Source organism: Nelumbo nucifera, chromosome 6, assembly GCF_055504915.1.
Source record: "Nelumbo nucifera cultivar China Antique chromosome 6, China Antique-T2T, whole genome shotgun sequence".
Lineage (NCBI taxonomy): Eukaryota > Viridiplantae > Streptophyta > Magnoliopsida > Proteales > Nelumbonaceae > Nelumbo > Nelumbo nucifera.
This window is the reverse complement of record NC_142654.1, coordinates 10,525,940-10,590,555: the sequence shown is the minus strand read 5'-3', so window position 1 is coordinate 10,590,555 and position 64,616 is coordinate 10,525,940. Positions and strand designations below refer to the sequence as shown.

Sequence of the window (64,616 nt, the reverse complement as noted above, 5' to 3'; positions counted from 1 at the left end):
GTCCTTCGACCCCAACGACCAGTCCCAAATGCACCTCGCCAGGGCCAGCGAATCGTGCATGTGCGTGGCCTTCACCACCACCTTCAGGGGGGTAGCCCGCACTTGGTACAGGAACCTGGCCCCCGGGTCGATAAACTGTTGGGCCTAGTTCGTGCAGGTCTTCACCGCACACTTTGTCACCAGTAAACGGTGCCCCAGAACAGAGGAAAGCATCTTCGGAGTAGTCTAGAGGGAAGGAGAATCCATCCGGGGCTACATCAAGCGATTCAATGAAGCGTGCTTGCAGATACTGCGGTTAGACCCCGTGGTGCAGCTCGCGGCGGTCAAGAGAGGAGTAACGCACAAAGAGTTCAAATGGCACATGGTAGCTAACCAGCTCGCAACCATGGCCGAATTCCTCAAGCTCGCGGACAAGTTCATGAGGACAGAGGAAGAAATCAACCAACGAACCGAAAGCGGGAACGAGAAAAGAAAGAGGGAAGGCGAGCCCTCCAACCCAGTCGACAGAGAAAACCCGGCCCGGGAGCCGAAGCCGAACCAGTCGTTCCGTGCTCCCCTAGCAGTTCGGACGGATTACACGCCGTTAAACACGAGGCGGGCCGAGATCTTAATGACGATCAAGGACGCCCCATATGTAAAGTGGCCACCTCGCCTAAAGGGAAATCTGAACGAGAGAAATAAGAATTTGTATTGTAGTTTCCATAGAGACCACGGTCATAGTACCGAGCAGTGGAATAATCTCCGGGACGAGATAGAGGGACTCATCCGTCGCGGATACTTAAGAAATTTTGTACAGCATAACAATAATAACAATAAGGCAGGTTGGCAAGGGGAGTACGAAAAAGATGCCCCCGAATCTAGCAGCAGACCTACCGAACCGTTGCAGCGACAGCCTCCGGAAGAGATGCCAGTTCGGGGAACCATCCATGTAATTGTGGGAGGTTCGGTGGTAGCAGGGTGTACCTCGGCAGCAGCCCAGGCTTCAGTTCGTGAAGCGGCCCTCGAGGAACGGAACCTCCCAAAAAGACCAAAGACCGAAGAACCAATCTTCTTCACGGAAGACGACGCGCGAGGGGTCCACTACCCCCACGATGACGCGCTTGTCACTAAACTAAGGATCAGCGACTTCGAGGTCAGACGCGTACTCGTAGATTCGGGCAGCTCTTCGGACATCCTCTTCAAATCAGCATTTGACCAGCTACAGTTACAGAGGAGCGAGCTGAAGCCCGCGAATACTCCTTTGGTGGGTTTCAGTGGAGACGAAGTCCGGCCCCTCGAAAAAATAACAGTACCTATGGAAGTCGGCACATGGCCTTGTGCAGTCAGACTCAACCATGATTTCCTAGTGGTCGCGACCCCCTCCCCATACAATGCCATAATAGGGCGGCCAATCACGCATATCCTACGCGCGGTGGTCTCCACCTACTATTTGGCCATGAAGTTCCCTACAGACTTCGGTGTGGGGGTAGCGCGGGGCGACCAGCTCGAGTCCCGCAAGTGATATGTTGCCGCCCAGAAGGGAAAACCAAGGTGGCCGACGACCTTGAACTGGAGCGGCCTGCGGAGCAGGGCGAGGAACGAGCTTCGCTCACAGAGGAAACGGTCGCAGTCCCGACTTCGGCTACGGACGCAGCTCGCACACTACAGATCGGTGCTTCCGTCGAGGAACCCCTACGAACCGAACTGGTGAATTTTTCACTTCAAAATTTAGATATTTTTGCCTAGTCTGCGGCCGACATGCCTGGTATTAGCCCCGGCCTGATAACTCACAAACTTGATACTGACCCTGTAGTCAGACCTATTAGACAGAAGAAACGCAACTTAGCCCCAGAGCGCTGGAGGGTGGTCAACGAGGAGGTCAAGAAGCTCCTCGTAGCAGACTTCATAAGGGAAGTCCATTACCTGAGCTGGGTGGCCAACCCAGTGCTGGTAAAAAAGGCGAACGGCAAGTGGCGCATGTGCGTCGACTACACCGACCTGAACCGAGCTTGCCCGAAAGATTGCTTCCCCCTCCCCAGAATTAACCGCCTAGTGGACACGACCTCGGGACATGAGTTTTTAAGCTTCCTGGACGCCTACTCGGGCTACAACCAAATCAGGATGGACCAGTCCGATGAGGAAAAAACTAGCTTCATAACCGAGTTCGGCTTGTACTGCTACAAGGTCATGCCCTTCGGATTAAAAAATGCCGGGGCAACCTTCCAAAGACTTGTAAATAGGTTGTTTCGGCCCTTGATTGGCACGAAGATAGAATGTTATGTAGACGACATGGTCGTCAAGACACAGTTTTCACAAGAATTAATACAAGACTTAGATTCTGTCTTCCAAATCCTGCGTCAATTTAGCATGAAGTTGAACCCTAACAAATGCATCTTCGGTGTCACCTCGGGCAAATTCCTAGGGTACATTGTCAACCAGCGCGGTATTGAGGCCAACCCGGACAATATAAAATCCATCGTAGATATGAGATCACCCCGAGAAGTAAAAGAAGTTCAAAGGCTAAACGGCCGCATAGCCGCTCTAAGCCGCTTCATGTCCAAATCAGCAGACCGTTGCCTACCCTTCTTCAATGCAATCAAAGGCAAAGGGTTCGAATGGACCCAAGACTGCCAGCTCGCGTTTGACGAGCTAAAAAGTTACCTCGCTAGTGTGCCAACCTTAGCCCGGCCCGAGGAGGGCGAAGTCTTAGAAGTGTACCTCTCGGCAAGCGACGAAGTGGTCAATTCGGTACTAATAAAAGAAGCAGATCGGGTCCAGCGACCCATGTATTATGTTAGTAAAATTTTGCAGGGAGCAGAGACAAGGTACCCGCAGATAGAAAAGCTAGCATACGCACTGGTGATAGCAGCTCGGAAACTCCGTCCGTACTTCCAGGCTCACACCGTCATCGTTCTGACTTACAAACCTCTAAGGCAAGTTTTACTCAAACCCGAGGTTTCTGGTCGACTGACGAAATGGGCCATCGAACTCAGCGAGTACGACCTCCAGTACAAGCCAAGAACTGCTATTAAGGCCCAAGCCTTGGCAGATTTTATTGCCGAGTGCACGTTTAGCCTCGAAGCCCCTGAGCCGGTCGAGCCCGAGATTCCCAGTTTGGGCGAGCTCGGAGCTCCCAAGCCAATAGAGTCTGAACCCCGTGAAGTAGCAGCCAGTGTAGCATCTCTCCTGGTTAGGCCAAACGCGAACTGGGATGAGGAGCCCTGGATCCTTCACGTAGATGACTCCTCGAACCAGCAGGGCAGCGGAACTGGAATAGTGCTACGCGGCCTGAGCGGAACAAAATTGGAATACGCACTACGCTTTGAGTTCGCAGCATCCAACAACGAGGCGGAGTATGAGGCACTGATAACCAGGTTGAACCAAGCACACAAGGTCGGAGCAAAGCACGTAGTTATCTGCAGTGATTCCTAGCCCGTGGTCAACCAAGTTACAAACGAGTACGAAGCACGCGAGCTCACTATGATTGCATACTTGGCAAAAGTAAAGGAGGCTCTGCTCAACTTCCAGTCACACTTCATCAGGCAAATCCCGAGGTCAGAGAACAGTGAGGCCGATGCCCTGTCCCAGCTAGACATCACGAGTCACAACGCCATGAGAACCCTGTACATAGAGGACTTACCTCGGCCCAGCATTCTCAATGGGGCAAAAGAGGTCTCTCCCGTCTTTGAAGCAGAGCCGAGCTGGATCGACCCACTCGCGAGCTTCCTGCTAGATGGAACCCTCCCTGCGGACCGCAATGTAGCCAAGAGGGTGCAGCGCCAGGCAGCCAAATACGTCATAATAGACGAACAGTTGTACCGATGATCCTACACGCTCCCCTACCTGCGTTGCTTGCGACTTGCCGAAGCCGAGCTCGTACTCCGCGACACTCATGAAGGCTTGTGCGACGGACACCTAGGGGCAGAGCCCTCGCTCAAAAGGCACTTCGACAAGGATACTACTGTCCAACGATGAAGGCAGAGGCCGTCGAGCTCGTCAGAAAATGCGACAAGTGTTAGAAGCATGCCAATATCCACCATCAGCCTGCTGCCGACCTCAAGTACCTCACCAGTCCATGGCCCTTTGCACAATGAGGCATCGACCCTCTGGGGCCATTCCCGCCAGCAACAGGTGGGAGAAAGTTCCTAGTGGTGGCAGTAGATTACTTCACAAAGTGGATAGAAGCTGAACCTCTGGCAACAGTTACAGCCCGAAACATACAGAACTTATTTTGGAAGAACATAGTATGCCGTTTTGGGCTACCTCGGATACTGATCTCCGACAACGGAAAACAGTTCGAGGATATCAAGTTCCAAGAATGGTGCCAAAGTATGGGAATTCGTCAGAACTTCACGTCGGTCGCACACCCGCAGGCAAACAGTCAAACAGAAGTAATGAACAGAGCCATCCTCCGCGGACTGAAAGCACGACTAGACCGAGCTAAAGGGTTGTGGGTGGACGAGCTACCAAGTGTTCTATGGGCTCACCGAACCACGGAAAAAACCGCCACAAGAGAGACCCCCTTTAACCTCACCTACAGCACCAAAGCAGTAATCCCTGCGGAAATCGAAGTACCTACGCTGTGACTAGAAGCATACAATGAGCAGACAAACGGAGACGAGTTACGCACCAACCTCGACCTACTGGACGAGGTAAGAGACCTCGCGCACATCCAAACTACGGCCTACCAGCAAAAGGTAGCTCGGTACTATAACGCTAGAGTAAAGAAGATGAGCTTCCGCGTCGGCGACCTGGTTCTCCGTAAGATCATGTTACCCGAACCCGGCGTGGGAAAACTCGGACCAAATTGGGAAGGACCCTACAGAGTAAAGAAAGCACTCGGGGGGGCATACGAGCTCGAAACCTTAGAGGGAAAGCAAGTACCCCGGGCATGGAACATCGTCAACCTAAGGCGATACTACCTATAGACCGCCAAGCAATGTGGATAAAATCACCACCAAAACAGGCCGCGCGAGTGCGATAACCCGGACAGGAAATAGATCGGACGTATGATTAGTTCGGAAAATATGCTCAGTTCGGGAGAAAGAACAACCAACACTTAACCAAAAGTCATTCCATTTCAAAAGTAAGGTAGTACATAAAAAAAAAATTTACAAGCCTAGAGCTATTTCTTCATTATCAGAAGGCACTTCAACAATACCCGAAGGCCCCGCCTCGCCCTCGGAGTCTGGCTCACCGTTAGCAGCATTGGCCATCTCCTGAGTTATGCGCGAAGTGGATATGGCACTAATATCGAGCTTGGGGTACGTATTCCGGATCATCCACCAGCTTAGTTTAAAACCCCTCCTGTATGAAACCACCATGAAATCATCAAAGCCCGGCGAAGCAATGTACTCATCGACAGCCTTCTTCTTGGCATCTTCGATACCTTGAGAAAAGATCTGCGTCCTCTCCCTGTTGTCCTTCTGAAGGTACTCAACCTGATGTTGCAGATCCAACCTCAAGTCCGTCATGTGCTTCACCACCACTCCCATGGCCTCGGCATCTCTCTGAGACCTCGCCTACCTGATCCGTGAAAAACGAGTAGTCTCTTCGGCAACACGAGTAGCCTCCTCGGCAGCGCGACGAGCCTCTTCGGTAGCTCGCGCCTGCCTCGATCTCCTCTCCACCTGAGCCGCCAAGGCGTGAATAGAAGAATTCACCTACCAAAAGGAACCGAGTGATCAAAAGAACCAACTAAACGAAAGCCAAAGAGCTCTAAAAAAGGGAGAACACTTACCACCATGGCATGGGTAACGGCACGACAGGCCACTTGATGCAGAGGTAGATTAGTCCACGCCGCGACCTCCTCGGGGAAAATAGCCTCCTTACTCTTTTGAAGAGCATGGGTCGGCGGCAACTCACTCCTGAAATCCCCTGGGGCCCCCGAGCCCAAGGGCCCAACTCGCGTAAGAGCAGACCCGGAGTAAGCAGGAGCACCGGAGTATGTAGGAGCCCCTGTGTAGGTAGTCTCAGCATAAGGGCCCCCTGCCAGCTCCTGCATTGGAGGAACCATCTTGGGCTCCCTGGACAGATCTTCTGGCTGATAGTCTGGCACCTTAGGCTCCGCATCCCGGGGCATCTCGGCGCGAGTTCGCTTAGCAACCCGCTTTCTCCTCTTCATGCCTTGGAACAAGTGCCCACCCCGGGTTCCTCGAGAATCCATCAAACATGCGAAAAGAAGTTCGCCATCAGTAAAAAGTAAGAAAGATAGCAAGACATAATCTCTAAGTGAAGAACCTACCCGAACTCAGGCCGGCCGCAATGAGCTTGGCTTCCGTCAGATACTGTTAACACTTCAGCCCAAGCCGCGCCCATTGCCGGAGGCCCTTCGCCGTCTCTTTGTCAAGCGTGACCCCGGAGTCAGGAGCGGCCATCCCCCACCCGGTCTGAAACGGCCACCCCAGCACACTTCGCACCCCGAAATAGTCCCGCTTCCATGCTGGGACCTTGTTGGGGAGCTCATGTAAAAGCTTAAAGCCCGGGCGAGGAGACAGGTAGTATGCCCGCCTACGCCCGAGGAGGGGAGCCGCTTGCTTCTTAATCATCAAGATTGAAGAAAAAATCTCCAAATCCAACGGAAAGCTCTCTTCGCAAAATAAGGAAATTGTCCCCACCAAATTTCGAATGGAGTTCGGGTGAAACTGGCCGACCGTCACGCCGAAGTTGTTCAAAACTTCGACAAGGAGGGGATGGAAAGGCAATCGCAGCCCTGCGGCGAGCTACTCCCGGAATATCACGATCTCATCGGGACCGTGTTCCCAAGGAAAGCTACCCGAAGGTATGAAATAAGCGTACTCCCCGGGCAAGTTATAGTAGGTAATGAGGGATTGGAGCCCCTCGGGCGTCCTGGTCGAAGGACCAAACTTGTCTAACATCCGACCCCGACAAGAGGTGGACGCCAAACTACCCGAAGCGCCTCGGCCTACGAGTTCGAACTCTTCCTCGGGCTCTACCTCCGGCTCGCTAGGGCTATCGGGGGATGCAACTCGGTTCGTAGAACCTGCATCAGACCCGCTGAAATGACTATCTGAGCCATCCAAGCTAGACATCGGGGAGTGAGATGGGATCCAGGAAAGTACTCACCCGGAAAAAGGCCGTATACCACAGGAGCTCGGACGAGCGGAAGACCTTGAACGCGAACAGGATGCGAGCTGAAACTCGGACGCGAGCTTGAGAGAAACACAGAAGTGACAACAACTGGGGTCTCCCCCCGCTATTTATACTCACAGTGACCGAAAAGCGACGACTTAGATCAAAGCCAATCCGATGGCCTACAGCCGCACTGACTGCACGTCCCCTGAGACCGAGACATGATTGGCGCACGTCTTTCTGAAACTGACAGAGCACCGGCGCACATCTTTTCGAAACTGACGGAACGCCAGCGCACGTCTCCTCAATAAAAGCGGTAGCGGCATGTCTTTTTCAAATTTGAAAAGACGCCCGCTATCGCGCCTCCCAAGTGGCGCGCTTTTTTGAAATTTTGAAATAAAGCGCGCACCGCCACATCTATCAGCGCTTAGGCAGGCCGGCGCGCTTCCCGCCTTTTGGACGCTCGAAGAAACCCAAGGAACCCTGACAACACACCTCGCGCTGTCAGAACCAAGATTCAAAGTGCAGGGCAAATCTACCTGACACCTTGCGAACTCCCCGCGCCAGGGCAAGACCCTTAGCACGAGGAGTGGGGGGTAATTGATGAAGGAAGATTTGGCCCGACCTCGCAATCACGCCACGTGGCAAAAAACAAGTAGCTCGGCACTTGAAGCAGCGTACCCAGGGTGCAAACACCAAAGGGAAGAGACCAGTAGTCCGAACTCCCCTCGAGAAGACCGAACTCCCTTCGAGGAGCCCGAGCTCCCTACAAGGAGCTCGACCTCCCTAAGAGGCCCGAACTCCCTACAAGGAGCCCGAACTCCCAAAAAGGAGCCCGACCTCCCTACTAAGAGCTCGACTCCCTACGATGAGCCCGAACTCTTCCTTTGGCCCCGAGCCACACAAAGCAGTGACCCGAACTGGCCCGTCTCATGGCAGTTCGGGACACTCCCCTATCCAAACTCAAGACTTCGCCTCGCACACCGCTCCAAGCACTTTGCCTCCAGAGCATTGAACTGGACAAACCACACCGTACCTGACACCGAAGGAGTCCGTATCCAGGGGCGACGCACCTGACTGACTTGGGATCTGACACTTGACGGCCGCACTTCAACGACCACCTGCCACCGTCACCTACCACCGCCATGTCCAGTTACAGAGACGGCTCCGACAAAAAGAGCAGTGACGGTTTTGCCCCAGCAGAGGCGATGACACCCGAACTGGCAGAAGCACGAAAGTAATCATACCCGACCTGACAGAAGTCTAGGAGTGAGTGCGCGTGGTGGTTATAAAAGGCTCTCCACCCCCCCAAAGAAGAGGTATGCAAATTTTGCGCTATCTGGTTTTATCTTGCCTTTGAAGGATTCTAACTTGAGCTTCGGAGCCTTTACACCGGGTTCCCCCCGGAGCTTCCTCATCTCCTCCGTTTCAGGTTCCCTGCTACTCAGTTCAGAGGCAAGGTCGTTGACAGCTAAGACCGGCTGGATTGTGCATCATCAAGATATAATATATAATATGTAACATATAATAGAGTATATATTATTAAAATTCAGTTTTAACCGAAATAACCAAAAACTGAACCAAACATTTCGGTTTTGGTTTTGGTTTTTATTTTTTTAGTTCAGTTTTTAAAATTTTGATTTATTTGGATCTATTTTTAACCGAATAAATTGAATGCTCACCCCTAGGTTTTATCTTACAACTATTAAAAATTAGTATGGATAAGATGATTAAAATTAATAATAAAAAAAAAAACAAATCGTTTATAACTTAACCTAACCCGATTAAATCTATAAGTTTAATCTATAATTTGTTACTTTTTTATTAACAAATCTATAATTTGTTATTTAGATAACAAATTATATATATGCTATGTATTTTTTATAATAGACCAAAATTAAATACAAATTTTAATTTATAAAAAAGTCATAGTTTTATAATTAACACGGGCAATTGTATAAGCGTATACAAATATTATTGCACTTAAGGTGTGGGGTAGGCTAGCCAAACAATCTTAAAAATTGATAATACATTATCAAAATCTAGCCCAAATTTTTAATTTTTTTGGTTCATCAGCTACACAATGTGGGCGGCCTATCGCTCATAGTTCCTTTGGCTTCAAGATTATCTAAAAATAGTTAAAAATACCTAAAAAAATAATGCATGCATAGATTGCACTTGGTTTGGTGACTTTGGTCCAATCCAATTACAAATGTTGCGATGCATGCAAATTGGGTCGGTTGGGTCAGGATGAGGATCAATCCAAGCCTAATCCAAAGTCCTAAGCCATGAGTTTGGGCTTAGATTCATTTAGTTAATGACTCAAAAAGTTAACTATAGACTAATTTAATTATGATTGTAGTCTCATTTTATATATTTGTTGATATTTAATTATTTTAAATATTTAAGTGATATTTACAAAAAATTGAAACAAATAATGTGGAAAAATAATTATTTTATTAAGTAATTAGCAATAATTATTTTTTTGCTAAAAATATTAATATAATTAAATCAAATTAACTAAATTACTAAAACATTTTTGTAATAATTTATTAAAATAAAGATATAATTATTTTAAACAACATTGCATTCTTTCCTTAGTTATGTGTTTGTTTGGCATCATTGTCATTGCTCCATAAAACAGCACCACATCAGCATCATGTCAGAAAAACGGTGCTCCAGAAAACCGGCATTTGTTTGAAACCATTTTTCCATAAAAAAACGGTGCTCATGGCTTGGAACAACGCCGAATTTGGCATTTCTTGGAGCTGCAGCTCAATGTAGACGACATAGATGTAAGGTGGCAATGATGTGGCACTAGATAATGGGTGCCGGTGGTGAAAGCGTTTTCTGGAGCATTGATACCAAACAAAAACGTTGTTGCTCGAGAAAACGTCCTACCTGATAGTAACATTTTCAAACAAAGAAAAGGCAATATTTTCTCAAAAGAAGACGGTGCTTCTAACCCACACATGAGCAGCATCAATGCCAAACATATACTATTAAGTAGTCTCCACTATTAAGTATTGAAACCTTTCGGTTCGTTGAGAAGACATTTACCAAATATAAATGCATTCCCGCCCAACAAAATCTCCAAAACTCTAGCATCTTATTTGACAAGACAATTACAAGATAGCATTCCCAACCCAAAAAACCAAATCTTCAAACATCCAAAGTCTTATCGGTGATAATAGAAATTAGGGGTTTTTATAATTAAATCCACCCCTGAAAGCCTGTGGATTGATGCCAAATTCACGGGTGTACAAATTTAGTTTAAAACAATGAGTATAGAATGCACCATTCCCTTTTTGCTGCTTAAAGTCAAAGGTACATCTCATTTTGAGTTAAAGAACAATAAAAATAAGATCATGAAAAGTGGTCTACAACTCTGGTTTACAAGAAACTAAGATGAGAATCATATCTGTATGGCCTTTCAGCTTCTATGATTGTGGAGATCGTGGCATGAAGCTCAACATTTCAGCTCATAAATTCTCCATTGTAAAAGGTAAAAAACATCTACAAGAAAAATAAGTTTATTAGAAACATTTTAACAAAGATAATTAAAAAAAAAACAATGAATGAGCAGCTGAGAAATCAGGCTATAAATAACATCATGGAGGTTAACATCCCTCACATTGGTAAAACTATCAAAGCACCTTCTTTACTGATCATGTTTCTTACCCAGTATCAATAAATAAAGAGTCATAAAACCAAGGTAATACACAATTGAAAGATAAAAGGAAGAATTCACTAAAAATTCCAGTGGTGAGAGGGACAAAAAATTTCTAAGAAACCTACCTAGAAGACCAAGACCAAGACCAAGTCATATCTTGCTTCTCTAAAAATTCCAAAAAATCAGGCTTTCACAGAATTGAGCCCAAGATTTTTTTTCTTCAAGTGGTTGAGCCTTGACATCCCGCTCTGCAACAAGTTCGGTCATGTATTGAACGACTCCCTGAAAGCCACAAAACCAAGGTTAGACTAGGAAAGAAGCATGGATCCTCGACAAGAATAAAACTACAACATTAAAAAAAAAAAAAAATGTGCATCCATTTCTGCTATATGCCTTGGTGGAACTTCCAGAGGATTTTCTTTCACATGGAGCACATGTAACCGTGATAGCATCCCAAAAGAGTCAGGAAGGACTCCTATCTGATTATTGCTGATATCCAACTCTTTACAATCTTGTTTCAGATAAATCGAGAATGATCAAACTTGATAACTTCCTTATTGAATCAAGTAACCACTCGATTTCATCTATTAACTTGTTTTGGAGGTTGAGCTCCCGTGTTCCTTTCTTTGAAGAGACCTCAATCAAATTGGCCAGTTTTATCAGGCCCAACTTCTCTTGTTCTTGACCTACACAATGCATGGTTAAAAAGCAATAAGCTTATAATAATAATAATTATTATTTGAAAACCATTTTGAGAGCACAATCTGTAAAATATATGAAATGTTTCAACAATTAAAACAAATGCACATAATATTTGAATCATAAAACTCCATATATCCATTTCAAAACAATTTGTCAAAGAAAAAGGTCAGAGTAATTATCGAAAAACAAAGAAGATAAATGGAGAAAATAATATTTCTTGATATTGAATTCAATAGGTTACAACCTATTTATAATAGAGCTAGGGATACAATCAGGAAACAAGGTCGGTGACCTAAATTAGAATACAAAAAGGAAAGAAATAAGATAGGTACAACTAATTAAATTAGAAATATCTCTCCTAGAATTAAGGAGATAATGATAGAAAACTAATTTTGATAGAATACACTAACATCCCCCCTCAACCTCAAGATGGTAATGTATCAGTCATTTGGAGTTTGCCAACTAGAGCACGAAAGCGAAGAGGAGAGTGAGCTTTGGTAAATATATCTGCAAACTGATCCTGAGAATGGACAGGAATAAGGCGAATAGTACCATCGAGCACATGATGACGAATAAAGTGACAATTAGTCTCAATATGCTTAGTGCGCTCATGAAATACATCATTGTGGGCAATCTGTATGGCGCTACGATTGTCACAGTAAAGAGGGGTTGCAGATGAATGAGTAATTCCCATGTCATAGAGTAACCATCGTAACCATAACAGTTCGGTGGGAGTGTCAGCAAGAGCTCGATATTTAGCTTCAGTATTGGAACGAGAGACAACCGTTTGCTTCTTACTATGCCAAGATATAAGAGAATCTCCAAGAAAGAAGCAATAACCAGTAGTGGAGCGTCTATCTGTAAGATCACCGGCCCAATCAGCATCAAAATATGTGATCAAATGAAGAGAGGAAGAACTAGAGTAGTTAATTCCATGAAACAAAGTGCCCTTGACATAACGGATGATACGAAGCACAACAACATAATGAGTAGTGCGAGGGGCAGACATGAACTGACTTACAATATGGACAGTATACGCAATATCAGGACGAGTAACAGTAAGGTATACAAGACTGCCAACTAGTTGTCGATATAAGGTGCAATCACTAAGAGGAGTACCATCAGTGGCTGAAAAATGGGCATTAGGCTCAATCGAAGTGTTAACAGTATTAGTATCAGTGAGTCCTGCACGAGAAACAAGATCAGTGTCATACTTGGTCTGAGACAGATAATATCCCAATTGGTCGAAGGAGACCTCAATGCCTAAAAAATAATTTAGTCGACCAAGATCTTTCATTTCAAACTGTTTGCTAAGAAAAGTCTTAAAAGCGGAAATGCCCTACAAATCATCACCAGAAATGATCATGTCATCCACATATAGTAGGAGAAGTAAACAACCCTGAGAGGTCTTACGGATGAACAAGGCATGACCATAAGTGCTAGATTGAAAACAAAACTAACAAACAGTAGAACTGAATTTGGAGAACCACGCTCGAGGTGCCTACTTAAGTCCATATAGAACCTTACGGAGATGACAAACCTGATTAGGGAGATGATCATAACCAGGAGGGGGCTGCATATAAATCTCTTCAGAAAGATCGCCATTGAGAAAAACATTCTTAACATCCATTTGAAATAGCTGCCAATGCTTAACTGTAGCAATCGCAATAAGATTGCAAACAGAAGTGAGACGGGCTACTGGGGAAAAAGTCTCCTCATAATCAATGCCATGCTCCTATGTGAACCCTTTAGCTACCAATCTAGCTTTATACCTTTCAACTGAACCATCTGCTCGAGTCTTGATTTTGTAGACCCATTTACAACCAATCACAGATTTATCTGGAGGCAGGTCAACTAAATCCCAAGTATGAGTGCTTGAAAGAGTTTGAATTTCTTCTACCATTATTTTCTGCCATATAGGGTCAGTATTAGCCTCGCGATAAGAACAAGGCTCGTATAAAGATACAATGGTAGAATAACAATGAAAATCATGAGGAATGGAAGGTTTAGTGACCCTACCAGAACGACGGAGTGAAGCATCAGAATGATCAAGGTCTAATTCATCAAGAGGAATCAAGGGCTCAGAAGAAGGCAGAGCTGGATAGCCAAGGTATATGCATCAGGAGAGGTTGCAGGTTGTGCAGTACTGTTAGAGCTATCAGATGAAGAAGTAGTCGGACCTGCAAGTAAGTCATCAAGAAAAAACGAAATAGTAGGATCAGTAAAAAAATGTGAAGATGTCATGGTAACTCGAAATGGGGAGAGACTTGAGAACGTTTTGTGTTCCCAAAAGGTAACTTGACGAAATATGCGAAGTCATTGGGAAAGAGGATCCCAACACCGATATCCTTTATGTTCAATACCATACCCGAGAAAACAATATAAACGTGCTTTTGGTTCTAATTTGGTATGTTCATGAGGTTGTAATAGAACAAAACAAACACAACCAAATACACTGAGAGACTGGTAATCAGGGCAATGGCCATACAACCGTTCATAAGGAGAAATGTTACCAATAACAGGGGAATGAATGCGATTGATGGTATAAACAGCAGTGAAAACTGCTTTCCCCCAAAAACGTTCAGGACAAGAGGAAGAGATTAAAAGAACTCGAACAATATCAAGAATATGCCTATATTTTCGTTTTGCACGCCCATTTTGTTGAGAGGTACCGGGACAAGATCTATGAATGATAGTTCCATTTTGTGAAAGAAGTTGGGTAATGATAGAATCTTTATATTCCATGGCATTATCAGTGCGAAAAATTCTGATGATAGAGGATAACTAAGTTTTGATCATGGTGGTAAATTGAATATAAATTGCAGGTAATTCAGATTTATTACGCATGAGATAAATCCATGTATATCGAGAGAAATCATCAATGAATATCACAAAATAACGCGAACCACCCATTGTATTATGAGGCAAAGGTCCCCAAATATCAGAATGAATAAGATCAAAATGTGCAAAAGAAACAAAACCACTTATATTAAAAGACAAAGCATGATGTTTTGAAAGATTACATGAAACACAATCAAAGTGTGTTGTTTTAACAAGACTCAAACATCCATTAGAAATTAAAGATCTTAATCTAGATGTAGAAATGTGACCTAGGCGAGAATGCCAAACACTAGAGGTGACAACAGCAGCAAGAAATGGTAATTGAAGAGATGATAGCTCAAACAGTCTCCCAACCTTACGGCATATCCCAATGATATTCCCTATCCGTGGATCATGCACAGTACAACCACGACTTGAGAAATGTATTTCAAAACCAAGTTCACATAATTTTCCAATAGATATAAGATTTAGAGATAATTAAGGTATCAAAAAAGTATTAGGTAGTGACAAACGAGATGTTGAAATAGTTTCTACACTTTTGACAGTTAAGGTTGAACTATCGACCGTATGAACAATTAGTGTAATAGAATGATGTGATTTGGAAGTAAACATGGATGAATTGGATGTCATATGATTACAACAAACGGAATCAAAATACCATGAGGTAGTACTTGGAGTGACAGACAAGACTGAATTAGAAGGCATACCAATATCAAGTTGGAGCCGGTGAAGAGAGATTGGAGTTCTCTAAGTGAAAATTTTGGAGATGTGTTATTAGAAGAATCCTTTGTGGCATCAACTGTAGTAGAACTCAAAGCCTGAGAACCCATGAATGAAGACTTTTGTCCAGACGCCTTTTTGGCTTACAAGCGGCGGCACTCAAAAATAGTATGACCAGTCTTTTTGCAGTAATTACAGAAACTCCTTTTTGAAGATTTAGAGGAAGTTGAAGAAGTAGAAGACGTACTCGGGGTGATTGGAGTAGCAAGAACAACATCAATAGATAATAAGGATCGCTCATCTCGAAGTGTTTTTAGTCGAATTTCTTCAGAGAGCAAATCTTTGATTACATTTTCAAGGGAAGGCAATGGGCTACAATGAAGTAGAGTACCAGTAATAGGTTCATACTCATCCCTGAGAGTCATCAGAAGATGCCAAACATGTTGGCAATCGCGAAGCTTAGAATAAGTAATAGCTGCAGAGGTACTATCCCATTCAGGTTCACACTGTGCTAACTGATCCCAAAGAACTTGTAATTCAGAGATATAATTGTGAATGGTTTGTTCAGGTTGCTGCTTCATACGGTGAAGATGCTTATAGAACTGAAACTGATGTACATCATCAGAAATAGAAACGAGATTGTAAGAAATCCCATATCTCTTTAGGAGAATCATATTTGTGAAATTCCAACTTGATGCTTGCAATACAAGTATTACGAAATCATGCCCATATTTGATGATTTTTTCCGTCTCATCTTTCTACGCGTTCAGCAAACTTATATTCTATTTCATTAGCAACTTTAATAGGTTTGGGAATCTCACCAGTCACATATCGCTATAGAAGTCGTCCCTTGAGAAAATTGCACATCTATTGAGACCATAAATCAAAATTTAAGCCATCGAAGGTAACAGTGATGGGATGAGAGATATGTTGCACATGTTCAGATGAATCCATGAAGAGAAACACAGAACTTTGCAACAACACGAATCAAGGAAAAACCTAATACTAACTTTGGAAAAGAAAAAGGAGAAATTAGAACGCATGTATTGAACTCAAGAGGATCAAACGGGACTAAGTGGAAAAAAAAATCACCAAACTTTTGCAGAGAGGAACTCTAATACCATGATACAAAAACAAAGAAGATAATTGGAGAAAATAATATTTCTTGATATTGAATTCAATAAGTTACAACCTATTTATAATAGATGCTAGGGATACAATCAGAAAACAAGATCGGCGACCTAAATTAGAATGCAAAAGAAGAAAAAAATAAGATATGTACAAGATAATGATAAAAAACTAATTTTGATAGAATACGCTAACACTAACCAAAAATCCAAACTCACCTTAATTGCTTACAAGTTTGAGACAGGAATCAACAATTTTAGGTCGACATAAAACATGTTGTCCAACTCCAATCCCATCAACAAAAAAGTTTAGCTTTGCTTTTCTCTTGACCCATCCCCTCCCGCTTCGAATTTCTTACTTCAACTGCTGAGATAGGTTGTGGCATCGATCGATAGAGGTTATGCCATTCATGAGAGAGAGAGAGAGGAGATTCTGAGAAAATGTGGAGAGTACCCACAGTGTCTCTCTTGCTCCCTCTCCGCTCCTCCACTTTACCGCTCCTCTCTCCTTCGATAATATTATCCCTTCCACCGCCATGTCTCTTGTCAGCCTGAGAGTCAAGCATCAGTCCTACGGGCCATCAGCTGTCAATCCTCACTCAGCCCGAGCATCGCCTCACTCTTTAAGCGTAGTTGTCAGTCCCACCGTTCCATGACCACCCTAAAACCTTTGTCCATCGGACTATTGTCCATTGTCCATTTGGCTATGCCCATTAGGTTATTATCAGCCCATTATGCACCAGCAAAGCATCCGATCGGGTTATGTCCATCAGGCTTTGTCTAACGGACTAGCTTTGTCCGGTCCATAATCAACCTTAAAGCCCACACGTGCAAGCTTAAAGTTCGCACACAAGTGTTTTAAGTATATAATAAGTTAGATGTTAGTCGTCAAGATTATCTCAGGCCGTCAACTCGAGACCTCTACTATCTCAACCCCTCGATCAACGAATAATTAAAAGGGAGCGACGGTACTGTAAGCATACTATCCAATGGTTAAAAGGAAGTGATCACACGCTCACTTCACATGGTTAAAGACCAGTCGCCGGTTAAAGTCGAGAGCCACCTCACATGGTTAAAGTCGGGTCAACCCAATGGTTAAAAGACCTATCGCCCAATGGTTAAAGGCATTAATATATAAATGCCTGTATTAGGTTATATAAAATAATGATTCTATTTCCCAAGCGCCTGCCATACAATTTTTTGCTTTAAGAGCAAATTTTTTTAGCCTGCGTTTGGTTGCAATGATATTGTATATTTAAATCATTTTTGTATTTATTTTGTTTGTTTGAAATTGGTGTAAAACTTGAGTTTATTATTAAATACTCCAACTATCTTATGCTCTGATGTCTTAATTTTGATCAAAAAGTTAATTATCAAAAGAACACAAAATTGTATAAAAAAAATAAACATAGTAATATTCTCTTTTTAGAGTACAAAAGTATCCAAAAATACTTTTTTACATATCAAATAAATTCTCACAAATACAAATCAAGGTAGGCTCAGTTCAAAAGGAATACAAGAATACAAAATTTTGTATTTTATGTATTTGTACTGTACATATTTATATTTATAACCTTGTATTTTGTATTATATTTTATGTATTTGTACTGTACATATTTGTATTTATAACCTTTTCAAACTGAACAAATTATATTCTTACTTTTTAATTATTGTCTTAAACACAACATCCGCACCCTCTTCCTCCTCCTCTCTCTCTTCCACCTTCGGTGAATGAGGTGAAGAGAACTCTGTTGGCGTCCATTAAGTAGTGAAGAGAACTCTCCCATGAGAAATCGCATTAACTTCTCCAAGACATGAAACTCTGTAAATGGGACTGTTACGCCGATTTTCAGATCCGGCGTTTCCATGAATAGAAACGACAGTTGACTGAACAAACCAATCGTCACTTGGAAGACCGCACTATTCCATTAATCTCACAATCAGAACGAACCGGTGAAGAAATGAAAAATAAATGACAACCTAGAGAACCCAACTGTCAAATTTCACAGAAAAACAAAAAAACAAAAATCAGCAACCCAGAAAACCCAACTATCTTGTCATTGGTTTGCTACCTAGCTGCGACAAGGGGGAAGCTGATTCGACCTAATGAGTGGGACGAATTCTACAGCGTAGATCAGGAAACCCAACTCTGTAATGTAGATCAGAAGGGGGGAGGGATGGCAGGAGATGAACATTGCAACATCAAGCGGTCTTTTGAGTAAAAACCCATGACCCTCTTTTTCTTAGACCAAATTAATTCCTTTTTCTATTTTCTTAGTCTATACATACATACTGATTAGAATAAATCCGACCTCCGAACTGTCGAACATGTGGCACACTTAGGTAGACTTGCAGCCTTAACTTCAGTTCGGAACTCGTCATCTAGAGGTTATTTCAAAGGATAAGAGTCACCTCGGCGACATGTTAAGCCACCTCAGGCTTCTCAGCTCAACTCACATGTGACAATTCTGACCTCTGAGAGGAGACCTCCTTGTCGAGACGGGCTCCCTTCCAAAAGAGCCCCTTCCTCATTAATGAGACGAGCTCCCTTTTAGGAGAGCCCCACACTCCGACACTTATCCATCATACTACCACCTGGCGGTACATACAACAAAACCGTTGACACATAAGATGAACCCACCAGATAACCAGTCTTTGGCCCACTTCATACATTGGAAACATGAAGGACAGATCACCACCAGGTAACCAGTCTTTGGGGGATCTATAGTCTTCACTAAAAAGAAATGAACTCATCTTGAAAGAGTATACCCATAAGTTTGTTTTGGTGGCAATAGTACATTTTGTAAACGCTTGTTATAATCACAACTGCACGTCTTTAAGAAGGATACAAAACAAGTCAAAATAGCAAAGTTTCTAAAAGACAGGGCTAACACCAATTATGGTTTTTCCAAATACAATTCCTGTCCATCTTAAACTTCTAAATCTCTCTAGAAACCTCACCCGTTGGATGCATTCCATGGAGAACCGGAGACTGGAATCTGTGATATTAGGCCCGTTTGATTCCAACCATTTTAGTTGGGCAGAATCGAAATCTAATTCCTGTTCTTTGAAATGACATATAACTATTCCCTGCCTCTCTCATGAAAATAAAATCTCATTCGTACTGATTCCAATTTCCATTCCTGTTTGACCATAGGAATAAACCATTGACGATTGATTCAATTCATTCTCAGAAATTCTAGCCTTCAATAGACTAACGAGTCATGATCAGTGTTAAAATCATTTCTATTTTACTGATGGCAATATAAAATAGACTTTAAGCCCGGCTTATTCAGCCGTGTTGGCCTTTGTTATACTTTCTTGTTTTATTGCACCCGTCAAAAACGTAACCACAGAATTGAAGAAATACTGAAATATGCACAAAGCATAACTAAAAGCTGAATTCGATGTTGGACATAAGACACTTAGAATACGGATACAAACTCCGGGTTAGCAAACCCTCAACATTAGACTTCCTCTTTAAATAATACACAACTTTAGCACTCAGAAAGTCAAAACAGCAACTTTCCTACATAAGATTATTCAGAAGATCGTCCACTCAACACTCTCATTCTTACTACAAACTTATTCAGTGCACTGATGCCGCGTTCACAACTTTCAACTGGTCTCAAAATTTAGTAGGGCTCAACAGGCTTGCGGAAGTTTGCTCCAGCATAAATTGCTTCAGAGCCAAGTTCCTCTTCAATTCGCAACAGCTGCAAACAAAGAAATTGAGTATTCATATCTAAATCATACATGGTTCATCTGAGGATTCAAAACCAATCTGCTGTATCATCTTATAAAATAAGACAAAGGAGACCAAGTTAGTAGAACAAAGTCCAATATGCTACCTGATTGTATTTTGCTAAACGCTCTGACCTGCATGGGGCTCCTGTCTTAATTTGGCCCTGATAAAAAGCAAAGATTTAGGAGGAACAATTGTCAGCTTCTCAATGACACAATGACTACTACTATTATATATCTACTGAAATTACTCAATTAACTAATATTCAAAGTTAAGTAAATTACCGTGGCCAGACCCACGGAGAGGTCAGCAATGAAGGTGTCTTCTGTCTCTCCACTGTAACAGAAACAGAATCCATTGTCACATAATTGAAATTAACAGAATGGAATCTCCATAATCACATGGTAAAAGGGTAAATCCAGACCTGCGATGGCTGGCCATGACACCCCATCCAGCACGCTTGGACATTTTTACAGCTTCAATGCTCTCGGTCACAGTACCAATTTGGTTGACCTGTTGCCAAATAGGTGTAAAGGATTACGTGCTTTTGACTACTGACTGAAATTGAAAACACGAGGCACTTCCCAACAACCAAACGATGTTTTTAATTAGAAAAAATCATAATCTCGAAAAAAAGAAAGACTAAATTGAACAAGGCAACAAATGATGTACCTTGAGAAGAAGAGCATTGCATGCCTTCTCTTTGATGGCTTTCTCAACCCTCTGTAAGCATGAACCAAATAGACAGAGATATCAAAATATTGTGCAAAGCATTCTTCTTTTTGCAGACACCAGACAAAGATTACTTCTAGATGACACACAGAAACCAAAATGCTGATACTAACCTTTGGGTTGGTAACCAAGAGATCATCTCCCACAATCTGCACTTTTTCTCCAATTTCACATGTTAGCTTGTTGTAGTGTTCCCAGTCATCTTGGTCAAATGGATCTTCAATGGATACAATTGGGTATTCAGAGACAAATGATTTGTAGAGATCCTTGAGGGCATCTCCAGAGATCTTCTGTGACCCATTATTGTTCTGCACCCACACAATAACCAGGTCAGAATCACATACATGTATGGGGGGGGGGAAGGAGGAGAATACCTCTTCCTTGAAGTTTAGGTCATACGTTTTGTCCTTCCCATAAAATTCAGAAGCAGCAACATCCATGCCAATAACAACCTGATGAAGAATGGTAAATATCCTCATTTTACTGCATCTCTTACAGTCTCAAATTCTACCCTACAATATCTACACAAGAACCATAATAAAGTGAAGAAACAAACATACCCGGTCTGTGTAACCAGCTTTAGCAATGGCTGTCTTGAGCAACTCAAGACCTTCCTTGTTCTCCTGAAATAACATGTAAATTTGAGTAAAAACCGAAGAACAAATGATGAATGAGAAAAAGAAAATGGGGGGGAATCAATAATCATGCATGGCTGGGTAACTTAATGAAACACGGCAAACCTGAATGTTAGGAGCAAAGCCTCCTTCATCACCAACATTCGTGGCATCTTGACCATACTTCTTTTTTATCACACCCTGAAGCAGATGCTTATTAGTATGTTTTGCAAACCAATGGCAGTAGTGAGTTATCTACAGTTGTAAAATACAAGGAAACCAGAAGGATCCATATAATACTTTCTTTTATGGGACACACTTGTAATAAAGGAGAAATTATTACAAATGAAGAGTCACAGACCCAATGAATGTTAGGAACAATAACATATTATTGGAAAGAACAATTAGAAGAGACACGCCCAGTCATTCTTACATGGGTTTCCATCAAAATTGGACTGTCTGGATCAACCAGGAAAGTCAGGAATAGGGTAATGTCAAAATGTACATATATTCAATCAGGTATAATAGCCAAGGTAGGATGAGGGAGAAGTGCCCTATACATATTGGGATTTCTAGGGGCCAAGACATTTGATTTAATCAGGTGGAACTTAATATCCATTTCATCACACTGTTTCAAATGGGATGCATGGTGAAGCCTTTGAAGTAGAGCCTAGAAACCAGATTAAGATCAAGCTGAAGTTGTGAAAACTTCTTAAAGGAAGCACATGTATCAGATTATTAGGAATACTTGATCGGGATAAATTTCAACCTAGGCTCTCTTATGATACTAGCCACCAAATTGCATCCTTTGGGAAACTCTTAGTAATGAGATTTCATATGGTAGATTTTCACACATGAAGACATGTGAAAAGGGAACTTCAGAAATGAAGGAATGCAACCTTAAAATGATTACTTAATTGAACAAATTATAGAACAGAAACACATTCAGAGAGACAACAGGAAAAACAGACAAAGTTGATACCTTCAAAGTGTGATATACTTCAGAACCCATTTTCATGGCTTCTTTGAAGGATGAAGCACCAACAGGCAGGATCATGAACTCCTGGAAACAAAAGCCCATCAGAAACCTTAATGTCAAGGTTGAGTGCCTGCTGCAAATGGATAGGAAATGAATATAGAAGCATTGCCTGCATTGCAAGTTTATTTCCAGCATGCGATCCTCCATTGATGACATTGAACGCAGGAACTGGCAGGACCAAGGTCCTGTTACCAGCAAGGTTGGCAATATGCTGCATCACCACGCAAATAGCAGCATTAGATCCTTAATTCCTATGAGATCTTTAAGAAACTTAATCATGAAAACTTTGTAGTGCTATTAGTTGTCTTTTAATGGTTGCAGGGGTGAAGGTTGATAGGGATTTGGCAACTGAAATTCAGTTTATTGAAGCGTCAGGGTGATGTGTTATGCAAGTATATCAGCCTCAGTATTCTCTTTTTTTATCGATCCAAGGTGCATATGTTGCCAAAAAAGAAATAAAAAGAAGCCTACACCCACGTAGTCTAGAATCTTCAGTCTGGTTACGGTCCATTTTATAATTATTGAACACCAAGCTACAGACCCAACTCGTAATTCGGATATATTAGGATTTCAGACCAGACCCAGTAAACAGTCAGCGCTCCATTGGTATTTGTTTATCATGTAAAATAGAATAGCACTAAAATTTATACTCAACCAAAGAAGCAAAAGGAAATGAACAATTATAGCCATACGGGTTCTTGATCAAACAGAAAATTGCATTACTATCAATGAAGAATCAACACACATTGTTCAAAACTTCTTGTACAAGATTTCCTCCGTTCCTGATTATGGAGCTAGAACTATAGTAATGGTATCCATTCACACTCCCAACTTTCACCATTTCATCATTTTCCTTTTAGTGCTATTTGATTGATCAGGCAGTACTGAACTACCGCCAAGGAAGCAAAAGATGAAGAAATATAATGGTCCAAGTGATTTGCTTTTACCCATAATAACTATAAGAGTTATTAATGAAGAAGCATAATGATCAAGTGATGGGCAATCTTATATTACTATATACCTTGTAGAGAGGAATTTTTTTCACACCTGCTCCAGCCTTGCAAACTGCAAGAGACACTGCTAATATGGCATTTGCTCCAAGCTGGAAGGACAATATACAAAAAACGTGAACCGATATGAATCGACCAATGTATATAGAAAATAATAATGGGGACTTGGTTTAATACCTTCTGTTTGCACCAACCCCATTCGTTTACAGTTCCATCAAGTTGTTGCACCATGTAGTTATCGATGTTAGTCTGTTCAGTTGGGTCCTACATAAAGCAAAGAGATTGCTTTTCAGTTAAAAACAGGACAACAATAATAACTCTTAAATGTAAAATTGGAAATTTATTTATTTATTGCTCTCAAAGAGTAACAGCAATGGAATCTATGCTCATTAACTTCAATAACTTGGAATTCAGCCAACTTGATGCATTTTAATTGGGTTATAAATATTTTTCTGCATAAAGATTGGTTGGGCTCCAAGTAATCTAAACTGAGCATCATGAAGTTGGCGAGTTTTAATCCATTTTCTGACCCTTCCCCCTAAAAGTTAAATTTCTTCAAGCTGGAATTTGATGTAATTCTGTAAATGGTAAAACTGACATTTTGAAAGAAAATAGAATGTTCCACCAAACAAAATAAGAAAGAATAGAGTGTAGCAAACCTTTCCAATCAATGCAGGTCCAATGATGGTGTTGACATTCTCGACAGCCTATATTTGTAGAAAACAATAAGAAAGTCAGCAAACAGTACTTTGATTACTGATCCTCTAATTCTACTTTGAACTACAAATATAGGAATTTCAGATCTCAATATTAGGCCAATGATAACTGGCTATTTCAAATCATTCTATCAAATCTTAAAGATGCGCAGTAATAAACCTAAAAATAGAAAACTGACCTTCGATACACCTTTTCCAAGGTAATCAGAACCTCCATCTCGCAATTCAAGTGCTTCGTAGACACCTGAAAAAAAAAAAAATGATGCATGAGATGATCGCTCCCCTGCAGTTGTATACTAATAACATGTACAAGGAGTACGAATCGTCAAATCAACGTGGAAACTGAAGTGTTTCAGCTACCCTGAGTGTGAAATATCTAGTGATGCAATATATAATATGGAAGGCAGGCATAAAACAAGTATCTATACAAGTTCCACACAGATGGTGTTATTAAATGAATAGAATTTGGGATGGGAAGTTGGGAACAAACAGATATGCTGGCATGCATTTAGGAAGTGGGGAGATATGGATCGAGAACATCTTGTTGCATGTCTTATCCTTCTAATCGAATGATTCACAACTTCCTACTGATTAATAACCAAATAAATAACAACTGAGGTCATCATCCATACTAATAAAGCACACGGTTAGATATAACAAACAATGCAAAAGAAAAGAATAAGAAAAACGAGGCCGGAAGCTCTAGCCGAAGTCTCACCAGTGGATGCTCCGCTAGGAACTGCAGCTCTAGCCACGGTGCCATCGGATAATGTAACATCAGCCTGAAAATTTACATCCAAATAACTGAATAAGAAACGAATATAAAAAAAAAAAAAAAAAAAAAAAAACTAAGAAAGAAGGCCTTTCACGATATTTCTTCTTTTTTTTTTCCATTTGTACATTTTTTTTCTCTCTTGAATTTTAAATCAACTAAGTGTGCCATTTATTACGAGTTGCGACTCGCTTGTAGGAGTATTTGATTCCTAATTAGTCATCTCAACTGGTTCATAACTCTCTCAGATAGAGAAAGAAAAAAAAATCATAGCTTTTACCACTAAAGTTTCACTGTGAAATCAACTTAATTAATCGGCGTTCAGAAATAAAACAAAACCGGGAACTATGGGAAGGGATCGATCGACAGAGTGAAGGGAAGATCTGATCGAACCTCGACGGTGGGATTGCCACGGCTGTCGAAGATCTGCCTCGCCTTGACGCACTGGATGGTGGCCATGATTCGCCTACAAGATCTACTCTGTAGCTGGAGGAAGAGGAAGCTTTGAGAGATACTTCTAACAAGACTGAGATATCTCAGAGCACCGAGAGAAGCAAGGACCCGGCTTCTGTATTTGTAGTGAAATCGATTCACGCGTGGCCGTTCGATGGGCTCAGAGAGATTATCGGCGACTAATCGCCATTAGAATTTCTTCGCCTCTTGTTTTTTTTTTTGTAAAGAAGGACATTTTTGGCATAATGGCATCTCGATTCACTGACTGTCGATGCAAAGCAAAAGGAAACCATCTGGCTATAGTGTGGTGCGGCTTAAGCAACTATACAAATAACGGGCCCACACCCATCAATCTGAAGCGTCAGATCCTCGGAAATTGATCTTGGTAGTCAATAGTTGGGTTGGGTAGTTTCGGATGATCAAGGAGCATAGAAATTGAACGCGCGACCTACTAACTGTATATCTAGAGTGGGCCCCAAAAATGTTAGGTTTAACAAGATTTTTTTTTTCGTACCCGCATGTGAGATGTTCGATATTTTTCAAACGGTGGGCCCAATTAAACCTGAATTGAGCATTACATGATGGAAATGACCAGAAAAGGCATCATTAGATTGGTTACATTAGAACTTAGCATTTGGGGCAATACAAAAGGGGACAAAAAAAAATACGGTCTTCTGTTTTCTTTACAGGCCACGTCTCGCTTTTTAAACACTATTTCTTGCCACGTGTACACTCAATATCATGTGGCGCCATACTAGCGCCCGATGCACCCCACCTGCTTGTTTCAGTTCAGAACCTTGCCACGTGTTCAGATCAGACATTTCTTTATCTTCTGTGACCAGCTAATGACACGTACCATTGACAGTGCAAGTCTCGAAGCATTTGGATTGATTTTTTTTTTTTAATCTTAAAGAATGGAACTCACACCAATTAATATCTCGATATCCTTTTGCATAATTGCATTAGATTTAATTTATGAGCAAATATTTTAAAATAAAATAAACGGTGAAAAGTATCATTGTTTTGTCTTTTATTGAAAAAGTTTTTTGAAGAGGTTATGGGCTCGTAGTGGCTGAAGTTAGGTAGGTCATCGTACCGTTAATATTTAGGGAAAAGTACGGAGACATACGATGCAAATTCTGAATTTCAGCCCCCTACAAGTTCCCCTTATAAACCACATCCTACCCGTGAATTTGTCATATAGGATGCATTCTCTCTGTATTTGCGCCTAGTAAATTCTGAACTGGGCTTATTTGTACTTTTATCCATGCAATAAACCGTTCAGTTCAAGAAAATTATTATGGTGTTTGGTTTCTGTTTTGTATTTTTTCATAAAACGGTAACGTTAGAAGGTATTATATACTTTTTCATTTGCCACTTTTAGAGAAAACTGCATCACATCGATCATCATCTATATGCATCTCCAATCAAAAAACATAGTGGCAACGAAACCAAACAGTGGTGATATTTGGTATAGATTTTGTGTATTCAATACATTTATGCATTGAAATTTGGAAAAAAGAATGTTACAGAGTACGCATTACAACCGGCTGGTCCTAGTTGTCAATGACCTTGTCTCTGAACGGAGTTACAGGGAGCCTGAAAACGGAGAAAATGAGGAAGTTCCGGGGGGAACCCGGTATGAATGCTCTGAAGCTCAAGTTAGAATTCTCTCAAAGGCAAGATAAAACCAGATGGCACAAAGTTCACATACCTTGTTCTTGGGGGGTAGGGAGCCTTTTATAACCACCTCGCGCACTCACTTCTAAGCTTCTATCAGATCGGGTATGATTATTTCTAAGCTCTTGCCAGTTCGGATGTCATCCCCTCTGGCTGGGCAGAACCGCCACTGCTATCTTTGTCGGAGCCGTCTCTGCGGCTGGTGACGACGATGGCAGGTGGCGGCGGTAGGTGGCCGTTGAAGTGCGGCTGTCAAGCGTCAGATCCCAAGTCAGTCGGGTGCGCCGCCCTTGGATACGAACATCCTCGGTGTCAGGTATGGTACGTTTGTTTAGTCTAGCGTCCTGGAGGCGAAGTGCTGGAGTGGTGAGCGAGATGAAGTCTTGAGTTCAGATAGGGGAGTGTCCCGAACTGCCGTGAGGCGGGCCAGTTCGGGTCATTGCCTTGTGTGAAGCTCGGGGCCTCAGGGAGAGTTCGGGCTCCTTGTAGGGAGTTCGGGCTCCTCGTAGGGAGTTCGGGCTCCTAGTAGAGAGTTCGGGCTCCTTGTAGGGAGTTCGGACTGCTGGTAGGGAGTTCGGACTGCTGGTAGGGAATTCGGACTGCTGGTTCCTCCCTTTGGTGCTCGCGCCCTGGGCGCGCTGTTGTGCCGAGCTGTTTGCCTCTGCCACGTGTTGAGTGATTACGAGGTCGGGCCAAATCTTCCTTCATCAATTGCCCCCCACTCCTTGTGCTAAGGGTCTTGCCTTGGCGCGGGGAGTTCGCAAGGTGGCAGGTGGATTTGTCCCGTACTTCGAATCTCGATTGACTGATAGCGCGAGGTGCGTTGTCAGGGTTCTTTGGGTTTCTTCGAGCGCCCAAAAGGAAGGAAACGTGCCGACCTGCCTACAAATGCTGATAGACGTGACAGCGCGCGCTTTATTTCAAAAATTCAAAAAGCGCATCGCTGGGAGACGTGACAGCAGGCGTCTTTTCAAATTTTGAAAACGTGCCGCTGCCGCCTTTAATGTGAGGAGACGTGCGTTGGCGTTCTGTCTGTTTCAGAAAGGCGTGCGTCAGTGCTCTGCCAGTTTCAGAAAGACGTGCGCCAATCACGTCTCGGTCTCAGGGGATGTGCGGTCAGCGCGACTACGGGCCGTCGGATTGGCTTTGATCTGTGTTGTTGCTTCTCGGTCACTGTGGGTATAAATAGTGGGGGACCCCAGTCGCTTTGTCACTTCTGTGCTTTGCCTCTTGAGCTCGCGTCCAAGTTTCAGCTCACGTCCAGGCTTTCAGTTCGCGTTCAAGGTTTTTGCTCGTTCAAGTTTTTGTAGTCTTGTTCAAGCTTTTTTTCCGGGTGAGTACCTTCCTGGAATCCACCTTCTCTCCTCGATGTCTAGCTCGGAAAGCTCAGACGGTTCTTCAAGTGAGTCAGATGCAGGTTCCATGAACTGAGTTGCATCCCTTGATAGTTCTCGCGAGCCGGAGGTAGAGCTCGAGGAAGAGTTTGAACCCGTAGGTCGAGTCGCCTCAGGTAGTTTGGCGTCCACCTCTCGTCTGGGTCGGACGTTAGACAAGTTTGGCCCCTCGACCATGACGCCTGAGGGGCTCCAATCCCTTATTACCTATTACAATTTGTCTGGGGAGTACGCTTATTTCATACCTTCGGGTAACTTTCCTTAGGAACACGGTCTTGATTAGATCGTGATATTCCGGGAGTAGCTCGCTGCGGGGCTGCGATTGTCTTTCCATCCCCTCCTTGTCGAGGTCTTGAATCACTTCGGCGTTACGCTCGGCCAGCTTCACCCGACCTCCATTCGTAATTTGGTGGGGACAATCTCCCGATTTTGCGAACAGGGCTTTCCTTTAGACTTGGAGATCTTCTCTTCCATCTTAATGCTTAAGAAGCAAGCGGGTCTCCTCCCCGAGCGTATGCGGGCGTATTACTTGTCTCCTTGCTCGAGTTTTAAGCTTTTACATGAACTTCCTAACAAGGTCCCGGCGTGGAAGCGGGACTACTTCGGGGTGCGAAGTGTGCTGGGGTGGCCGTTTCAGACCGGGTGGGGGATGGCCGCCCCCGACTCCGATGTTACGCTTGACAAAGAGACAGTGAAGGGCCTCCAGCAATGGACGCGGCTTGGGCTAAAGTGCCAACAGTATCTGACGGAGGCCAAGCTCATTGCGGCCGCCCTTAGTTCGGGTAGGTTCCTTACTTAGAGGTTCTATTTTGCTCTGTCTCTTGCTTTTTTCTGATGCCGAACTCCTTTTTGCAGGTGTGATGGACTCAGGAAGGACTCATGGTGGGCACTTGTTTCAAGGCATGAAGAGGAGGAAGCGAGTCGCCATGCGAACTCGCGCCGAGTTGCCCCGGGATGCGGAGCCCGAGGTACCAGACTACCCGTCAGAGGATCCGCCCAGGGAGCCCGAGATGGCTCCTCCAATGCAAGAAGCGGTAGGGGGCCCGTATGCTGAGACTACTTACACGGGGGCTCCCACCTACTCTGGTGCTCCTGCTTACTTTGGGTCTGCTCATACGCGAGCTGGGCCCTCGGGCTCGGGGGCCCCAGGGGAATTCAGGAGTGTGCTGTCGCCAACCCACGCTCTTCAGAAGAGTAAGGATGCCATTTTCCCCGAGGAGGTCGCGGCATGGACTGATCTCCCTCTGCACCAGGTGGGCCCTCAGGCTCGAGCTCTTTTGCTTTTATCCTTCTTGTTGTCGTTCTTTTGATCACTTGTTCTTTCTTTTTGGTAGGTGAACTCTTCTATCCATGCCTTGGCGGCCTAGGTGGAAAGGAGCTCGAGGCAGGCGCGATCTGCCGAAGAGGCTCTTCGTGCTGCCGAGACGACTTCCCGAGCTGCTAAGGCGACTGCTCGTGTTGCAGAGGCCAAACAGGCGAGGTCTCAGAGAGATGCCGAGGCCATGGGAGTCGTAGTGAAGCACATGGCGGACCTGAGGCTGGATTTGCAGCACCAGGTCGAATACCTTCAGGAGGACATTAGGGAGAGGACGCAGATCTTTTCTCAAGGTATTGAAGATGCCAAGAAGAAGGTTGTCGATGAGTACATTGCCTCGCCGAGCTTTGACGACCTAATGGTGGACTCGTACCGAAGGGGTTTCAAGCTAAGTCGGTGGATGATCCTGAATACGTACCTCGAGCTCGATATCAGTGCCATATCCACTTCGCGCATAACTCAGGAGATGGCCAATGCTACTGATGGTGAGCCAGATTCCGAGGGCGAGGCAGGGTCTTCGAGTATCGTTGAAGTACCTTCCGATAATGAAGAAGTAGCTCCGGGCTTGTAAATTAATGGATCTAAACACACCAATGGAAACATCTAGACGTGAGTTTTACACAATTCGAGATAAGAAAAAGTGAAAAATGTTTATAAATAATCAACCTACCAAAATAATCTATACTATTTTAAAAAACATAGACTCAAAAATATTTAAAAATTTTTTTAAAGACAAAATTTTTCTCTTTAAACTTAAATCTATTGATAAAAAATAGGGACAAATAAGATAATTGATTCTTGATATTAAATGAATTGAAAAGAGGTAATTTAAAGATTTTCAATGCATTCAATCCTCTTCATTAAATTCAACATTAAAGTTATTAACTTGCATTTATGTTCATTGAATCATACGTTAAGTCATTTTTGTTTCTTCTCATCATTAAGTTCTATTAATTAAAACCACACTTAATAAATTAGCAATTCCAATAATATAAAAGCTTATACTTTTAAAATCTACTTAGCAAAAATAGTATTTCCATCTAGGTGGTGGGTAAGAAATTAAATCATTTTGGGTCAAATGGGTTAATCCATGTTTGCACGATTAAATAAGTATGATAAATAAGAAATGTTTTATTAATGATAGAAATGTAATGTAAAAATTAAAATCAATTGGAAATAAATATATTTTCCTATTCTCTCTCATTAAATCCTATATTTAAGATATCTTTTTTCTCATCATTAAATTCTTGTAATTAAATACACAATATTATTTTTAATAGTATAAAAATAAATATTTTGAAAAGTAATTTGAAAACAAAACCATTTTCTTCCCTCGCGGTGGTGGGCAAGCAATTCAAACATTTGGGGTCAAATGGATTAATAAATAATGTCCTAATTAAATAATAAAAAATAAAATAAATAACTATGAAATGTAAGAAGTATTTTTATTAATAATGAAAATGGAAAGTCAAATTCAAAATCTACCTAGAAATGAAATGATGTCATAGTCATAATAAAGTTTTTAATAATAGAAAATACAAAGAATCACAAAAATAAAAAAAAATAGAGAAAATTTTGGGCACGCATATAATGTTATATATTTATAAAAAAAATAAAATATTGGGTACATCTCTAATATTATGGATTCATTATATTGAACAAAAATAAGTTTTATACATAAGAAATAAGTTTAGTAATGATGAAATGTAATACAAAATTTAATGTCAACCTAAAAAATCAAACTATTTTTCTTTTTAGATGGTGGGCCAGACACAATCACCAATTCACGCCCATGTTTATGTTTATGGTTAAAAAGAAATAGGGAGCAATTACTATTTTACCCCATTCTATGGTAACATGGCATTCTCATTAACATAGACATGGGCGTGAAATGGTGGTGAGCGTGTCCAATCTAAAAACACTCTCAAACAGCATAGGCTTTTAGCCCCCAACAGCCAAAGTTTTTCCCCCTAAAACCAAAGTTTGATTTTTTTTTTTTTTATTTCAACCAAAGTATGCTCACCCCCTAAATGATTTTTCTATTTGTCTGGAATCAATTGCAACCAACACAAAGAAGAACGTTTATCTACAAAAGAAAGGAAAAAAAAATCATGATGACATTTTGGTTATTGAACTTAATAAGGCTAAAACCAACCACTAATTAGAAACCACCACGTGGCAGTATGCTAGGGGGCATAGTTGTCAATTAACGAGATGACTTGGTCCTAACGAACTATGAGCCGACATGGTCCTAACGAGCTATGAGCTGACCTGGTCCTAATGAGCTACAAGTTGACCTCGTCCTAACGAGATACGAAGTGACCTGGTCCTGACGAGCTACGAACTTACTTGACACCAACTCATAACAAGCACAAGTAACATGTGGTCGAGCTGATCAGAACATCAATGCCAACACACTCCATGTAGGCCCATTGCCTACCACATGCACACAACGTGCTAACTGAGGGCGCAACAACTGGACTGAGCTCTGACCACGTGTGAGAGACATGTCGGTCCTTGGATGAAGCCCCTCTCCTATAAATAGGTGAATCCCCCATTCATTTTGACACAATTGAACATGGTAGTACACTACTATGAACAAGGCACGTGGACACCTCGGCACACGAAGCTCACTAGCTCCCCCTACGAGCTTTTCAACTCACCAGCTCTCCCTATGAGCTCTCTAGCTCTCCTCACGAGCACTCTAGCTCTCTACACGAACTCTCACCTCATCTCATTAAGCTCTCCAACTCACCTTACTTTCCCTTGGCATTATCGACTTAACCGCTGGAGTCCATGCCCCTAGGATCACTCGGAGCCTCTGATGTCTCTTATAGCTATAGGCCTCTTAGCAGCTGAGGTGCTGAGCTGAGGTGACACTCCGAGACAAGGTGACACCCTACTCCAACAACTTTCCATCTTTGCCTTTGTGGTCAATTTTGATCCACATCAATTGGCGTCGTCTATGGGATCCTAAGAAAAAAGCCCATTTCATCACCTTAACTAGCAAACTCCCTTGCCAAGCCAGAGATATGATAAAACTGACTTGGGGTAGCGGCCAAACTATGCTAACCCAATAAAAAGTGAGGCAAACCTAACTTATCGGCCTAAAGACACAAGTAACCAAACTTGTACTTCTTTCGGATGAGCTGATTTTGACACTACCTCCCTTGAAAGTGAGGGGCATTTGATAAGGCCAAAACTGACCACCAAGTGGCAACATGTTGGGGGGGGCAAAGTTATCAATTGACGAGATGACCTAGTCCTGACGAGCTATGAGTTGACCTGGTTCTAACGAGCTATGAGCTGGCTTGGTCCTAACGAGCTATGAACTGACCTGGTCCTGACAAGCTACGAGCTGGCCTAGTCCTGACGAGATACAAGCTGACGTGGTCCTGGTGAGCTATGAGATGACCTAGTCTTGACGAGCTACAAGTTGACTTGGTCCTGACAAGATAGAAGTTGACCTAGTTCTGACAATATACGAGTTAACCTAGTCCTAACAAGTTGATTTGACACCAACTCATAACATGCACAAGCAACACATGGCTGAGCTGATCAGAACATCAATGCCGACACACTCCATGTAGGCCCACTGTCTACCACGTGCACACAACGTGTCAATTGAGGGTGCGACAAGTGGACTGAGCTTCGACCATGTGTGAGAGACGTATCAGTCCTTGGATGAAGCCCCTCTCCTATAAATAGTTGAGTCCCTCATTCATTTGGACACAACTGAACATGGTACTGTGGTAGTATGCAATTATGAACAAGGCATGCTGGACACCTCAGCACACAGAACTCACTAGCTCCCCCTATGAGCTTTCTAGCTCATCCATACGAGCTTTTCAGCTCATCACATAGAGCTCACCAGCTCCCCCTATGAGCTCACTAGCTCTCCTCAGGAGCCCTCTAGTTCTCTACACAAACTCTCACCTCATCTCACTAAGCTCTCTAGCTCACCTTACTTTCCCTTGGCATTATTGACTTAACCGTCGGAGTCCACACCCTTGGGATAACCCGGGGCCTCTGATGTCTCTTATGATTGCAAGTCTCTTAGCAACCGAGGTGACACCCTACTCTAGCAACTTTCCATCCTTGCCCTTGTGGTCAATTTTGATAGCAATAGAACTAATAGTAAATATAATCATATCCAAGGGTTGTTGTTTTTGGATTTGCTCGCAACAAAAATTTGTTCCAACACATTCTAATATGATTTGTCTCTGCAAATCAAAAATTTGTGATTCTTAGTTTCATGGTGAGATGTGTAGACAAATATAATGTTAAAATTGCGTTGGGACAATTTTTATTGTGAACATATCTCAACCTACCGTTGTTCCATGCTCATAGTGGCCCTTTCAAAGATGTTGACTTTTGTTGGTGATGAGGGCGGATTTGGCCCTCCAATGATATTGTGACACATGGCACCTCAGAACAACTAGGTGACACCAGAAACCACTTTGGCAACAACTTGCCTTAGCCAAGTTGATGGTGTCCCACCTGGCGGCTTGGGCGCGGCCTGGCCCAGGTGCAAGCTGATAGCCTGACACAGGCACAACCTAGCGGCCTGGCACAGGCGTGACCTAGTAGCCTGCGAGACATGCTCACCAACAAATTTGGCATGCATATCCTAACACTCCCACGATCCTTGGAAGTTGGCCCACGTGCCGAACGATCCGGGGGTGGTCAACTTGCATGGCGGTTATCTCGAACCACTTATACGACCTCGCAGAAATCTTGGATATGGTGCGTGAAGCCCACGCCAAACAATGCCTATATAAAGGCACCAACCCCAAGGGCAAGGGAGGAGGGCAAGTAAGCAAGTAAGCATTTTCTAGTTCTCACACTTTATGATTTTTAGCTCGTAGTCTACTATGAGAGTACTGACTTAAGCCTCAGAGCGACCTCGTCGGGTAAGCCACCCCGGGTCCTCTTACATTTGGTTCCTTGCAGGATTCTAAAGAGCAAGGAAGCTCGTCACCTAACCTGCCCAGCTCACCACCAAGTAGCTCAAGGTAGCTCACCACAAGGCAGTCCACCAGGTAGCTCACCACCAAGCAGCTCATCAAGGTAGCTCACCACAAGGCAGTTCGCCACCAGGTAGCTCGCCACCAAGCAGCTCATCAAGGTAGCTCACCACAAGGAAGTTCGCCACCAGGTAGCTGCTCACCACCAAGCAGCTCATCAAGGTAGTTCGCCACTAGGTAGCTCACCACCACTAGGTAGCTCACCACCAGGCAGTTCGCCACTAGGTAGCTCACCACCAGGCAGTTCGCCACTAGGTAGCTCACCACCAGGCAGTTCGCCACTAGGTAGCTCACCACAAGACAGTTCACCTCTAGGGAGCTCCACTTCAGCCTCTGAGTCACAGGCCACTTGGAATCAGATGAACGGATGAGATACTTAGCCAAAAAAATGATATGTGACTAGAAACGGTTACATCAGTTGGTATCCAAAACCATGTGGTCAAAGGATAGGGTCGAACATATCATTTGAGTCTGGATCTCCTACATTTGAAATGGTGTGGGTAGTGGTGCACTTCGAATAAGTAATAAACACGTCATGGGAATTTTGTTTTATAGAGCAAACGATAAAACTCCCATTAAATTATAATGTTTTTTATTTTTGAAATTTAAAAAGATAAAGTAAAAGTGAAAAAAAAAAGAGAGAAAACCCAAGTCTTTTGAGATTGCTACCTTTGTACTACGAGTGAAAACTCCAAGGTGCTATCCACCATTAAGATTGCACAATACCTTCTTCTTCAAGCTTCAATCAGGGGTCAAGCTTGTTATCCGTGCTTAATTAATATCTATAGCACACCCTTATGCCTCGTTCAGTTTTTGGTAATTTACTTATCTGGATAGAAATACTTATCTGGGTAAGTACATTTATCCATGTTGTTTTATTTTGCAGATAAATAAGGCAATGACTGTTCCAATCATAAGAATTCATTATTAAAAGAGGCATTTTTTCTCATTCAAGTTTTTGCAACTCCCTCCTCCCCCAGGTGGGAAAGTTATTTACCCACCTATAGTTAGGCTCAGTTTGGAAGGAGTACAAATTTGACTACAAGACCTTGCATTTTATATTATTTTCTATGTATTTCTATGGTACACAATTGTATTTGCACTCTTTAGCTCTGTTTGGAAGGAGTATGAATACAAATATGTAGAGTGCAAAGCCTTGTATTTTATATTATTTTGTATGTATTTGTACTGTACAAACTTGTACTTGTACTCCTTCCAAATTGAGCCTTAAGGAAAATAAATTTTTCTGAGCTCACACATAAATCTGGAAAATATTCAAAAAAGAGCATGGGTTTCTTGGTCAATGGGAACCAAAATCCCATTTACCAAGTTTCCCCCTCTCAAAAAAAAAGAACTAACACATCCTTAGGGAGCGTTCTTTTTTTGGATTTTGAGAAGGGGAAAGTTGTTCAATGGGATTTTGGTCCCTATTGACCAAGAATTCCATGTTGTTTTTTCAGATTAATGTGGGGACCAAAGGAAGTTTATATTCTTGAGTATCATTCCTAGGTGGGTAAATAACTTTCCCACTTGGGGGGAAAGTTTCCAATACTTGAATGAGACAAAAATGCCCCTTTTAATAATAATTTGTATGGTTAAAATGATCATTTTTTTTTACTTGAGAAATAAAAGAACATGGGTAAATACACTTACTTAGGTAAGTGTTTTCCAAAAAAAACTTACCTAGATAATTGCATTAACCTGGATAAATAACTTACCGAAAAGTGAAGATAATGCCTTGATGCAATTAAATGTACGTTCAATGAAAAAAAGAAGAGAGAACTACAAACAAGTAGAGTATAAAGTGAGAATAAAAAACTATGGGAACACTTTGAGAGCATGATATTATATTGAAAATATCTTCCGTATTTATGTTAAAATCATGCGGATGGAATATTCCCAATATACAGTTGAATGTGCTTTGAGAGTGTTCTCTTAATTTTTACTTTTAGGAGATCCTACGGCTTTATTATATGGATTATCATACAATTGTCCATATCTCCTGCACTTAGAGTTTTGTGTTAAATGGTACACTAACCGATGAAAATTCGTGTGACTAGCAAGATATGTGCAGGGGTGGCCCCTATTGATAGGCCACCGGGTTGTCAAAGCTAAAGAACCAAACTTTTTAGTTTTTTTGGATAAATTACAAAGACCCCTTGTACTATGCAACAGTGACAAAATCCCCCTGTACTTATTTTTGAGCCTTTGCCCCCTGAAATTTGACCATTAGACAAAGATCCTCTCCGTTATCATTTTATTCGTTAACTTTGAAAAAGATTCTTATTTGAACGTTTAAACTTTTTAAATACCCAAACTATCATTTTTATATTCTTCATTGGCTTCTCGATTGAACCTCAAAACTAACCTCAAGCACTCTACACCACCATACCAAAGGGTTGGAAAGTTTTTGCATCATTTCGGGCTGTGCATCTGGACGAAAACCACTATAAAGACTCTCGAACCTTTAATCCCTGTAGATGGCAGTAGGTCCCCCACCTCTCTCCCTCTCTGTTGAATTCATTCATTTATTTATTTCAATGAAATAATGAGAGAGACGTTGTAACTTAAAAAGCAGCAACAGCGACGGGGAATCTGTTTACGCCATTCGGCGGAGGCCCACGTCTTTGTCCTGGGTATGAGCTTGCTTGACTCGAGATCTCAGTCTTCCCCCACCACCTCGTCACTCGCTTCAGGTATGATTTATACATGCACCAGGAAAAGAAAAAAGAAAATTTTCTACGTTTCTGTTTCTGTGTTTTCAAAGATTAACTCATTAATCGTTAAACGAATAATTGCAGTTGGGTTCCAGCCGACAAAGACAAGCCGGTTTTCTTCCCGACCACCAGGACTCTCAAGCGATATCCGATCAACGTCCAGCGCAGAAGGAAAATTGCAGCAAATACAGAAGAAGGAGTAAATGAAGAAGAAGAAGAAGAAAAGACAAGCTGGTTTTCTTCTCTATTCCTTTGGTATTTCCAAATTCAATGCAAATTGGTTGGGTTGAGTTTTGTTCTTTATAGCACTCCAATTTGGAAAATTTGAAGTGCAAAGAATTTTGCAAGCGCGGGGAGTTGTCTGTTTTCACTTGCCTTTGGCAAGTCTCTGTTTTTGTTCCTTCGTTTTACGCTGGAGCATGAAACTTACCTAATCCTGTATCTGAAGCCTGTAAGCTAATAAGATAGATTTGATTCATTATTTTCTTTGCTTTTCTTTTTCCTTAACTGTGAGTAAAAAACTGAATTGGTTCAAATTCTGTTGTAATTACTGACTTAAGAGCTTCTCGTGATTCAAAATATCAGGTTTCTATACATTTTTTTTTTCTTTTTTGTTGCATTGGTGTAGAAAAATCTTCCCATGTATCATAAAATTTAGAGCATCTTGCTTGGAGTATTTAAGATTGTAGATTGTAGCCCTGAAATGTTAAATACAAATTCCTCACTTGCAGACTAAAAGAAAGGTAGGAAGATTCTAGTCTAGCGATTGAAAAAACATAGCTCACATGCAGAGAGGATGGGCACTTTGGATACATAGCCTACACGCAAACAGTAAGCCAGTAACCCAAATGACACCTGACTAAAATAAATGCCCGGTATGCAAAAATTCAAAAGTAACAGCCTAAGCCAAACCAAAGTCCACCATGACAAACTTGGACATGATTGTGTACTGGTAAATTAAATCAAACCCTATTGAACCAGTTCAACAGGCCTGAGCAACTAAACATACCTTGAGACAAAGAGGACTTTAAGCACTTAGATGTTCATCTAGTACCGGCAAGAGTAGAACCTTAAAATAGTTGAAATGATGCTAAATTTTATAAGGAAAAAGTATTCCAAATAGTGTGCTTCATTATGAGAATGAGCCTCCTATGAAGACTCTTGACCATTATTTTGTGCTTTGGTTTCAACCTCACAGCAGGGGAGTTGTCAAATGTTTGTGATAACTTTCATCAGAAAGTAAACTTGTGCTGCTTTATCTCCTTGATGGCTCAGAGGCTGGTTCTTCTGCTCCAAACCCTTGGCTTTTCCAAAGGTTGTCATATTTAGAGCTGTAACATCCTTTGGCTTGTCACATGCATATGTTTAATAGGAAGGAAAATATCAGAATTCTAGAAGATAGAAATAATGCTCTGTTGTAATTCTGGACGATCCACCTTGATAAGAAAGAATAAAATAAGATAAGGTAAGGAATACAGAATTCTATTTCATCCTTCTGACATGTTCGTCGTGCTGTCGACCACTCCACTTTCTTTCTCTCGTGTCCTCGGGGGTGTCCTCCTCGAGCGCCCAACCAGTCGCTCGACTGAGTTTCTCTTTACTTTTGGGGTGTCGGATCAGGGATCTGCAGGACCAGATATCCATTTTATGGGTTAAATAGGTTTTAAGCAAGGTTTAAAGTATTGAAACATATCGGTCGATACGTATTATTTCGGGACTCTTTCGATATGTCTCTATAGTGGGTGTATTAGAGATTTGATTGATTCAGGGGGTGGAGGAGTTCTAAACCACTCCCTCTAAACTAGTTGTGAAAAAATAAAAAAGCATCAAAAGCAGTATTAATTTCCCCGATACGCCCATACCGATATATCAGACATATCAATATTTTGAACATTGGTTTTAAAAGAAAAAAGGGTAACAAAAAGAAAATAAAAAAAGTTTAGTAGGATATTTTAGTAATTAACGCTTTCTATCTTCTGAATTAACGATCAAGGGGCAGGGCCTTTGTCTAATGGTTAAAGTTTAGGAGGTCTTTGTTGCAAAAAAAAAAAAAATACAAGGGAGACTTTATGGCTGACCCATAGTAAAATGAGGGTATTTGTAGTTTACCCTTTTTTTTCCTTCTTTCAATTGATGCGACTTAGGTACGAAAGAACGCCACATAAGCTAAAACGTATAAGTGAATTATTTATATGAAAAGAATTATTCATCTCTAACAAGTGACAACCAGCAACGTTAGATGAAGTATAATGGGCGTTTCCTTTTTCACGCATGGGTTTGAAATTAGAGTAAATTTATATTGGAGAGTCAACTGTGTTTTATATTTTCTGAAAATTAGAGGAATTTGGCTAGGTGAACGTCGTCAGGTCAGTAGTTTCGAATTCTTTTTATATTTCTGTGATGTATTATTTACCAGTAAAATCTGTGTAGCATGCGTGCAAGACCCACTCAAACAGACCCTAGAAACATGTCTGGGCCAAAATTGTTAAGAGAAAATTCTTGATAGGTATCCTGTAATTTAGGTTGAGTGCCAAATACTTTAAATTATGATAATCTAGTATCTGAATTTTCAATTTGCCACAATTTGCTACTTAATGTGAAAAAGTCCTAAATACCCTCCCTCACCTCTTCTTCCTCCCGCTATCCTCGGTGTTTGCACTCCAAGAACGGTTCATCCACCAAAACATATGGCTTTATTCTTCACCAACTCCTCTACCACTTTTGCTTCTTCCTTCATCACCACGTACTCTTCTTCCTTCACATTCTTCCTCAACCAGTCCGACATCTCCAGTTGGGGCACCGCAGTGTCGGTTGACAGTTCATCCGTGGACACTATCTTGTAAATTTTGAAATCCCGGTTCCTTGTTGGGTAATTCCTCTCAAACCAACCAGGGCTGCCACTGTTTCTCTCCGGCAAGACAACATCGATGAAGACGCAATGTGGGTACCCTTCGAGCGAGTCCCCTGTTAAAGTCCGGCAGGAATTTGGTCCTCTTCAAGTACTTGTTCGACTCCACATGAGCTCTTCTTGGTGGTTCCAGGAGCACATCCTCGAGTCCATCCAATGCCACCTTGGCTTCTGAAGGGAACGCGCAGAGGCGCCTCTTATTTGGCCAATTCCCGGATGATAGTTTGGAGGGGCCAGTTTTCTTCATTGCTACAATTGTGGATGCATATCGCCAGATGTAGACAATCTTGTAATTTGAGGGCTTCCAGAAAGCATCCGAAGGGTCGTTGCTCAATTGGATAGCTGCAATGCCGCCGGTCTTGAGCGTGCGATCGATGAATTTACCAGAGCCAAAGCTGGAAGCGAATGTGAAATCAAATGTTGCATCCGGAACTGAGCTCTGGCGTTCGGTACCGAATTCAGAGATGAGATATATCTCGTTATCATTGTAGAACCGAGGACTGTGAACGATCACCTCTCCGGCGCTGCCGTGGCATACAAAGAGGGCCTTGCCTTCAGATTTAAGAACACTTTCGTCGGTTAAATCCCGAAACAACATGGTAAATAACTCTGCATTGATGAGTTAAGGGCCAAAATTGGCCTCAGAATCGGTCACGTAGAAATAGCTGGGGGTAAATTGAAAATTCGGGTTATTTAGGACTTTTTCATCTTCTAATTGAGGAAATTTAACATTGGGTACTAAATTGTTGCAAATTGAAAATTCGGGTACGATTTAAATTACGAGTATTAAATTGACACTCAACCTAAAATACAGGATACCTATTATTGGAAAATTTCCCAATTGTTTAATTTGCAGTCTACACTACACATCACAGCTCCTCTTCTTCAAGCTATCTATCACTTGTCTTGTACTGTTTACCCATTTTCGTGGGTCTGGCATATCCCTTTCACGCATGGCTTAAGAGCTGAGACCCATGTCATCTATGGAAGATTGTATATATGTGTTGAATCAGAATGGTCAATTCTTTTACCGAAAAACACAACCACCTAACCAGTATGGGGCGGCACATCTAGCCATCTGCACATCCTAAATTGGCTTTGGCTCATTTTTTTTATATTATTATTTTTTTAAATTGTTTAAAACTCATCATGACTTTTGATAGAAATTGTCCACAGCATAAATGTAATTTTAAATTGAGAGACGTTGTGCTCTCATTGTACCGCTTGAAAATATTTCGAGGAAGCTGAAATTTTGGTTTTGGATCGAAAATGGTAATTTATTAACCCTAATTAGTCTTTTTAACGTTAAGTTACTGATATAGGATCCTTGGATGTTTTGAAAAGTTATGGTAAGTTTAAGAGAAATGTTGAATAGTTATAGTGAGTTTTAGATAATTTTTTTTTTTTTAATTTATGCTACTAGAAAAATAATGATATTGTTCTAAGAGTTTTGACCAATTAAAATCTATGCAAAATTTGATAAATACCACCTGATTGATTATCACTTTTATGATATGAATTGATGGGTTACAAGTTTCTCGGTATCATAATTGACCCTTTTTTCATGCTAGCCAATGGGAATTATGGGATGATCCAACATAAGAAGGTGGTCCGTGTCAGACTAAAACGAAAACATACCCCTGAACAAAGAAACACGATTCCCTCGAAGTTGGGGTCCAATCTAACTAACGTTGACAAGGGTTTGATAGAAAATGAGAGAAAAACAGAAAGTGGGAAAGTTATTTTTTTATGCAAACCAAACACATCCTAACTGATTTTTTTTTCGTTAAGCTGACATGGACTACTCTTTCACATGGGATCATCTCAGTGGTTGGTATAACGAATTGCTATCAAGTCTGATCACATTGGTTGGATCAGCCACTTTGGTGGAGCCACCAATTTGAATGATTTTTCAAGATGATGAAAAGTGGGTGTTGGCGTGTTGATGATTCCTAAATTTAGTTATTTATGAAATTGAAATCACATGAAGCAAAACATTGGTTATTTCTTTGATGTAAATCGATTCTCCTTTTTTTTTTAAAAAAAAAATTTCCAATTATTATCTTATAGTTTGGGCCTAGTGTCATTTTGGTCTCCAAACTTTAAAATACAACAATTCATTATCCAAACTTTTAAAACATGTCAATCCAATACCTACTGTTAACCAATCCGTTAATCAGCCATTGAGTGGTTTTTGAAAAGATATAAATGTCCTTCGAGTGTCATTTGATTCTCTTTATCAACCATTTGAACATTAATAAATGATGAATAGTCCCAAATTCTTACTTCTTCTTGAATACCCATTGAGACATGACCAAATAGAAGAGACAAGAATTTAGGATTGTTCATTTTTTAGCAATATTTGGATGGTTAACAAAGAGAATTAGATGACACTCAAAGGCCATACATCTTTTTAAATGTCACTTAACGGGTGATTAACGATAAATACCAGATTAGTATGTTTAAAAATTTGAATACTAAATCATCGCATTTTAAAGTTTGAGAACCAAAATGACACTAATCCCAAAATATAGGATACTAATAGGGAATTTCTCCACTTTTTTTCTTATAAGTGGGTCTCACATGTGACATCGGCAAAATATTAATAAAGCAAAGTGATACTTGGATCTAGAAAATGAATCCATGGTATAATTTGGGTTATATGGTAATTTTGAATTCCATGGTTTTGGGATTGAGTATTTGCAAATTTTAGTAATTTCAATTTCTGAAACGGCACAATTGGGAAATCATTCATGCTCACAGACACACCTTTAATTTTTGCATTGCCCTTTCAGTTTTTTTTTTTTTATTTCTTTTTTCTCCAAGTATCGCATGCTACAAAATTTAAGGGGAATCAGGATAAGGACAAATAGATCTATTCATGGCTCGGCCTTGGCTCAGGTTTGGGTGAGGCCCATTAGACTCAGGTTCTGTTTGGTTCATGGTTGGAATCACAATCGGAATCAAAATCTTCTAGAATTGGAATCGGAATGATCTATTCTCATAATCTGTTTGGTTCAGATAGTAATGAGAATGGAAATTGGGATCAACACTCAACAGGAATGAGATTGCATTCCCAAGGGAGAGGCAGGAATGGCCATTCCCTCAAATGGGGGAATGCCATTCCAGTAAGAATGAGAATGAGATTTTAATTCCGCCCAACCAAACAGTTAGAATCAAAATAGCTCATTCTAATTCTAATTCCAATTCCAATTCCAAACCCCTATTCCTGGGATGCTTTTAACCTATAACTTTAGCCACAGCCTAAGATGACTGAACCTGGTGGAACATCAAAAACTTGATTGAGGACTGCTATTAGTGAAAGAAATATGCTCATAGTCGACTATAATGAAGCAAATCTTGCAGTTGACTGGATGTGATCTAAGAGTTCACTGGAACACTCCATGGTGAAAAACCCAAAAGATCTGGGCTCAAAAGATAGCGGGAGAAAAAAGAGGATGAAACATGGTGAAAAACCCAAGCAAGACTACAAACAGAAGATGGTAGGAAAATCTTAAGGTATGTTTGGTTGTCGCGACGGGGATGAGAAAATAGAAATATTCGCTTAAGATTCCTATTTTCTCTCGTTTGTTTTGGTCGAAACAATAGGATGAGATGAGAACTTGCATCCCAAAAGTAGAGACGAGGTGCGACCCCGGTGAGAAACGAAAACAATGAGAAGTCGATGAGAAAAAAATGTCGAAGGCAACATCTCCATTCACATATCCCTACGATCAAATCTCCAACCACTGTTTTCTTCACCTCTAACGAATCTAAGACCTCCGTTTCACATTTCTTGGCCATTTTGTATTTTTTTTCTCTGAAAACTCATTACCGGTTATCTTCCAAGTGAGGTTCAGACCCTATCCATAGGGTGTTTAATCTCTGGTGAAAACATGGAATCTCCTCCGTTTTCTTTCATTGAACCTTTTCTTTTTATATTTTCTTCCCTCAAAAACCTCATTGTTTTTCTAACTAGCTAAGCTTCAGAACCCCAAGCGCCAAAGAGTCCAATCACTGTTCTTCATCTCCAACGAAGGTAAGATCTATCCATGCTTCGTTTCTCTCTGGTAAACTAATTTTTGTATTTTTTTTCTCTAAAACTTCATTGCTTTTCTTCCCATTCGTGATTTCTTAGCCTTTCGACAACCAAATATTGGTAGATCTGCTTAAACCTCTGTTCTCATCGTTGCAGGTCTAACAAGTTTGTAATTTTTTTTTATGATATATTGGTTAGATTTCTTAGGCATCCCTGTTTCTTGGCCATCACCATCGTTGCAGATATGCTAAAACCTCTATTGCAGATTTGCTATCATTGAACCTCTGCTATTAAGTAGAAGGATTTATTATTGCAGATCTAAACCTTGCTAAACTTCTGTCATCATCATTGATCATGGTTGAAGGGGAATATAGGAGACAACCATGGGTGTTCATGTTCCACTGTTGTTAATGGTTGAAGAGGAATGAAATCAAGCATCTTGCAAAAATTTGTCTCAGCAACCAAACATAGGATGCCAAAATGAGAAAATAAAATTTCTTTTCTGATCCCATCCCTTCTCATCCCACTATTTCTCAGCAACCAAATGGACCATTAGAAGAAACAAGATGGGAGAAGAACATGATGATTCACTAAGACATTTTTGAGTTAGGATCTATTACACATGTACAATCCCCAACCCTATTATAGGTAGGATTCAATCCCAAGTCTCCACCACAAGAGAGACCTTACCAACTAGCCACCTGTCATTTTGCATGATTCTTCCTTCTTAGTTGATCTTATTTCAACAATTGTTGCCGGACAATTCTTGTTACTAGTTTCTCTCTCTCTCTCTCACACACACACACTCATCTATGATGTTGGAAAGACATGATATCAAAAGAGCTTTGACCAATTACAATCTCCCATAAGTTTTGAAAAATACCACCTAATTGGTCCCCATTGAATAACATGCATGACTTTTTTTAATTTTTTTTAATTGCTTCATGGAGCTACACAATACATGGAGGGTTATACGTTCCAACCCATAACCCCCAAACCCTGAGAAGGGTGAGCTTTGATCCCAAAGTCTCCGCTACAATCAGCCAGAGACCTTACCAAATTGCAATGAATGGTTTAATTATCAATTTGGCTTTTAGTGTCTTAAATAATCGTACCATGAAATATTTAAGGCCCCGTTCGCTTTTCAGTAAGTTATTTACTCGGGTAAATGTACTTACTTGGGTAAGTTTTTCTTGGGAAATACTACCCGGGTGAATGCATTTACCCATGTTCTTTTATTTTTCATGTAAATAAGGCAATGGCCATTTTAGCCATAAAAATCCATTATTAATAAGGACATTTTTGTCCCATTCAAGTGTTGGCAACTTTCCCCCTAGGTGGAAAAGTTATTTACCCACCTAGGAGATGGGTATCACTTACCCGGGTAAGTGATACCTAGGAAAATAAACATTCCCTAATCCTTACATAAATCTAAAAAAAGAACATGTGATTCTTGGTGAATGGGAACAAAAATCCCATTGACCAACTTCCCCCCTCTCAAAATCCGAACAAAGAATGCCCCTAAAAGTAAAATAACCAACAAACCACGCAAATCAGTGATTAAACTTTAGCTTACCCAAATTTAATTTAGTTGCTTATTTTCAATAGAAATACTTGCCCCGGCATCACATCAAAACAGCCGTCTTGAAATTTCAGTCCACTTGTTTTTGTTTCCTCGAAAATGCTAGAATGTGAAAACAGAATATTTTCCTATATATGCTATGAAAACTGAATTGTGACCACACAACTTCTTTTATTAATGACATGCGTGTATAATTCAGGCCTTATTTGATAATCTCATGCTCCAATAAAATAGGAGAGGCTGATGTTCATATGCTATAAATTTCAGTGGCTGAGATGTGGGCTGCGCTTGAGGCCTATAAACTTGTACTTCAGATCAATGCTCGAGAAATCACCATTGAAGGAGACTCCTTTTAGTATTAGATTAGGATAGTCGTGGGATTTCATGTTTCTGGTTCTACTTGATGCTGCGGGCAGGTTTTTCCCTCTCCGGCAGTGATCGTGCTCTTCCCTAGGCTGTGTTTGGTTTGAGGGAAAAAATAGGGATCAAAAAGAAAGAAAAGATAGAGAAATTCATACAAGATTTGTAAGGTTTTTCATCTACCTTTCCCTACTTTTTCCTTTAAACCAAACATAGCCTTATTGTATCAAAAGAAAAAAATCACAGACCCTTGTTCCCCCAACTCCATTCATCCTTTTCTCTCTCTTACACGTACCATGATAAGCAATTGGGCTGCTACCAACCAGCCCCTTAGAATGTCGGGGTATTTTAAAAATTATATATTTTTATTTATTTACAAAAATTTCTTAGCAAATCCCCATAGGTGATATGGTAAGAGGCCTTAAAATGTTTTGTTTTGGGTAAAAGACCAAATATTTTCATTGATAAAACAAAGAAGGGCCAGCCGGTTTCCAACCACAAAGGCAGTCCTACAAACCATTCACTCTTAATATCAGTCCGGATCTACTGGGTACAACATTGTAAGCACATTCAATTAGTAATTAATAAATATTTTTGACAACTGCCAAAAGTTTGTTTTTACTTTTTAATCGTTGGATAGGTTGAGGGTAGTTTAAGAGACACATGTCAAATTTTCTAAGTAGTTACCTGCTATTCTCACAACTAGAGCAGTCCACAGATAAAAACTCGACCAAAACCAAGTCAGACGTTGCAACCTTGTTCATTTGTAACAGTGCAGCTTACCTAGTTAAATGCACTTACCCAAGTAAATGCTTCCTAGGTAACATTTACCTGGATAAGTATATTTAGCCATGTTCTTTTGATTTTTAGATTCCCAGGTAAATAATAAAATAACAATTTAATCCACAAAAGGTAACTATTAAAATGGGTAAAAAGGTCCTATCATGTTTTATAAAATTTTCTCTATGGTGGAAAAATTATTTAATCACTTGGGAGATGAATAAATATTACCCAAAAATGTAATGATGACTTTACCATGGGACCCATTGACCAACTTTCTCATGCATATTTACATACAAACAGGCCCCAAATTAAATCCCAAGCTCCAATACGTTAAGAAGCAAACTCATGATGAACAACCTTGTTGCCACCTCTGAAAGAGAAACTAAATTTAATATTCAAACCAGTTTTATTCAGCAAATGCCAAACAGCAGAAGCATTAAAAGATTTGACTGAAAAAGCATTAACCACAGTTTGGGAATCACTTTCTGTAATCAAGTTTGAGAACCCAAAGTCCATAGCTTAGAGAAAAAAAAATATATTGTACAGATATGGTATGGCAAGGACCACGGCCATTCTTGGCTAGCAAAAAACTTCTAATGAAGTTTTGCTTTGACAGTTCCTGGCTTTAGAGGATGCCAGAAGTAGGTCCATCCGTCCATCTTGCTTACTACTAGTTTGGAAAAAAAAGTATAAATATAAATATGACATAAAATACAGTCTAATTTGTTGTAAAAGTTAAATCAGTTTTTTTTTTTTTTTTTTTTGCAAAAGTTTCATGAAAAGTGGGCCTACTAATTATTTATTTAGTTAGTTAGTTAGATGGGCTAATTGACATGTGGTCGGACGCTCTCATTTTTGAAAAGACAAAAAAAAAAAAAAACCTGAAATTGAGGAACGAGCACATTTGCACATCCCATAATCACATTCACTTATCAGGTAGGGTTTGTAATTAATTGCTTTTATGCATATAGATGAACAAACAAAAATGAAAGGTTTTTATTTCAGTCCATCTCATAAAGTTTTATTGGTTTGTACAGTTGGAACAGTAAGAGATGGGGAAATGAATCAAATAGTGAATCATAGATGGAGGTAGTGATAAATAAAACCCAGAAATCAATAAAAATTTCTGATGTAGACTGAACCATAAATTTCTCAAGAATATAATTTAAGCTTGTGCATGCTTAAAGAGAAGGCAATAAAGTAGTTGACTTTAAACCACTGTGGGCTAAGAAATTACTGTTGAGAGGTCAAGTTCATGAATATATGTGAACAAAATGACCATTGAGGATGCTTGGGGGTCATTCTATCCTTCATGTTGTTTAGTGTCTCCTTGGGGTCATACTTTTGAATAAAATAATATTTCTTCTCCTTTCTAAGACACTAATCGCCCCTGTTTCACTTTTAAATCAAATTGAACAAAATGCCATTCTGTCTTATCCAATAATTTCTATCCTCAAGTTTTGTAAAAGGCATCCAAGTTTGAATTACGTGCCCACCTTTGATTAGGCCTATATTTTATAAGTGACATGTTTAGAGGATGAGCTTCAATATAAATGGTTTTCAATTTTGTTTTTTTTTTTATGACAAGCTATTAATAATTTGGCTATACTAAAAAAAATAAAGGGTATTGCACAACTTGATTAATTGATTTTGCTTTTGAAAACAAAAGTAATTATTGCATTAACAAAAAAACAGAAAATTTTGTTGATGTGGCAATTGCTTTTATTTGTAAAAATAAAAGTAGAGCATTTTTGTGTCAGATTATTAAAATGTCCAAAACTATATGATTTGTATTGTTGATATTTATAAGGGCACTCTTGACATTTATCCCATTCGGCTAAAGTTAGCAATAGAATCAATCAATAAGCGATTTTTAAGGATTAAGAAACAACTGAGAGGAGGTTTTAGTATTTGTCAAAAATTTTAGATTCTAATGTGGGTATAATTGGTCACTTCACCAGATGATGACACGTGGTGCTATCCAAGGGCAATTTCATCACTCTGACCACGACTAAGGGCATTATTGTAACTTTTCTAAATCATTGCTATGGTACTACAAGTGTTACGTTCTCGGATGAACCCACTCTCAGCACATTTATGGTGGGGTAATGCTCCGACCGTTGTCTCTATAACAGTTGTATTCATGATCGAGATTCATGAATACAACTACTAGGTGACTGATTGCCTATTACTTCTCTCCTAGGTGATTCCAGCTATAAAAGGATATTGAAGCCTGAGGTAGTATTATCATGCACACTTGAGTTCTCTACTCTATTCCCTTGTTGTGACATTGACTTATCTTTAGCCCTCAGTTAACTTGACCATTGGAGTCTTTGTCCCTGAGACACTTTGAGAAACTACAGTCGAAGGAAGATGAGAAACTACAGTCGAAGGAAGATCTTTCTTTCTATATTGTTCCAGCAAACGATTGCTGAGAATTTATATACAGAGCAGAGTTCGGCTCACCACTAGGAATGTAATTACAGTCTCCTAAAAGAATAATGAAAAACAAAACCAAGAACAACTAAAACATACGAGAGATAAGGATAAGGTTTATAGAGGATAAGGCAATTCTAAGATAAAGCGATTCTAAGATAAGGCTCGCTTGCTCACTTAATACCCCCCTCAAGTTGGAGCATGTAAACGGGAAATGCCCAAGTTGGCAAGATGTTCGAATTGTTTCCTGCCCAGGGCCTTTGTAAACATATCAGCAAGTTGCTCTGAAGTTCGGATGTAGGAAGGCCGTATATTCCCATTCTGGATTTCACCGCGGACAAAGTGACAGTCTACTTCAATGTGTTTAGTCCTCTCATGGAAGACCGGATTCGCAGCGATATGCAAGGCTGCTTGACTATCACAGTATAGCTGCATAGGGTCAGGATGATCAACTCCTAATGAATGCAACAACCCTTTTAACCATTTCAATTCACATGCAGCTGTTGCCATAGACCTGTATTCTGCCTCAGCTGATGATCTGGACACTGTAAGTTGCTTCTTTGTCTTCCACGATATAGGTGCTCGGCCCAATAAAACAAAGTATTCTGTGAGAGAGCGTCGTGTCAGTGGACACCCGGCCCAGTCAGAGTCACAGTAGGCATACAATCGAAGATCACTATCAGCTGGAAAGAAAATTCCCTATCCCGGGTCACCTTTCAAATATCGCACCACACACAAAGCCGCCTCCCAGTGTTCTTCACGGGGGTTCTGCATAAATTGAGCGAGCACATGCACACAATAGGACAATCTAGGACGGGTAATGGTCAAGTAAATTAAATGACCCACTAGCCTCCTATAACTCTTCGGCTTTATCATCAGAGGACCATCTGCCAAAGCTAGTTTATGATTTTGTTCTAGGGGAAGTCCAGCTGGCTTAGCGCCTAACAAACCAGTTTTTGATATGATATCCAACGCGTACTTCCGCTGACAAAGAAAAATACCTTTCTATCTTCTGGCGACCTCCACTCCTAAAAAGTATTTCAAAGTTCCCAAGTCCTTCATGTGGAAGCATTGGCTGAGATACTTCTTGAATCTCAAAATGGCACTGCCGTTATTTCCAGAGATGATAAGATCGTCCACGTAAACCAAAATATTTAACTATTCGTGCTTCCGTCAAAGCGTAAACAATGAGTAATCAGATTGTGACTGGGTAAAGCCATACTGTTTCAAGGCTGTCGTGAGTTTAGCAAACCAGCAACGAGGGGCCTGTTTCAAACCATAAAGCGACTTGTGCAACTTGCACACCTTTCCAGGTAGTCTTGAAGCAAATACAGGAGGCATCTTCATATACACTTCTTCTTGCAGATCTCCATGGAGAAATGCGTTCTACACGTCCATCTGATGCAGTTCCCAGTTTCTAGCCACAACAACTGCAAGGAATGTCCGAACTGTAACCATCTTTGCCACAGGCGCAAACGTTTCATTGTAGTCAATCCCTTCAACCTGTTTGTTTCCGAAGATCACCAAACACGCCTTGTACCGCTCTATTGTGCCATCTGAGTTGTACTTGATCTTGTAGACCCATTTACTTCCGAGAGCCTTCTTCCCTGGCAGCAAGTCCACCACTGTCCAGGTTCTATTGTTTTCTAAAGCTTCAATTTCCTTTCTCATTGCCTCTCTCCAACGAGAGTCCTTGATAGCCTCTGAATAACTCTGGGGCTCATGACTAGCTGTGACAGCTGCTAAGAAAGAGCGGTGTCGCAAAGAAAATTTATCACAATTCACATACTGTGTTATAGGATAGGGAGTACCTGAGGAGTGTGATTGGCGAGATGAACTGGCAGAGGGGCTCAGACTATGGTTGGAACACCATGTGTGTATGACGTAGTCCTTGAGATGACTGGAAGGATGCTTCATTCTATGGCCTCATCCAAGTTGCTCATTCCCTGCATTTGTTTCTTCCACAGAGCCCCCCCTTACATCATGCTCCCCTTCATTATTTTCACACCTGTCACTTTGTTCTACCTCTCTTTTACTTTTACTATCTTCCTCGTCATACACTTCAGTTTCCACCTGGTTATATTCAAGATTACCATCATTGTGTCCGTGTTCGACTTGTTTTTCTTCAATAGCATAGGGAAACTTAGTTTCTGAAAACACCACATCCCTGGAAACAAAATATTCATTGGTTTCTAAGTCATAAACTCTCCACCCCTTCTTCCTAAAGGGGTATCCCACAAAGACACAACGTTTGGCTCTACTGGCAAATTTATCCCTGGTACGATTTAGGCTTCACGCATAACACAAACACCCAAACGTTCGTATATGTTTGTAGCTTGGTTTCTGCCCATACAACATCTCATACAGTGATTTTCCCAAAAGGAGAGTGGAGGGGGTCTTGTTGATCAGATAACCGGCCGTCATAACACACTCTCCCCAAAACTCAATAGGGAGATTAGCCTAAAATCTAAGGGCTCTGGCAACATTCAATATATGTCTATGCTTTCTCTCGACACGTTCATTCTGTTGTAGTGTTTCAACACATGAGGTATGATGTATTATACCTTGCTCAGAAAAATATTCCTTCAAGCAAGTAAATTCAGTACCATTATCGCTTATAACTATCTTCACCAATTTTTCATTTTGGCGTTTAACCATAGTGAAGAAGTTCCGCAGCGTTTTGCCCACTTCACTTTTGTCATTAAGTAAGAAAATCCAAACAGCTCGCGAGAAATCGTCAACAATAGTCAAAAAATACGAGGCACCACAAGACGCCCGTACAGAGTACGAACCCCATAAATCACAATGAATCAAATCGAAAGTCCCTTTAGCATTATTTTCACTAGAATCAAACGTACCTCTTGTCTGTTTGGCTTTTGAACAAACACCACAAATCCAATTTTCATTACCACATCTAATGTTCAAATTAGGAAGAAGTTAAATTACTTTCTCGGAGGGATGACCCATTCTCTTGTGCCATAACTCGTATGAAGCTTCAACCTCTGCTTTATGAACCTTGCTTGAGTATGCACCTTTGAAGCAGTAGAGCCCTCCGCGTAGTTCACCCGCACCAATCACCATCCTCGAAGTGCGGTCCTGTATAACACAAAACTTAATAGTGAATTGGATATTATAATTCGATTCCTCTAATAATTGCGACACAGATATCAGGTTACAATTCAAATGAGGAACATAAAGCACATTAGTAAGCTTCATGTGTTTATTTAAAATGATGGTCCCTTTCTTTATTGCCATGACATGCTTTCCATCGGGCAATCCAACCTGACAACCAGTCACGGTCTCGGTATCATGCAAGTGATCCAAGTTCCCGGTCATATGGTGTGAGGCTCCTGTATCAATTATCCAATTCATACCTGTCAACTTCTCACTTGTGCTGGGTTTGCAAGAATTCAAGAGATTAAGAAAAGTGGACCACTGTTCATTAGTCAATCCACCGAATGTTGTACGATCTCCTTCTGTCGCGTGGATTGGTTCAGAAGTTTGCCCTACCGCTTACGCAACATTTGCTCTCTGTACGCCTCCACGTCCACGACCAGTTTTGCCTTGTGTTCCTCGGCCTCGAGCTTTCCCACTTCCAGTAGATCTCGGCCGGTCCCCCCACTAGTTCGGATAGCCGATGAGTTGAAAGTAACTCTCAGCCTCATGTCTTGTTCGTCCGCAATTTGTGCACACTCCAGATTTCTCTTTTGTGTCGTGTCCCGTTCTTTTTGTGCCACCTTGTGCTTGTGCAACAAATCTCATCGCCTCTCTTTTTTCTTCTTTGCCGCGGGTCACGGTTCTCAGCCACTCCTCTTGTATCACCATAGCATAGGCTTTGTTCAAGTTTGGTAGCGGATCAATGCCTAGAATATTGGAACGCACTGTTCAATATACTGTGTCATCTAAGCCCATTAGAAACTGATGGACTCTTTCTTCTTCTCGTCTCTTCTCCAGCTTTGCAGCAATATTACAGTTGCAGCCTGCACAGACGCATGCCAGAATTTGCTCGTAATTAGCATGTTCTTCCCAGATTTGTTTTAGTTTTCCATAATATGTCACGATTGGGGGACCAACTTGTTTGCTGTTCGCGAGATCTGCCTTGAGTTGCTGAACTCTTGGCCCATTGCCTACTGAAAACCGTTCTTTGATGTCATCCCATTGATCCTTCACGACTTCCATATACGTGATCGTAGAACGCAGGCTCGGTTCTATCGTGTTGAGGATCTAGGAAACCAGCATCGAGTTTACAGTCCACCAATCTTCCAATTTTGGTGAATCATCTGTGGGCTGAGATATAGTCCCATCGAGAAATCCGATCTTCTTCTTGGCTCGGAGCGCCATCCGCATTGCTCGAGCCCATTCTTCGTAGTTATCTCCTTTCAATTGAACTTGGGTAATTATATTACCCAGGTTGTCGTTGGCAGTCAAGTAGTATGGTGAGACTACCTTTTTGCTTCCGCCCTCACCTTCATTCTGTTTCTCTCTTCTATCCGCCATGATCGATCAGTCAAAGCAAGGTTTCTCAGTTTTCTTCTTGGTTTCAGCGAAGAACAGATACCATCTTTGACAAATGGAAGTAAAGAGAGTTCTGCACAATCCTTGGAGATCTGTTCCACGAACAGAGATCAGGAATGATCGAAATATGCAAACTTAGAATGCTGTGATCTGCTCCACGAACAGAGATCAGGAATGATCGAAATCTGCAAACTCAGAATGTTGTGATCTGCTCCACGAACAGAGATCAGGAATGATCGAAATCTGCAAACTCAGAAGCTGTGCGACGGTCGAATGTTCCGTGCTCTGATACCATGAGAAACTACAGTCGAAGGAAGATCTTTCTTTCTATATTGTTCCAGCAAACGATTGCTGGGAATTTATATACAGAGCAAAGTTCGGCTCACCATTAGGAATGTAATTATAGTCTGCTAAAAGAATAATGAAAAACAAAACCAAGAACAACTAAAACATACAAGAGATAAGGATAAGGTTTACAAAGGATAAAGGCGATTCTAAGATAAGGCTCGTTTGCTCGTTTTCTCGCTTAATACACTCCTGAGGCCTTTGACGTCTTTTCACTCTTTATAGGTGGGACCCTCAGCTCCAGAATTGGCAATAACAGATTCTTAGGAGAGGTGAGGGCCAAGTGAGCATTGTTTTTCACACGAGTCCTATGCAAGCCAACTCCAGCCAACTTACTACAAATTGATACAAGAAAGAGAGGAAGAATAATGCTTTTGGGCCCAAGACTATCTAACATCGCAATTGTTGGCATTTCTTGTTTTAATGACTTATCTCCTTTTTACAATTAAAATGTCCTTATGGACACTCAGTTTTTAAATGTAAAAAAGGAGATAAATCTATATCTATACTACTATAAAAAGTATGGATAACCTCTAAAATTTTTGGATTTTTTAACTGAAATACCCCATTTTCTAAAATATGATCCTTTTATTTGTGAGGGTAGAAAATTTAATTTGAATGCTATTATTCAATGCATTCAATTCCCTCTCATTAAATCACACATTTAGGTATTAACTCTCATTCACTCTCATTAAATCATATATTTAAAACATTTCATTTATTCTCATCACTAAATTCCACTAATTAAATCCATACATAATAAATTAATAAATTCAATAAAATATAAACTTATACTTTTAAAATCTACATGAAAAAAAATGTTTTCATCTTGGTGGTGGTAATAAATTAAACCATTTTGGGTCAAATGGGTCAATTCATGTTACCACAATTAAATAATAGATAAAATACAAAAAGGTATAAAAATTAAGGAAATTTTTGGAACAGTTTTAACATCAAATATTTGATAAATAATAATAAGTATGATAAATAAGAAATATTTTTATTAATGATGGAAATGGAATACAAAATTTAAAACCAATTTGAAATAAAACTATTTTCTTATTCTCTCTCATTAAATGTCATATCCAAGTTATATTCTTTCATTAAATCCTATATTGAAGATATATTTTTCTCATCATTAAATTTCACTAATTAAAGCCACAACATTAATTTTATTGCTATAAAAATAAATATTTTGAAAACAAAACATATTCCTTCCTTTCTAGTGGTGGGTAAGAAACTCAACCATTGGGTTAAATGAGCTAACCAATAATTTCATAATTTAATACTAAAAATTAAAATAAATAATATATAATATAGAAAACAAAAAGAATTAAGCATATTTATAACATTGTGTATTCACTATACTAAACAAAAATAAGTATGAAATATAAGAAGTAATTTTATTAGTGATGAAAATGGAATGTCAAATCCACAATCAACCTAAAAATGAAATGATGTTATAGTCAGTTAATAAAATTTTTAAAAATAGAAAATATAAATAATCACAAAAATGAAAAAAAACTAGAAAAAATATTGGGCACATATCTAATGTTATATATTTATAAAAAATAAAATATTGGGTACATCTATAATACATTCATTATATTAAACAAAAATAACTATTATACATACGAATTAATTTTATCAATGATGTAAATGTAATACAAAATTTAAAGTCAACTTAAATTATTATCCTTTTTGGGTGGTGGGTTATTGGATGGGTTAAAATTTAACAACAACAACAACAATAATAATAATAATAATTGTTATTATAATTTAAAATTTTCATGTGCAACCCACATGAAGTTGGATTTTTTGTGTATATTTACTTTTTATTTTATATTATATACATACATCCCATTCTCTCTTATTAAATCCCATATTTAGGTTATTTTTTTCACTAATAAATGCTACTAATTAGATCTATGTCCAATATTTGTAACAACATAAACCCATATATTTTAAAGCTTGCTTAATAACAAAACCATTCTTTATCCAAGTGATGACTAAGCAATTCAACTATTCGAATCAAATTGGCAATCCATGAAATCATAGTTATATATTAAAATTTATAAATATAAATAAATATGTAAAATTTTAAAAAATATAGAAAAAATAGATATAATTGTGATATTTTTTATTAATCAAATGTAAAAAGAAAACAAGTGTAGTAAAAAAGAAATATTTTTATTGATGATGAAAATGAAATTATTTTCCTATTTAGAAGAGATCAATAGTTCAATTGTTGGGTTGAATCTATCAACCTTTAATTTCATAATTAAATAATAAAACTTAATAAAATATAAAAAGAAAACACAAAAACAAAAAATATATAAATTTTACAAAAAAAAAACATTTGGGTACATGCATTATATCGTATATTTATCATATTAAATAAAAATAAGCATACATAACAATATTATTTTTACACACATAGAAATAAAAAAAATACAGAAAAAATTGAATACATTTATAATTCTAAATTTACACTACTATTAAAAATATGAATAAGATTGTAAAACTTTCTTTTGACTAAAATACCCATTTTTGAATTTAATCACTATTTAATTGTGAGGTTTAAAATGTAGTTTGAACTACAAATTTTACCCCATTCAATTCCCTCTCTTTAAATCTTACATTTTTTTAATAAATGAACATAAAAAGTACATTAAGAAGACAAAACATTACAAAAAGAAGAGTCCAGCCAAGTGAGTAGGCCTGTCAATGATACGTGAAACTTTATAGCCCAATATGAGGTGCTTACGTAATTAGATTCAGATTTTGCAATTTGCATCCGATTAATAGTGAAAACAAAAAAAATAAATATACATGAATTTTATAGAAAATTTTGGATACATTATTCCTATCATTATCATCATCAAGAATTTCCACGTGCAAAGCACATTCACACTTACTAGTCTTTAAAATAAGGAATGCCAAATGCAACTTAAGCCACATGGAGTGGCTACACAATTGTCTGAAGGTAGAAGACAATGAGCACTATCTATTCTGTTTAATCTAAAGGTAAAGGACAGTAGATGGTCTAGGTCTTTATTTTTTGAGAATTCGTTGATTTTAGGTTTCCTGAACAATTGTTGTTTATATGAATTGAGTTTCCTCTATATAGTGCGAAGGGTAAGGCTTCACACCCCCCCCTCCAAGGTTTTTTGCATATGAATAAAGCTTCGGTGGCCACCCCTCCATCAAGAGTAAACTTGGGGTTAAAAAAAAATAATAAAAAAAATAAAAAAATAAAAGTTTTAAATTGGACATGTCATGGAGTGATGTAAATAACTGATAGATTGCTAATAACAAGGACTAAGTTAATAGTTTTTGAAAAGTATGCAATGGCACGTTTTGAAATTTAGGAAAGTGAAACTACCCCTAAATTGTAGGGTATTAATCTGAAAATTTCCCCTTATTTTATTATATATATATTTATTTATTTATCCATTCAGCTTTTTCAAAACAGTTGAATTGCTCAACTAACCAACCAAGGGCTGACTCATTGGTGTATTAGCTAGTTAGTCCCACGTTGACGCAGAATCTAATCCCGCAACCAGCACTTTGAAAAAAAAAGTCAAAGGAAAGTTATTTAAAAATTTCTTGATAGGTACCCTGTGCTTTAGGTCGATTGCTAATTTAGTACATGAACTTTAAATTGCAACAATCAAGTACCCGAACTTTCAGTTTGTGACAATTTAAGTACCCTACGTTAAATTACCGTCAGCTAGAAGACTCACGTGATATCATGTGCAGGTTAAAAATTTTGAAATACCAAAACTAACATTTGCAAAAACATATGGACCATTTTACCCTGTATCCTTCCTATTTCCCTAATCCCCTTTTATCTTCATTATGGGTTGAACGAATGAAAGAGGAGAGAAGAGTTCACTCAACTCTAGCCTTCCTCTTCACTTCGAGCACGACAAAGAAAAGGTGGTAAGCTTCTCCCCCAAAATCTCTAGAACCGCACACAGATCTGATGGGAATTTTCATACGGACTCCACTCTAGAACCGTGCACAGATCTGAACCATTTCATACGATGAAGAAAGGTGGTTCTCTTATCTGAACCATTTTCAGATCTAAAAATGTTTCGGCGAACAATTGTATGTGAAAAGAGCACACAAAGTGAAAATGGATTGTTTTTTCCACCAAAATGATAGATTACGAAATTTCAGAAGATCGGAGGTGGAAATTCTTCTTCATCTTGTTCTTAAGAAATTTGGGTTGAAGTGGCCCCGCATTTTTGAAACTAGTAGAGATTGAAAACGCAGATCTATGCGCCTGCCAAAATTTTCTCCAATTTAATAGAAAAAAGTCCAATCGAGATGAAGCAAAACACTTCGGATTTGTCCAAAAAAGCTTGAATAAGAAGAATAAAGAAGATTGAAACTAGGAGACTTTGAACTTCAAGTTTGAATTTGGATGGAGGAGAAGTAAAGAACTCGATATCTAACCAGAATGAAAATAAAAATTACTAAAAGAAATGAAGAACCTTACCGGGTAGACTTATCGATGGCTCTAAGACAAAGCAGAAGAAGAAAGACGTTCAGTAACCCGAGCAATGAAATCGCCAGAAACAGAGGGATCATCAGAATCGTAGAGGGTATCAACGAGATCAATGGCCTGATGAGCGATCGACTCGTGTCCATAGCTAAAGCAATGAAAAACATTAAAAAAATCTTGCATTAAAATCTCAGTAACCCACTTGCAGAGAAATCAAGGAGAAGTCGATGTTAAAAAAATGCATAGAAAATGATAGAAAACAATACCAAATAAACATATACCCTGGTTGTCTCTTCCGGCATCGGCAACGACTGAGTAAAAAGGTGGTTGCAATAATGTTCAACGACAGGCAACAAGTGTCATCTTCTCCGGCAATGGTACTGGATTGACTTCATCTTTTCCGACGTCGTGTTCGATCGTTGAAATCAACTTTTCTAGTAACGCATTCGTTTAACATCACCGGCGTGAGGGAGCTGGCTTTTGGAATAACTGGGGGTATTATTCGAAATAACTGGGGGTATTTAGGACATTTTATCTTCTAACTCCAGATGCTAAATTGTCGCGCAAACTGAAAGATTGCTTAACCGAAAACTTATCTTCAGCTTCAGCCCCCCCAACGAGTTCCTACGTGTCTCTTCAGTCTAAGGGAGGGAGGGAGAGAACCAATTCTTTGGAATCACGTGGACGGTGCAGATATTACAGGCCACCAATCTTCATGGTAGGTACCGAAGATCACCTGGAACTGTAGCGATGATTCCAAGAAATTTGTTGATTTGGTCTCTCCCACGTGACACGGGTGACACTCTGCTTAATCTCCTCCTTTCAAGCTTCCAAGAAAATTATCTGAAGTCTCCCTCTCTCTCTGGCTCACTCGGTCGCTCACTCCCTCTTTCCTCTTCCAATTTCTCTCTCAGAGAAACCACCACGGCAATGGCAGTAACAGCTTCACTAACAATGACAAGACTGTTATCCGCACCCAGAGCCCTCTCTCTCTCCTCCGTCGCTCATCTCCCGCCCAAAACCCTTTCTTCCAATCTCTCATTCTTTGCCTCTCTCCCCCTCAGGTTCCGACCGACGTCTCTTCGCTTCTCCACCACCACTAACCCCAAACCTACCATCTCAGCCACCATCTCCGTCGGCGACAAGCTACCGGAGTCCACCTTCTCTTACTTCGACTCCTCCGATGAGCTCCAGACCGTCACCATCTCCGACCTCACCAAGGGCAAGAAATCCATTTTATTTGCCGTCCCTGGCGCTTTTACTCCCACTTGTTCTCAGAAGCACCTACCAGGTTTCGTTGAGAAGTCCGCCGAGTTGAAGGCCAAGGGCGTCGACACCATCGCCTGCATTTCGGTGAACGATGCCTTCGTTATGAAAGCCTGGAAGAAAGACTTGAAGATCGGTGATGAGGTGTTGTTGCTGTCCGATGGGAATGGAGATTTCACGAAGGCGATTGGGGTCGAGCTTGACCTGAGCGATAAGCCGGTTGGATTGGGTGTTCGGTCGAGGCGGTATGCCCTTCTTGCAGAAGATGGGGTTGTTAAAGTTTTGAATTTAGAGGAGGGTGGAGCATTCACATTTAGTAGCGCAGATGATATGCTCAAGGCTCTTTGATTTACTTGAGGTCGGGTGCTTCCCGTTTTTTGTTATGTGGTTTCGGTACTCTGTCATTGAATTACTTGTGGTTTCGGTACTCTTTGATTTAATAGATGCATCTATCTAAAAAAAAAAAAAAATTAGTTTAATAGATGCCATGCCCTGATTTTTCTTCTTCGGTTTCATTTTAGTTTTCTTGATAGTTTTGGTTTCGTTTCTAATTCATCAACTGCTTGGAATGTCCTCAATTTATCTCTGACATTGCATTTCAGTACAAGCACTTTGGAGCTCTGTTCTCTGTGCTACTGATAAGAGAAGACACTAGTTTCACAGACCATGAGTTCCTAATACTCATTTAAGAGCAGATTCTAATTGATTCCTACTTGTTTACTTTGATTTGATTGGTTCATTTTAACATTATTTTGTATTAAGAAACCATTAACAACCTCTGAAGAAGTTTTGGCTCGCAATGTTAATTTTCTGTAGTTAATAGGTGAAGGTAGGCTGCAAGTGATGCCTTAAGGTCTACTGTCCTTTTCTTCTAGCAGACATCCACTTTCTCACTACCTGGCAGTGCTCTTCAACAACCAATTCACACCATCCCGAGTGAGCAAGTTTAAGGCCTTGTAGCAGAGAAAGAACCTCGGCTCTCAAAGAATTGCCCTCACCAATTGACCTCAAATAGGTCCAGGATATTGCCCAAACCATCTCAAATGGCACCAGACACCCTCCAAGGATCCAAGTTGCCAATGGCGCATTCATTAAAGACCATTTTATGTTCCATTCATTCGGAGGGATCTGTGCTGAGTTATTTGTCTTCTTTGTGGTGCAAAACTTGCTGCAACCTGGTAGCATATGAAAATAGACTCCTTCAAGTTCTTCTCTTGCTGAGATCCAACGAGTCACTTGCACCATCACAAGGTCAATTAAAATATTGGCTTCTTGATTTTTTTTTTTGTTGTAAAAAATTCTTTTATTTCTTTCATTCCAAACATTCCATAGTGTATCTACAAACAAACTTCCCTCTCTTGGAACATGGAAAAGAGAAAATGCCAACTGAATGTGTGGGCAAGTAAAACTTCTCCTGGGCAACTATTATAATGGATTGCAGATGACTTAGTTAAAATTATTTGATAATGCTATCTCCTGCAGTATACTATATACCTTTGTTTCTGCTTGCTCTTGTGATACTTACCACTGAATTGAGTTCGGGTGGGCAAAATTTGGACTGTTCAGTGTTCTGTTAACTTCCCTCAGAAGAATGATGCATACTCTTAAACACCTTAATTTAAGGAAGAAGATAATCTCCCTCTGATTTCTCAGTTACTAGCTTTTGAGGATTCTCAAGATAATCTCCCTCAGAAGAATGATGCATACTCTTTAACTACACCAGTTATAGGCTTGTAGCTAGCATACAGCAAAATGCAGGTTGAACCTCCTCTCTTGTAGTCCACTAATAATGAAGTTGATTCTTTCTTTGACCATTACCTTATCATAGGCACCTATAGTCTTGTTTTCTCCTTATTTAATGTTTCGTTTTTAAGAGGATGGCATTGTTCTGTTTCTGATTCTATCTTGGATTGCTAGCTTTATCCATGAAAACAAGGCAGAACTGGAATTGAGGACCAGGTTTTTGTGTTAGAACTTAGAATTAACAAGCTTAGAAATACAGGGGTTCAGGGACCCATTCCTGTTGAAGCATCGTACATGTCTGATTCTTCATCTGTTTCAGATTCCAAACTTTGTTACCGGACCTTGAAAGGGCCTTTTTCTTGAAGTGCTTTTGAATGTCTTAGGTCATCTCTTATTTCTGAGCTAGCCGAGGAACTTCATTAAGGAAACTCAAGTAAACATTATATTGATTGCAACTGGCTTTTAAGGGAAACGAGCTCCTACTGGTTCCCAATTAATGGTTAACTGCAAGATTTGAGTCAAAGGTTGTTTAGTAAATCCAACCAGGCAGATTTGATTCAACACCAAGTCAGTAAAAGCTCACCGTATTCATGCGTTAAGATACAAAAGATTTGCTTTTGAATGCAAAGAAAGTGTATTGATGCCAGAAAATTTTCAATAGGGTTGAGGAAAAATAACACTAGAGAATTCGGGTAGAAAAGCTTGCAAATCTGAGGAATCCACTAAAGAGATAAGAGAAAAATATATCCTCTTATAATATCAATATATATCCAAAGGATTCCCATGGGATAGATACAGATTCAAGTGTGATGACCCCTCAGTGCACATTTGCCAAATAACTATTGAACTTAAATTCAGACTTAACTAATTCTTCATCATGCACGTAGATACTCTTGTGTCTTACACTGGTTATAGTTTTCTTTTTTCAATTTAATGGGTTTGCTCTGAACCTAGCAGGTTGATGTGATGAATTTTGGCAACTATTGAATTTTTGCTTAAGCACACTAGACTGATATGTTAGAAGATGCAGATTTACAGGTTGTTGGATCGGTTGTTTTTGGCAAGTATAACAATAGGAATTATAATAATGACAGAAGTGAAAGTGTCTTGGAAATTATGACTATTGGAACTGTTCTCTCAGTTTCTGATAAAGATTATAACCATCGCTATCTGCTCAAGAGTCCAAAGCTCCGGTGGCACACTTCAGGTATACTCTGTTATGCCCTTCCCACCTCCCCTGAAGGCAAAATTTCTGGACCAGATATCCTTGCAAGTTGAGAAAGGTGAATTAAATTAAATACTGATTGATCGTATTTAAGATTAACCGGAGCTTGTGTAATTCAAGTTTTAGCACAAGCTGTTTTCTGCAGAGTTCAAATCAGCCCCCCACAACGTCCCACAGCACATCCTCGCTGTGTATTGGGAACATCTTCCGACGATCCTACTGAATTATTCATTTATAAAATGGAAAATTCCATTTTAGTACCCTGAACTTTGGAGGTAGTGTCAAGTTAGTACCGAAAACTTTCAAATATGTCACTGCAGTACTTAAACTTTCAAAAAGTGTCAAGTTGGTCCTTGCCATTGACCGACCGTCAGTTATCTGTTGAAAATGTCAAAATTACCCTTCAAAAGAAGACACTGTTCATTGTCTTATACTGAGACTGAACCGGTTGAGGTGTTTGAGATTCTAGACTAACGAAGTCATTATTTTCTACCTTTAGATCTGAAACACATTCTTGTCTAGTTATATCTTTGTTTTCAGTTATTGTTTCTCTCTGTCATATTTCATGTTTTTTCTCTTTTTTTTCTTTGAAGATAACCGATTCAGTCTCAAGGTAGAAGACAATGAACAATGTCTTATTTGAAGGATAGTTTTGACATTTTCAACAGATAACTGACGGTCAGTTAACGGCAGGGACTAACTTGACACTTTTTGAAAATTTAGATACTACGATGATGCATTTGAAAGGAGTACAAAGACTCGGTTTAGTATTTGTGCATATTTGCATTTGTACTCTTTCCAAACTGAGCCTAATGGACGATTGGATATTAGTGTTAATGGGTCGGGGTCCATACAAACTCGAACTCAGACTTTATTATATCATTGGAAATTGGCTATTGGGATCGGGCCTAGGTGTGACAGAGACCCACTGATCAGAACTAATGTGGTATTTAAAAATTGACAAATGACAATCTTATTAAACAACACACTAAAATCTAAATTTGTTTCATGAAAACGGTTAATTATAAAAGAAAAAAAAATATGCTCTCTTCCAATTCAAGATTCATGTGTTAGATATTCATATACGGGTATGGAGTTGGAGCTGATTTGTAATGGGTCCTAAATTTACAGGCCCAGTTGAGTCCGGTTATGTTTCCATCCATAACCGGTTGAGCCCCAATTTGCTCAGAACTAGGTAATGCCAGGTATGTTGGTGATTGGGGAATCCGGATTTACCCACAGGATCCTCCTCCCTCACACCAAGTTCACATCCAGTGAACCCTTAGGTTCATGGGAAGCGTGTACAGTCCAATGAGAGATGAACACGTTCTCTCATTGGTTTTAACAATGACTTAAGGGAATTTCACTGTTAATGGGGTTCGGCTGGTTAAACCAACCATTAACAGAAAAAAAAACCACCCCAAACCCCATTTTCAATCGTGCATACCAGAACACCGACGACTAACAATAACGGACGTCCGGCGGTAACAATCAATTGGTGGCTGACGGTTTTCTTCTTCTTCTCCCCCTGTGAGATTTCTGACCTGTACGGT

The 64,616-nt window shown here is 40.3% G+C and overlaps 4 protein-coding genes across 4 annotated transcripts; 1 reads left to right on the top strand and 3 right to left on the bottom strand.

Annotated features, from left to right (window-relative positions):
• Positions 1-19,511: 19,511 nt before the first annotated feature.
• On the bottom strand, positions 19,512-25,310 carry LOC104587589 (enolase 1). Its single transcript, XM_010245260.3, has 17 exons — positions 25,156-25,310; positions 24,709-24,772; positions 24,170-24,234; positions 23,934-23,981; positions 23,452-23,538; positions 23,286-23,366; positions 22,374-22,475; positions 22,208-22,288; positions 21,352-21,426; positions 21,172-21,234; positions 20,986-21,063; positions 20,725-20,919; positions 20,552-20,602; positions 20,304-20,392; positions 20,164-20,215; positions 19,986-20,042; positions 19,512-19,850 (listed from the first exon to the last, which is right to left on the bottom strand). The coding sequence occupies exons 1-17, from the start codon at positions 25,219-25,221 to the stop codon at positions 19,770-19,772; spliced, it is 1,335 nt and encodes a 444-aa protein (XP_010243562.1). The 5' UTR covers positions 25,222-25,310; the 3' UTR covers positions 19,512-19,769.
• Positions 25,311-40,227: 14,917 nt separating this feature from the next.
• Positions 40,228-40,854, bottom strand: LOC104591305 (uncharacterized). The gene has a single exon (XM_010250113.1). It carries the CDS (start codon positions 40,852-40,854, stop codon positions 40,228-40,230), a length of 627 nt encoding a protein of 208 aa, XP_010248415.1.
• A 10,528-nt stretch (positions 40,855-51,382) lies between these two features.
• On the bottom strand, positions 51,383-53,635 carry LOC104587584 (uncharacterized). Its single transcript, XM_088889628.1, has 4 exons — positions 53,351-53,635; positions 52,403-52,552; positions 52,021-52,321; positions 51,383-51,606 (listed from the first exon to the last, which is right to left on the bottom strand). Exons 1-4 carry the CDS (start codon positions 53,633-53,635, stop codon positions 51,383-51,385), a joined length of 960 nt encoding a protein of 319 aa, XP_088745754.1.
• Positions 53,636-59,629: 5,994 nt separating this feature from the next.
• Positions 59,630-60,610, top strand: LOC104587577 (Thioredoxin superfamily protein). Its single transcript, XM_010245242.3, has one exon. It carries the CDS (start codon positions 59,760-59,762, stop codon positions 60,441-60,443), a length of 684 nt encoding a protein of 227 aa, XP_010243544.1. The 5' UTR covers positions 59,630-59,759; the 3' UTR covers positions 60,444-60,610.
• Positions 60,611-64,616: the final 4,006 nt, after the last annotated feature.

Bases quoted from the DNA above. Each gene is read 5' to 3' on its own strand.
- LOC104587584 (XM_088889628.1), bottom strand. From the start codon at position 53,635: ATGGAAGTCGTGAAGGATCAATGGGATGACATCAAAGAACGGTTTTCA. The intron at 52,322-52,402 runs GTAATTTAACTT...AAAGCCAAACAG, and splicing joins TGGGTCATCCCTCCGAGAAA to ACAAGAGGTACGTTTGATTC. The intron at 51,607-52,020 runs GTATAATACATC...TGGTGTTTTCAG, and splicing joins GGAATATTTTTCTGAGCAAG to AAACTAAGTTTCCCTATGCT.
- LOC104587589 (XM_010245260.3), bottom strand. From the start codon at position 25,221: ATGGCCACCATCCAGTGCGTCAAGGCGAGGCAGATCTTCGACAGCCGT. The intron at 22,476-23,285 runs GTATATAGTAAT...GTGGTGATGCAG, and splicing joins AAAAAATTCCTCTCTACAAG to CATATTGCCAACCTTGCTGG. The intron at 20,216-20,303 runs GTCTGGATTTAC...TTTCTGTTACAG, and splicing joins GTCATGGCCAGCCATCGCAG to TGGAGAGACAGAAGACACCT.
- LOC104587577 (XM_010245242.3), top strand. From the start codon at position 59,760: ATGGCAGTAACAGCTTCACTAACAATGACAAGACTGTTATCCGCACCC.
- LOC104591305 (XM_010250113.1), bottom strand. From the start codon at position 40,854: ATGTTGTTTCGGGATTTAACCGACGAAAGTGTTCTTAAATCTGAAGGC.